The following is a 53767-nucleotide window of genomic DNA, read 5'->3' as shown; positions in this document are numbered from 1 at the left end:
TTCTACTATATTTTAAAAATTTTGTCTTCATAAAATCTGAACTGAAAGTCAAATTTTTTTAGCAATTTTATATTTTGACAAATTTAAGGATCAGATTTTTTTAATTAAAATTAAAAAATTAGCATCTATAATAAAAAAAACATATCAAGTTGTGTCATCAAAGTATATTACACACAATGTTCTTCCGTTTCTAACCAAATCAATCGGAAAATGTAATATAGACTTCAACCGTGAAAAAGCATCATACCACACGTCACTACCTAAGTAAACACTTAGCATAAGCGAATAATTATTATTCTTGATCCGACATTCTAAACGTAAACATAGATAGATAACATTGTATCCTATGTAAGGTTAGAAGTAAGAGTTTAATTGAGTTAGGTCATAGCGTAAATTAAATATATTTGTAAATGGAGTTTGATTTACTACTCCACTTATTAACAATTAAATATATTTATAAATTTTAAATTTAGCTCACAAAAAGTTTACGAATTAGTTTGAACTTATAAATCGGTTCAAATAACAAAAATATAATCTATAATTTTTATATAAATAAATTATAATTTATATATATAAAAATATTAATTATATTATTTATCTATTAATTATAATTTATATCTTTTATCATTATTATGTATAAAAATTATGTGTATAAATTATATTTTGTTATTGTATATTATATATATAAGCTCGGCTCATTAATATATGAGCTCAAATCTATGCTTAATCTTGATTCACAAGCTTATAAATTTAATTTATTGAATTATTAATAAGTCGAATTTAAATTGGTTGATAAATTGACTTAACTCACTTTCAGGTCGATACTAAATTATTATGTGATCTTGTCAGATTGAGTTGTCGTTTCTCTACTTTAATTTAACTTTTGTTAGATATATACCCAAGTTTATATGCATCTCTGTCTAGTCATTGAAGTTTTCTTTTTAAATATTTTATAATATAATATTAGAACTCTATAAATGGTGTTGCTAAGATTATATTTGTGTTTGAATAAAGTTAAAATTGCCTAAAAGTCAGAACAGAGAGTATGATGATTGTTTGATTCACAAGCGAATAATATTTTTTTCCATTGATTGTGTTAGCGTAAAAAGCATATTTATTTATATATTACACTTGGAGAGATTAGAAATAACTACTTGTAATTGATATACCAGTTATAGCAACCATTTGCCATTCTTGGTAAAAATGTTATATCTGATAATGGGATAATTCAGTTACGATAAGGGCTTTGTCAGAATATTAGCATTCTGTTTGAGCTGGAACATGATTGATGTAAAGTTGTTAAATAACTTTATCTCTAACAAAGAGTATATCAAGTTCGAAACGTTTTGATCTTTTGTTATGGAGGACTACGTTGGCAGCCAACAGATAAGCACTTTGATTAACGCAGTAGAAGATAGGAGGAATAGTGGTGAGGTTTTGAAGGTCCTTCAACAGATTTTGAAACCAAGTAATTTCTGCTTAAGCTGCCACAAGTGCTCTGAATTCAGCTTTTGTACTTGATCAATCATAGCTTGTTAATTATTATTGCACTTCCATGCCACAAAGTTCTGCCTTAGAAATACACAATTGCCGGTCATGGAGCGTCTGTTATCAAGATCCAATCCTCAATCGATATCTAAAAATGCAATTAGATTAAAGTTAGGATGTATTTGACAGTTTTTCAATGATTGAGAGTTTGTAATTATAATACTCACATTATATTGGTCTTAAAATTACTCACTCACATAAATGATATTATTATATTTTTCATCACTCAAATTTTTTCACAATCATAAGAATATAAGGGAGAATTTTTTAAACAAATACTAAGTATTTTGATTCATGGAGAGATAATTAATAACATACATATGAAGCCTTTATATAGACAAATTTTTATCATAAGATAATAATTCTTATAACAACTAAGTACTAGTTGTAATAATTCAAGAAACAAGTAGAAACTTTGACTAGTCAAATTTCTTGTTCAATTTTGTTTCAAATTCTCTAGTCATCAACTTGAAACTTCTAATTCATGATTCTTCATTCTTCATTAATGTTGTGCTGTCTTCCACTAGAAAAACAACTTGCATTCTTGTAGTTTCTACCACCTAATTTATGGTGCAACTTGGTTTTCAATTCCAATTCAATTTGATTTTGAATTTCCTCAATATTTTAATATGTTATATTTATACTATTCTTGAATGTTCTTGATTTAATTATCTAACATTGCCTCCATTAAATCAAGTTTATAGAATTTATCATTCTAAACATCTTCTTCAACTTGTAAAATAACTCGGCTTTCAATGGCTTTGTAAATATATCTGCAACTTGTTCTTCAGTTGGACAGTACTCGATCACAACTTTTTTTTTTCATTTACCAACTCTCTGATTTTATGAACTTGAATATCAATATGCTTCGATCTTCCATGGAATACTGAATTTTTGCAAAGTGCAATAGCTGACTTGTTATCGCAAAAAATTGTTGTTAGAGTACTTTGTTTCTCATTCAATTCTTCAAGAGTTCTTCTTAGCCAAACTGCTTGCGTTGCACAACTTGCTGCTGCTATATATTCTGCTTCTGCTGTAGAGAGTGCTACTACTGGTTGTTTCTTTGATGACCATGAAATTGCACCAAAACCAATATGAAATGCAAATTTCGAAGTACTTTTTCTTGTTTCTATATCTCCAGCCCAATCACTATCAGTGTAACCGACAAGATTCACTTCATTAGTATTTTCATAATAAATACCATCATTTAAAGTACCTTTGATATATCGAAGAATTCATTTTGCTGTATGCAAATGGTTGGTAAGACTCCTCCATAAATCTGCTAAGCAAACCAACTCCAAACATAATATCTGGTCTGGTTGCAGTTAAGTACCTCAGACTTCCAATCAAGTTTTTGTGATATGTAGGATTTACTGCTCTTCCTTTATCTTCTCTTAGCAACTTGAACTTCTCTTCAACTGGAGTAGAAACTGGCTTTGAATGTTCCATCTGAAATTTCTTCAAAATATCATTTACATATTTTCTCTGAGAAATGAAAATTCTATCATCTTTTTGAAGAACTTTGATGCGAAGGAAATAAGACATCAAGTCCATATCCGTCATTTCAAAGTGATTTATCATAGCCTCCCTAAATTCTGCAATTATTTTCAAATTATTTCCAGTAAAGATTAAATCGTCAACATAAAGACACACGATCATGATATCTCCAGGTTCAACGAACTTGATATAAAGTGTATGCTCAAATGGACATCTTTTGAAATCATTCTGAGTGAAATAAGAATCAATCTTCTTGTACCATGCTCTTGGTGCTTGCTTTAACCCGTACAAAGCTTTCTTCAACTTGTAAACTTTATCTTCTTCTCCAAAAACTTCATATCCTACAGGTTACTCAATGTACACTTCTTCTAAAGTGCCATTTAGAAATGCAGACTTAACATCCATTTGATATATCTTCCACTTATTTTGAGTCGAGAGTGAAATAATCATATGAATAGTGTCTAATCTAGCAACAGGAGTAAATACTTCAAAATAATCGATACTTGACTTTTGTTTGTATCCCTTAGAAACTAGTCTTGCTTTGAAATGATCAACTTCACCATTGGGTTTGTACTTAGTTTTGTAAACCCACTTTACTCTAATTGGCTTCTTATTTGCAGGTAAATCCGTTAGCTCCCATGTGTCATTCTTCTCAATGGCATGAATCTCCTCATCCATTGTTTTTTTCCAATTGTTATCTCTAGAGGCTTCTTCAAAGTTTAACGGCTCACAATCTAAAAATAGAGCAAAATTTATGATTTCTTCATCGGACGGATCGTTGTCATTGCTAACTTCATAACCTGCTAATCTAGCAGGTAGTCTCCGCTCTCTTTGAGGTCTTCTAGATGATTCTGGTTGTTTGGTTGTGTCCAGTTGTCTTTCTTCTTCATCATCACATGTATTTGAAATTACAATCAACTGCTTTTCTGTCTTTGTATCCCAGTCCCACATGCCTTTCTCGTCAAACGTCATGTCTCTGCTGATAATTACTTTCTTTGTTTTTGTATTGTACAGCTTGTATTCTTTTCAGTATGTGCTATAGTCGATAAAGATATACTTCTTTCCTTTATCATCTAACTTCTTCCTTAATTGATATGGTAAGTGGGCATAAGCTATACACCTAAAGACTCTAAAATGATAAATTTAAGGCCGCTTTCCACTCCAAGTTTCCTTTGGAGTTTTATCATGAACACTTTTTGTTGGACACCTGTTTAAAATATGAACTGCTGTTTCGACTGCTTCTGCCCAAAACTCTTTAGGCATTTGTTTTGACTTGAGCATGCATCTGACTATATCCATGATGGTTCTATTCTTTCTTTCAGTAACTCCATTTTTTTAGGAGTATATCTAGTTGATAGTTGGTGTTGAATTCTGTGTTACTTAAAGTATTCTGAACATGCAAGACATTATGTTCCTCTATCTGTTCTGAGGATTTTGATTTTACAGCCACTTTGTTTTTTGACAAACACCTTGAATGTCTTAAAGACATCACATGCTTCTGATTTCTACTTCAGAAAGTATACCCATGTATATCTACTAAAATCATCAATAAAAGTGATAAAGTACATGCTACCATCGTTGCTTGGAATTTCTACAGAATAGAGATCTGAATGCACAATTTCAAGTAATCTTCTGGCTCTCTATGACTTTTTATAGGGAATGAATCTCTGTGCTTCTTTTTCGATTGACAAATCTCACAAAACACTTGGAAATATGGACCCGTGGTAGACAGAAACAAGTCATTTTCTTGACAGGTAGTTTAGGCCAGAAAAATGAAAATGCCCAAACCGCATGTGCCACAACCAGTTATGATCAAGTATCACAAAACTCAAGCAAGAGGGATTAACATGTTGAATTTTTAATCGAAACATTCTATTTGAAGTCATCTTTACTTTATCTATGAACCTTCCATTGTTGTCAAATATAGTGCAATATCCATGATAAATTATCATCTTATGTCCCTTCTCAGATAATTGTCCCATACTCAGTAAATTGTAATCAAGTTCAGAAGTATAAAAAATATCAAAAATATAACTCAGAAAACCATCCTTCAATCTAGTTTGTGTGTGCCATTTTCCTTCAATAGGGATCTTTGTACTATTACCAAACTTCAATAATAGTTTAACTAAATCATCTAATAAAAAAATAACTCCTTTCTACCAGATATATGATTACTACAAGTATTATCCAAGTTCCATATATTTTCATCTTCAGCACATGAATTACTTGTAAAGAATAAAGTCTGAGTACTTGATGAGCGAATATTTTATACGCTTTTTGGCATCATTTTCATATAGTTTTTAGTATGTTTTGTTTAGTTTTTATTAAGTTTTTATGGGTTTTAGTGTTAAATTCACATTTTTGGATTTTGCTGAGTTTGTGTGTCTTTGTGCAATTTCAGGTATTTTTTGTTTGAAATTGAGGAGCTAGAGCAAAAGTCTGATTCAGAGACAGAGAAAGCACTGTAGATGTTGTCTGGATCTGACCTTCTTGCACTCAGAAGAGCTTTTCTGGAGCTAGAGCAAATGGAGCATTCTCAATGACTATGGAAATCTGACTTCTAGAGCTTTTCAGAAATGTATAATAGTCTATACTTTGCTTCAGATTAGAAGGCCCAAAATTGGCATTCAATGTCAGCCTCCTGCCCCCTTTTAGGCGTCCAGCGCCCACAAGGAAGAGACCAGCATCCAAACGCCCAAAGAGGACCCCCTAGCCAGCGTTCAATGCCCTAGAGGCCTCCTACACGTGGATCTCATCAAAGCTCAGCCCAAACACTCACCAAGTGGGCCCCAGAAATGGATTTTAGCACTAAAAAGATTGTTTTACCCTTACTAGTCATTTGTTTAGTATTTAAGGGATTAGATTTATGTTATTCGGGAGATTATCTAGACTTTCATGCCATATTATGTTTTACCATTGTATTTTCTTTCAGTATGAGTTTCTAAACCTCCTAGGTTGAGGGGAGGAGCCCTGCTGAGTCCTATGAATTAATAAAAGTATTACTATTTTTCTTCGATCCATGTTTGATTTATTTCTAAGATGTATAATTGTTCTTCAACATGGTGCATAGGATAATTAGTGACAATCAGCTCTGTTCATCATACTAGGACCGCGTTCCTAACAACCACCCGTGTCTACCTGGGTTCGTGTGAATACGTGACTGGAAAGCGCGAACCGCCAGCTTGATTATACATCTCTCAGACGGCTAATCCACAACTTCGTTGGGGACTTCTCGAGACACCAGTTCAGCCAATTTCCGGGGAGATTAGGGTCTCTGTGGTAGAGGCTAGAACCAAAAGAAGTAGCATTCTCTGATTCAGAAGATTCGACCTTGTCTGTGGCGTTTTGAGTAGGATCGCCAAGAGAATGAACTGCTACAGCTTCACCCTCGTTCAGATTGGATGACCACGGCCAATGGCATTTGATCTAAAATGGAGGAGATTGATGACCACGGCCAATGGCGTTGATCACATACAGCCTTTCATAGAAGAAATCATTCACAAGCAAAGAAGACAGTAATACCAGAGTTAATTCAAAAAGATAAAGCAACTCCAATCCTTAACCATATTCCTATTACTGTAAGACCCAGAATCTTTGAAAAGTCTTATTATGATCAAGTCTCAAATCCTACAGTTATTTAAAGCCTTAATTTCAGAGATTATTTTATTAAAGATAATTATGGCAAGTTTTGATTTATTGGATTTGAGATAAGTTATGATTATTATCTAATTTTATAATTATTAGATTATTTTCTATATTCAAAGTATAAAGTTGATAGTTATGAAATAATAAGGATTTTATATGTTTTGGACTAAGTAACTAATATTTTGAATATTAGTACTGCTATTTTGGAAAATAGAGAAATTAATTATATTATTTCTAATCTTTAGATTTGGGCATTTTGTTGAAAATAATTTGTAAAAGTGGATGAACAAATAGTGTTTTTCCATATACAATAAGTGTTGGATTTACATTGGATTTCAATTACCATATTATTCCTAATTTTATGTGAAATTACCATAATGCCCTTAACCCTAATTTTCACATAAGGAAAACCCTAACCCGGTAACCCATTACCCGACCCGGTTCTCTCAACCCCACTCAGCTCCCAAACCCAGCCGCCAAACTTGACCTATTTTCCTTCCTTCTTTCATTCACGACACACAGCTTCCTTCTGTTTCCATGAAGGAAGAAAAGAGGAGCAAAAAGTGGGAGAAGAGGAACGGGGAGGAGAGGAGAGGAGGAGGACGGCGCCGGCGGGCATCACTGCCGCCGCGCCATCGCGTCGCGCAGAGACGAGAGGAGCGAGATCTGAGGATGAGACAAGGATTTGCGCCGGTGGCACTGGGGTTTGCTGCCGCCGTGGGTCCCTTTCCGTTGAACTCGAAGGAGGAGGAAGGCTGAGACTGGGCGACGCTGGGAGAGAAGGAGACGCGAGCTAGAGGAGCTGCGTCCAGTCGCCGTCGATCGCCATTGAACCGCGCCGGACCCAGAACTGCGAACGTGAGGGGTGCGATGCAGGAGCCCGACGCGAGGAAGAGGGAGCGTGCGTGCACGCGCAGGAGAAGGGCGACGCTGCTGTCACCGCCGTTGCTGAGCTGCGCCGCCGTCAACCTTGCCGCAGTGTCAGTCGCCGTCCTCTATGGCAGAGCCAGAGAGAGAGAATTCGGGAGCAGAGCAGACGAGAGAGATCTGAAGGTGTGCTGGGAGTTCAGCCACCGTGCCCGGCCGCCGTTCGCGTTGCCGGCGCCGCCTCTGTCGGAACTGCTGCCGTTAGAAAAGGGTTCTGGCCGCCAGGAGTGGTTCTGTGACTTCCGAGACCACCGCCGGAGCTTCTGGCTACCGCTGCCGTCGCCAAAAAACTCTGCCGGTAAGGGTTTTTGATTCGGTCTTCACTCGTTTAAGATTCTGGAAGCTTTAACGTCTCTGTATGTGGGTTTCAGGTGCCATTGCTGGAGTCCGGTCACTGCTTACTGCTTGAGGTGGCTGCCGGGCTGCTGCCGTTGAACCGGTTTAGAGACCGCCGCTGTTCCGGTTTAGCTGTTCCTTCTTCATTCGGTAAGCGTTTTCAATTTGAAAGCTCTCTAGTTACTATTCTGGCTTCATACACTAAGGTTTTGCGGCATCAATTGCTATAAGATTGAGTTTCTATTGTTATATGTCGCGATTAGTGTTGCTGTGGTTACCGCGGGAGTGGCTTGGAGCCGAGGTTGCGGTTGTTGGTGATTTCGGTTTAAGAGAGGAGGTTCCTGTGACGCGTTTGGGTTTTGGAATTGCGTTTTGAGATAGGGGCGCTTTCCGAAAACTATATTTTGTATATTGGAATTATTACATATGGGTACTGATGTGAGGACGTGTATTTGGTGATTGTATCAGTCCTATGTATTGTTTGGTTGTTTTGTATGATTATGGGTGTTGGTTTAACTCGACTGTTGTGTGGCTTTGTGAAACGAAATGCTTTTGAAATTGATTCTTTTAAAGCTTTGAGATCGAGTTGAATCTGTTGGAAATTGATTTGAGTTGAATGGATTTTCTTGAGAATGTAAAAAAAAAATAGAATACACTCTTGAATTCAGCCTGGCTTGCTTTAACGATCTGGTTTGATAAATGACTATTGCTGAACCGTTTCTTTGAAACTTTAGAAATAAGTTTATTCGGCTGATAATGATTTGGTTTTTGAAATGGTTTTCTTGGAATATGGAATTGAGATGGTTGTTGGATTTGGCTTGCCTTGAACTGATTTTGGATTTTAGGCTGTTGAAAAGGATTGTGGAACGGTTTAGTTGGGACCCGAACTGGGTGGCAAAGTCCAAGTTTTAGGGGAGGTGCTGCCGAAATTTCTATAAAATCCGAGTCTTTATTGAAATGTTGTTTGGAGAATGATGAGTTAAAGACTTCTACTATTTTATTTGAATTATCAAGAAAAGGATAATTCATGCTTTTGAAATGAGTTAGAAAAAGGGGAAATTGTAATTTAGTCTTGCTTCTTAAGAAAGGCATTGTATCTCTTTCAAGAGAAAGTTATTTAGGTGAAACTTGTGTTTTAAAGCTGTTTGAACGTGAAAAGGGTTTATGCCTTTGAATTTGACTTGGGGGTTTCAATTAAAGAAGTTTCAATGGCTTTGAAAGAACCTGGATGTCTATTGACAAGTTTCATTTTGAAATGTTTGAGAAAGGTTTTAAGTGCTCCTTGAATTCTGAACCTTTGCAAAACTAAAACAATTTTGAACAGTCGAAATGCTTTAGAATTTATCATGGGGGTTGAAGCTGGTTTTACCTAGGAAAAGGAAACGGCTTTGAAAGAAGTAAATGATTACTCAAATCGGAAAGCCAATGTTTTAATGATTTTAAATGAATTTGGCGAAATGAGTTATGTTATTCTCCCCTAAAGACTTGGGACTCTGCCGAGAAACTTTTGTTATAAAGTCCCATTGTTGGATGGGTGATTTTTGAATATCTCAAAGAGGCTTTTAACTTGCCATGATGATGGAAGTTTTGGAAAGAGGATGCCGAGAGTGGCATTATTTTAAAAGAGGAATTTACCTTGAGTAAAAGTGGCTTATGAGCCTGAGATGATTTGAGAAATGATATCATTAAAGCCAAGGCTGAAAAGAGTTGAAACTTGATTTCAAAGTGAAATGAATTGAGAAAATGATTTATGGCTTAAATGCCGATTTCATGAATTTGATTATTTTGAATGTGGAAGTGCTGTTTTGTTGAGAGCCGGAATGGATGTGTATGTTTATACATATTGATTGTTTCTGGATTGAACCGTGAGCCGGAATGGCTGTGTATGATTTATCAATATTAGCTGGTTCTGGATTGAACCGTGAGCCGGATAGCTAAGGTGGATGTTGATCCATGGCTGAGAATGAATGCATATATGCTGGGATATTGATAATTGTGATTTTTGCACTTCCACTATCTGAGATACGAGTTTCCCTGGGTAGTAGCAGTGGCTAGCCACCACGTGCTCCAGGTTGAGACTTGATACTCTGTTGACCCTATGTCGTAAGTGTGGCCGGGCACTGTGAAAGGCCCGGATGAGCTCGCCCCCATAAATATTCACCAGTGATGGTGATGGATAAATATTCACCAGTGAGGGTGACGGATATGGATCATGATTATGATCAAGTTTATGATGAGTATAACTCGAGTTGGGAATGCACGACAGAGGGACAGTCCAATGGTTAGCTACCAGGACTTGTCGGGTTGGCTCTATAACCGACAGATGATATCATCAGCCACTAGGGACAGGCATGCATCATATGCATTTGTGTGACATTGGTTGGGTGTGCATATTATACTTGGTTTGCCTATGTGATTAATTGCTAACTGTTCTACTTGTAATAACTATTCATAAAGAGAAAATGATGGTAATGTAACAAACCATTAGTTTCAGCAATTGCAAGTGCTTCCCTCGATTCCTCCAAGGATCCACCGGTTATCTGCAACATAAAAAATAAGCCCTTCTAACCGTGAAAGTTTCAAAAATTTTATTCACAAATCACAATGAAATTGAATCTTATGCTCTGATTGAGGGAAATAATTTTCCCCAGAAGTCAGCTATTTTAACATCAGAATTCACATTTTATGGCAATTGATGAAGTAATAGATAATTAAAGTTGGAGTAGACACTATAGGCATCAAATCATTCTTAAGAAATAGAAAAGTAACATGTAAAAATTGTCTCTAGTACAGTTGATGGTAGATAAGAAATAAACTAAAACTAATATAGAGACTCAACCCCCAGAAGTCCTTGAAGCTAAAGCTAAGTTGTCCTCAATAAAAAAAACACCCAGCACTATACCTGAACTCAGTTTGAAAGTCTTTAGCAAGAGCCACCACTTCATCCAAGTTTTCATTAGCATCCTATGACAAACTCAACAGGTGCAATAATCAGAAACAGAGCATTAGTTAAGAAAACGCTATAAAATACATTAATTAGTTAATTTGAGAAATATTTGAGACATAAAACTAATCTAGGTCATGAACAATTCCCATTTTGGAGTGGATCCAACTATAAAACTAACTCAGAATCAAGCTAAAATTAATCAAGTTGAACTCATCTGAATATTGAAGAATAAAGACGCTTACATCAGGTCATTGTTCTACATAAAACAAATGTTTTTCTACATAGATTTCTTGGCAAATGACCTGAAATGTAACCAAATAATCATTAACATGTTATAACAACCATCTCTAATTAACAGAAGAGTTTTTTAATGAAATTAAATAGCAAACCTTGTTAATTTCATGGTGTGGGATATCATGAAGATCCTTAACATTAATTTCCTCAGAGTTTTGTGAAAACAAAACAAAATCAGAAACAAAACAATACGCCACATTTTCTGCAACAACAAAAAGATCATGAATTAAAAATAAATAAATAAATAATTAACACACCTTAGGCAATGCCTACAATAAAAAACCTCATCACAACATGGTGCTCTAATAAAAAAACCTCAACACAAATATAGAGATTCAATTTCTCAAGTTTTGCTACTAGACAGAAATAAACAGAGCCAAAAGCAAAGAACAACGAAAATAGTACAAAGTCAATAATAATATACATGTCAGATTCACTGTAAAACCCCAAGAAATTAATAAATAATTAGCTAATAAAAAAATTAAAAAATTAAATTTTATAGTTTAGAATGGAAGAAATAATTAAAATACGAATTTTGACACTAATTTTAAAAATTTTGGCCCAAAATCGGGCCAACAGACCGAACCGGTTGGACCGAGCCCAAACCGGCCCAAGGCCCACCTATAAACTAAGCCACAAGCGAGCTTTCCTCATTTTCACTCCTGGGAATGCTTCGAAGAGAGATTCACATCTTGAAAACCTAAACCCCCTTCTAAAAATCCAATCGTCCGTAACTTTCAATTCGGAGCTCCGATTGACGAGCCATCAGCGACCACGCATTCGTCTCGAAATTCTCTACAAAACTCACATATCAATTTGGAAAGAATCTAGCAATTTCTTACTCATCCATGTAACACCCTAATATTTAAATTCTTATGCTCAAGTCATAAGTCAATGATAATAAGGTTACGACTCTCAAGGTGGATTTTTAATACATAAATATAAATATAATTGAAAGGAGTATTAATCGAGAAGTCTGAAAAGAGTAAAAATAAAATCGCAAAGTCGTATCATTCACGTATCGACAGCTAAAAGTTAAAGCGTGAAGTCAAAAATGATATACAAATAAAGTCATAAAGGAGAGTAAGAGAAGGACGATATATAGATATATAACATAAGTAAATAGCCACTAGTCGCGACCCGTGAAGTTTAGGCCGGCTAGGGTACAATATGAAAGTAGTTGACAACAGTATCTCCTAATCTCTCCCAAAAGAAACATAAGAGCCTCTATAGGTAAGTTCAAAAGAGTTCAATACATAATATAAGCTTTTCAAAGTAAAGGTGGATAGATTCTAAGCAAAATATAAAGTAGAGAACATAAAAATCTTTGCCATCTCTCAGATGAACCATAACTCACTTCTAAGCACCTGGACCTGTATCTGAAAAATAAGAGATATATACAGAATGAGAACCCCCGACCCATGGGTTCCTAGTACGGTAAAAGTACCAAATAAATACAATGCATTGTAATAAAAACTCACTAAGCATCCTAAACTTCCTTTCACCAAACATTCACCCTATGTTCTCGCGAATCTATAAATAGGCAACTGTCATAAGGGAATGCTAAGTCTAATTCTTATTCTTCATACTTCTCAACTCTCTCTAACTCTCCAACGAATCAGAATCAGAGTCATAAACAAAACCATCACCAGTTATTCTGTCTCAGCAATTCTAATCAATACATCATATCCTCACCTGGAGCAAGCGAAATCACTTCACTGCGTCTACCCAGGAAACTCAAATTATCTCATTCAATAATCATCATCATTATTCGATCACATCATCAATTCATCTCATCAAGAACAGCCCTCAGTTTCCACCGACACCAACATGAGGGACCTCTCAGTTGTACAAATATAATCAATACAGACAAGTAATACACAAATAAGGTGCAAGTAGAACAGATAGCATATAGTCAGGTAAAATAGCATATATGATATAGCAATCCAAACAAATAGGCAAACCCAAACGATTCAAATATATGCAAATGATGTATACCTGCCCTATGGCTGATGAGTCTCATCTGTCGGTTATAAAGCCAACCCGACAAGTCCTGGTAGCTAACCATTGGACTGTTCCTCTGTCGTGCATCCCCAACTCGAGTCATTCTCAATCATAACCACGATCATAATCATAATCATACAACACCCACACTGGTGTTTATTCATGGGGGCGAGCTCATCCGAAACTTTCACAGTGTCCGGCCACACTTACGACATAGGGTCAACAGAATCTTGGATCTCAACCTGGAGCACGTGGAGCCGACCCACTGCATCTACCCAAGGAAATCCGAAACTCAGATAATTCCACAAATCTCAAATCATACTCGACTGAGAGCAAGTGGGGGCTAACCACTGCATCTACCCTAGGAGTCTCAAAACCAAACCCGGAGTAAGTGGAATCACTCCACTGCATCTACCCAGCAAGTATGTCTCATCACATCCCGGAGCAAGTGGATCAATGCCACTGCATCTACCCAGGCAGGTGTTTAAAAGATCAACCTGGAATGAATGGAATCACCACAACTGCCACTACTACCCAGGCGTCACAATCTCTGACTCAGAGCAAGTAGGACGAACCACAACCCTTGCGTCTACCCGGGGAGCCTCTATACTAACCAACCTGGAGCAAGTCGAGCGCAACTACAACCCTTGCATCTACCCAGGGGGTACGTTCTCATATGCCCAGGAGGAACTAAGGAGGGGATCCTAACCTCCCACCATCTCGCTGGGGGCGATTTTACAATACCAGGAAGAACAAGGAAGGGGATCCTCACCTTCCTTCAATTCTCTGGGGTCGCACTTTCGAGAAAGAGAGCTCAAGATAAAACAATAATTCAAAGCCATATTTTCATTTCCAGCCATAAATCAATATTTATCATAGCCATCCAGCTCATGGCATAACCCATAACCAGCCAATAATCATTATCAAATATAGCCCTTTACTCACAGCATATACCGCACTTCCATCATCACCCTCAGCAACTCATACAGTCATCATTAATCATAACTCATCATTAATTCTCCCATTACTTCATCCACAAGTTACCACATCTCCTAGCCTCTTCCCATCGCTAGACATACTATAAGTATTTGGGACATAAAGGGTGAGAATGGAGACTTAGAAGTCTGAAATTTGGCTTTAAAAACTCAAAATCAGCTTTAGGGTGAAAACGGGGTCACACGTGCGCGTCACCCACGCGCACGCGTAGAAAGCAGAAAAGTTATAGTGACGCGTATGCGTCCCCCACACGCACGCTGGATGGGAGAAAATCCAAGTGACGCCTACGCATCAGCCACGTGTACGCGTGAGTGCGTTTTGTGCTCCAGGCACAAAACCAGCACAACTCCGGCACAACTCTCGGGAATTTTGGCTGGGCAACTGATTTAGCCCATCGACGCATACGCGTCGGCCAGGCGCACGCGTGGATGGCAAATATTTGAAAACGACACGTGCGCGTCGGCCACGCATACGCGTGGGTGTGCGTTCTGCCAAAAATTTTACTAAGTTAAAAAGCTGCAGAATTTCATTTTTAAACCTCAAACTCCCACCACACATAACTTCTACAAAATTCCTTTTTCAACCATTTCTAAACCGTTGGAAAGATCTTTGAATAAACTTTCATAAAAATCTATTTTTGAGAAATTCTGAACTCCGTGGACCGAGTTACGGACCGCCAAAGTTGGTCAAAAATTAGTTTTTACCCCAAAATTATAAATCACCAATTTTTCTAATGTTCACGAGCCAAATTTATTTCCACTCATCCAAATGACCACAACCCAACCACATTCATATAATTACACTCAACCAAACCAAACCTACCTCCTCTACACAGTTTCATCCAAAATTATCAAATTTCACATCTCAATTCCTCAAACTTTATTATTCAATAACCAAACCAATTATTCACACATTCAATATCCAATCCATCAAATCCTCAACACACCAAACATACAAGTTCACACAATTCTCAACTTAATCATTAATTTACATTACATATCAACTATGCATATTAGTACCAACTATTTACACAATCCAAACTTAATCCTAGGGGCATCTAGCCTAGGAATTCTCATCACACCACACGGTACTTAAATGAAACTTAAACTGTACCTCTTGTAGCCAAATTAATTGAGCTTCTTCTTGGAAGTCTCCACCAACCTTTAGCTCCAAGCCTCACCAAAGCTCCACAAGCAACACCAACCTCCCAATTGTGCACCAAAATCACCAAATACACTAACATAACCAATTTCACATATATACATCAACCTAGGTTCATGAAATTGATAAATCATAAGGGTTTGAGTACTTCTTACCTCAGCCCATATGAAATAGGGATAGAACCCACTTAGAATCCATGTTAGAGTATCCCTAAACAACCAAAATCACAAGATTTCAACACTAACTATCCAAAAATACATAATAGTGGAGAATTTCAAAAACTGGGCAGAAATGAATAGAATAATCACCACAAAACTTAGATAGAATTGTAGAGGATGAGAAGAGCGACGCGTGGCCGCAAACGACTCGTCAATCGGAGCTCCGTAGCTCAAGTTATGGGAATTTGAAGTTTGGAAGGCTAGGTTTCCTTCCTCTCTTCTCTCTATCCGCCCCACACCCCTTCTTTTAGGGTAAATGAACCGAAATGCTCATAATTAATGTTTATATATATTGGGTCTTGGGTTCGGTTCACTTATTTTTGTCCGTTGGCCCAATTTTGGGCCAAAACCTTTAAGGTTAGGGTTTTAAATCGCATTTTAAATATTTCTACCTTTCCTAATTATAAATCCTAATTTCTTAGCCTTATTCACTTATAATTAATTTTTTCAGCTGCAGTACCAAACAGATATCAGTCGGTACTGTCGGTCAAAATTTCAATGCACGTATTTATGCATAAAACTATGTTTTCCGGCTTAGAAAAATCCACTGAGTCCAAATATCATATTTAAATTATTAAATTCTGATTGCTAGATTTTCTAACCATATTCGCTCCTATTTAATTTATTATTTAATTAATTACGGTTTGACCGGATTTTACAATCCACTCCTCCCTAATTTCGAAATTTAAGATTTTGAGTTTGATAGATTATGTGATTTTGATGTTGTAGGCTTGAGTTAGCTTGAGGAAACTATTGGGTTTTGTTCATTTGAGCCATGGATAAGGTAAGGAACTCCTATTTCTTAGTGAATTTCAAATTTAGTAAACTCTGTGTTGATTATAGTGATATTGTATGAATTAGATTGTGTTTTTGTTGATTTTGAGTTCAATTGGGCGGTGTGAAACAAAATTTGGGTGATTAAGCTTGAGGAATCGACGTTTGAAAGTTTAGAGCTTGTGAAAGGAGAGGATTTTGAGGAATTTCGAGCTTAGGGAGTAATCAGCCAAGGTATAGTTTTCGTTTCTCGTAGATAATATATAATGTTTCGTGAAAACATAGGCTAGATGACCATATGATAAGTTTTATGATATGGAAGGTTGAGGTTTAGTGACTTGTTGTTGGAAATTATTGAGTGGGTGGTTGAAATGCATGATGATTGATTATTAATGATTGTGAATAATGATGATAAGAATGATTGATGACTCATGAATGATATTGAATTATAATGATGAGCTTTGAAATGAATAATGAATGTGATAAATAATATTGATAGTAAATGATGATGAGGATAGGTTGTGGAGATTTGTTGAATATATATATATATATATATATATATATATATATATATATATGTATGTATGTATTTGTGGATGATTGAGTGGTTTGGATGGGACCCGAGAAGGGTGGTAAAGTCTGACTTTTAGGGAAGGTGCTGCTGAAATTTTATGAGAATTTTGGAAAGTTTTGTATTGGTTAATTTGGATGGAAGAATAGTTTATTTGATTAAGATTGAATGAATGTATGTTTGTAATACCTAGGCAGTAGTAAGGATTGTGATTCGTCCCGCTTGCTCCAAGTTGAGCTTTTAAACACCGCCTGGATAGTAGCGGTAATAGTGGTTCTTCCGCTCGCTCTGGGTTAAGCGGGTTGTAGCAAGGGGGTTGTAGCTCAGACCCACTTGCTCTGCGAAGGGTGTTTTTGTCCACGGTTAGCTACCAGGACATGTCGGGATTGGCTATATAACCGACAAATAATATCATCAGCTATAGGGCAGGCATACATCATATGCATATGTGTGCTTTGTTTGATTGTGCATTAATTGGGCTTGCCTATGTGATTACTATGCTTACCTACTATACTTGCTACCTTATGTATCTGTATCCTACTTGTGTTTGTTTTGTCTGTATTGCTTGTATGTGCACCGAAGTTTTGGAGGATTGGAGGAAGGCAGAAATTAGGGCTTAATTTAGAAAGGAATTAGAAATAAGAATCTTAGATAACCTATCATGTTTATGGCTTTCAAATTATAAACTTTAAGATTTAAATCGGAGTGTCAGAGTTCTAGGATCGCCTCTGGCTTTCCCGGGACCTTATATATTATATATGTGGGCACTATTACCATGCTGAGAACCTCTGGTTCTCATTCCATACATATGTTGTTTTCAGATGCAGGTCGAGAGGCACCTTGTTGAGCGTCTGGAGACCTTCCTTGCAAGCGAAGAACTATCTTTTGGGCTGTTATATTTTGTTTTAGACTATGTATATATGTTTATAGAATCTCTGCATGTATATTTTGTATTTTGTCCCTCCTAGAGGTTGACTTGGAGAAATAGGTGTTTATTTTGTAGTTTGAGTTTTATTTTGGGTTTATATATATATACTCTGGCCGACTTTAGTTTTGCAGGTCAAGTCTGGAGCTTGATATATGTGTTTTAGAATTCTGATATGTATATTATGTTTTCAGCCTTCTTTTGATCTTGTCCATTCTGTTTTACGCTTATTCATACAAGTATGACATGATTTTTTGTTTTCACTTTTGTTTAGCTTATTCTTCAAGGCTCCTCGTTATAAAATTATTTTCAACTATATTTATATAAGTCTTTTCTTTTAGAGGTCGTAATACCTCGCCACCTCTGCTTTACGACTTAAGCATAAGGCTCCGTGTGGTAGGGTGTTATATTCACCGGAAGACTATTGTTGTTGTTACCGGATAAGTTACCAGCGGAGGCGGCAGTGAGAAAAGAACGACACGATGACAAGCAACGATGCATCTGGACGGCGATGTCATGATCTGTGACAAAGGAGTGAGCAGAGGAGCCAACGAGACCAGAGGAGGCAATAATGATAAAAGAACGACGCGACGATGAGCAACAGCGGATTTGGAAGCGGATCTGGACGGCGATGCAACGATCAGAGGAGGCAGCGCGACCAGAGGAGGCGATGATGAAAAAAGAATGGCGCTATCTGAGAAGACGACGATGGTAACTCCGTAACTGGGGAAGAGGAGAATGGTGAGGGTGAGTTAGGGTTAGTGAGGGTAACTCGGTAGCTATCTTACTTTTTTAAATTAGCGACCGATTAGTTTATTTAAATTAGTAATCAATTTAGTGACTAATTTAGTGGTTTTTACCCTATTTTTCTATCGGTTATAAAATCGGTCGCTAAATTAAAAAATAGCAACCGATTTTGTGACTAAAAGTTCCAAAGACATTACTTTTTTATTTTGGTTGTTAATTCGGTCGCTAAATTAAAAATATCAACCGATTTTAGTGACCAACTTTATTCTGGTTGTATTAAAACTTATCGGTCGCTAATTCGGTTGCTATTAATGACCGATTTTATTGGTCGCTAAAATCGGTCACTATCTTAACAATTAGCAACTGATTTAGTGACCAGAGCATTAGCAACCGAATTAGCGACCAAACAATTGTTCACTCTATTTCACTATAAATTGCAAAATCGGTTGCTAAAATAAAAAATAGCGACCGATTTAGCGACTAACATTTTTTGGTCCTAGAAATTCTATATCAATCGCTAAATTGGTCGCTATTAGCAACTAATTTTTTTTGTTGTTAAAATAAGTCGCTATTCTGATAATTTCTTGTAGTGAAAGGGCCGGGTATAAATTTAAAATAATGATTCGCCTTTTACCGATGGTTAAACCGTCAGTAAAATACACTTGCGATGATAGCAAAATCCTGCATTTAATTAAATCAATTTTACTGATGGCTTAGCTGTCGGTAATATATAGATAGGCACAAAAGTTGAAAAGTGTCACTCATTTATTTTAGGTTTAATTACTCTGTTGATCTCTATAGTTTTGCGAAATTTTCAATTAGGTCTCTATACTTTTTTTCCTTTTAATTGGATCCCTGCACCAAATTTTTTTTTCAATTAAATCCTTCTTAGCAGATTGACTTAATTTTATAAGGACCCAATTAAAAAAAATTGGTGCAGGGACCCAAATAAAAAAAAATGTAGGGACCCAATTAAAAAAAAATTAGTACAAGGACTCAATTAAAAGGAAAAAAAATATAGGAACCTAATTAAAAATTTCGCAAAACTATAAGGACCAACAGAATAATTAAACATTTATTTACCGACAGCATATTTATTTTATTCAAATTACCGATGGCCAAATCGCCGATAACTAATAAATAAATTGAATTTAATAAATATTTTATTAAATTAAACTTTTTCCATCGGTAAATATAATATTTCGATAAAACTACATGTATATTTACTGATAGTTAAGCTGTCAGTAAAATAAATCCTCGATAAAAAAAATAAAATAAAATCTACTAAATTTAGTGATGTCTTTGAACCAGGCTGTTGGTAACTTTTGTCATTGAAATGGTTTTCGGAGATTCTGTTGGTAATCACGACCAATGTATTAGTGATTACACTTATTACACATGAAATTATTCAATTGTGCTAACAATAATTAATAAATATAAAATAAAATAAACATTAACTAAAAAATATAAAATATGATAATTTTAAATATTTTTAATTTATTTTTTATTTTTTATAAAATATTTTTGTTTTTAATAATACCAACAAAGAAAAGAAGTAGGAAGTTGCTTCTTTATTTCTCATCATAACTAGAGGGAAAAGAAAAGGGGTAAATGAACAATATAATAACAAACAGAAGCTTGACAAATCTAGAACCAACGTGGCTTGCATTTATGTGATAGTATAATGGAAATAGAAATCATCAATGACTCCTAGTGGGGAATGGAACACCTCCATTTTTTTCATTTTCATCTTTCTCCATATATATATATATACATAAAATAAAACGACAAAAATCCTTCTCAATCTTGGTCGTTTTGAATGGTTTAATTGATATCACCTTGACACCATGATCCATTTCTCATCAGTAAACAATAATCAGAGGTTATTATTCAGTGAACACATAAATTTAACTTACAAAGTAAATATTTTACTATGTCAGCCAACTAACAACATAAATAAGTTAATTACAAGGTTTTTTTTTTTAATTTTTATAGAAGGATAAATAAACCAGCTACAAATGACTCATAATACCACTTTGGTCATTTTCAATAATAAAAAACCCATATGCAATTGAATGTGAGGCAAGGAAGGTCATTGATTAGATAGTGCCTCACTGAGAATGACATATTATTCCTTTTTATTGAGAATTAGTATTAAAATAAATAAATAAATAATAAAAACTGATCCTAAAAAAATAACTTTTTTTCGTTTTTTTCTGTCAATTGATGATAGCATGAACTTGATATGATATGTCTCAACTAATATGGTTCTTTCATTCATATAGTGATAATCACATTTATGCAACAATTGGCTCAAATTTCGTTTCAACATCAAATTAAAGCAATATATATCCACTAAATTAATAATAATTGAGACCAATTTTTTTGCTTTGAGTGAGTGAATGGGGGCAAAAGAGAGAATGGAAACCTACGAGTTGGAATAAGACTGAGTACTACTTAGTTATTATTAGACAATTCTTCATCAAAAATAAAATAAAAAATTTTGTTTATAATGGATGATTAATTATTATTGCTCTCTTTAACATGCATGTCAGTGTTTTCTGATTATGACACAATCAAGTTGTTCAGTCCAATTATGTTTATCACCATAATATTTTCCAAACACACACCGACATTCTTCCAAAGCCACTCATCGCTAAATATCCTTAAAGATTTTCAAGATTTGTTTTTGACTTCATGATATGATTTGAAATATTATTGTTCCCCCAAAATCTCATCATGTACAAGATATGATAATGTTATATATCTTGAATAATAATAATAAATAATAATGATAATGATAATTAAAAAAGTTAGATGGAAAAAAATAATATTATACTACTGACCTTCAATGTGTGGAAACATAGAAGCCAATCAAAATTTTCTCCATGAGATCCTTAGCTTTCAGCAGATTTGCCATTTCCAAATGCTATAATATTTCAGGTGCTGTCATCATGATGGGGAAGAGGGGCACATGAAGAACTAACTCCTCCATTAGCGAGAAAATAGTATAGAGAACATTACACAGTGTACCAGGCAAATGTAAGCAATTTTATGAAGCAAAAGAAGCCACATATATTAAATTGGAAAACTTTCTAAGTATACTAAGAACGCTAGTGTTCCAGTCATAATGTATACTTGAAACTCTTCAATATGAAATCAAACATAGTAATCATAATGTGAATTGTATGGTGAGTTAGTATTGCACGTGCCCTGCTTCTCCATCATGCTCAACATGCACCTTCTCATGTGAATATAGTAATATACTACATGTCACTAGCTATAGAAGTTATAGGAACTTGTTCAAACAAACAAAAATATAGGAGCTAGGTAGATAGAAAGGTTTGAATTTCAAGATAGAAGAAGTAGTGGTGGATTTTTGGGGAACTCTAGTTTTTTTTTTTTTAGGTGCGTTTAATGACAAAAGGGGCAAAATGGAGTGTGTTTTTAAAGGTGGTGGTGTGGGTAGCATAGTGATATAGCAACAATTAAGGAAATTACAAAAAGAGACTTAGTTGTTGGGTGTGGGGGCCTATGGAGTTTTTAAACCAAACAACAGCATGTCATATTTCACATTACTATTTAGGACCACTTACTCTTCTCTAGAAACTAGAGCATTTATATATACTTGAAATTACATGTATACCCTCTACTTGTGTGAATTAGGTGAGCAATTAAGATTTGCATGTACACTCCTATATACCAAATGAAGAAAATCTAACTTGTCTTGATAACCTTGAATTGAATAAATTCAGTTACATGGCTTCTATATAATTGGGCTAAATTTGTTATATAGGAAGGGGAGGAGGGAGGAAGAGGTTTGAAATTCAAATATATGGACTAATTTGATATTTTATATAGATATGAGACGAATTAAAAATATGCAATATATTACATACGAATTGCAATTATTTTTTATTTTTCGAAAACACAAAACCATTTCAACAAATTGTGGTAATTTTTAATTTGTAATTAATTTTCTCTTTATTTTTTGTAAACACAAAATAGACTTGGCGTATTATTATAGTGAGAAGAATTTTCTTATAATTAAAAAAGAAAAAACAGTCCGGGACGAATTTTCAGTACGGGAGGACCGTTTTGCCATTTTCAGTGGAGGTGTTTTGTAATTCTTTGATTAAAAAATATAAAGCAAAGTCAAAAAGGGGGCAAAGAGGGTCTTCTTCCTTAATATTCTTTGTTGAGTTTTTTCTTCCTCGTTTGCAAGTTTTTCTATGAGCTTTTTCTTCTTTCCGTGAGAGATGACGTAAATATTACAAGATTTTTGTTTATTTATGATAAAAAAAAATTTATTTGTGAAGGTTTATAACTTATTAAATAATTGTAAGAGTTTTGGAATTTTTTAAAAGTTTTGTACGTGTTTAGTGGAGATTTTATATTATACTTTTGTGACAGTTTTAAATTATTTTTGTGGCAGTTTAATACTCTCACAAATTAATTTTTTTAATTTAACAAAAATTAATTATTTTGTGAGATTTTTAAACTTTCACAAATTCTATAATTATTTTTTTTTTTAATTTTAAATCATTCACTAATCTCATCTCATTTACATACTCTCAAATTAAAAATTTATTTTTTAATATCAAAATTTAAAAACTAAATCTTTTATAACACAATTCCTCAATATAAGACATAACTCTATATATAAAAAAATTCTCTGTCAATAATTCCAAACATAATTGCATATGGTATTGTTCTACATAACTATTACTGTTTTTCTTTAAAAAATAAAATAAAACAACAACTTCAATATTCAATATCATCTAATTACATAAAGTCTCAAATATTTCAGAATGTACTAACAATCTTTGACACGATAACATTTCATCATCAATGACTTGCATTGTCTTCATCAATATGCAAAATACAATAAAATTGTTTTCAATTATCATCCCTTTTGAAAGGAGAAACATGGATAAAGTATAGATGCTTCTGCATAGTTCAGGAATCAAGAGTAGAATAACATTTCTGGATGTCAAACTCAAAGCATTCATCCTAATAAATACCTTTCAGGCTGAAAGTTGCAACCTAGGCCACAAGCACGACAATAACGAACAATGTAGTCAAACCTGAAAATCATGAATTTTATAGTACTATTATAAAAAGCACACATATCAATAACAGTCATACAAGACGAGGAAGAAAGGCAGAAAAGTATGTACTTATCAACATCAATTCTATTGCGACCATTTGCCACAATATCATACAAGAACGGGTTTTCCTTTGCCTAAGAAACTCAAAATGGAAATTTTAGGAGTAGTAAGATGGTAGAAAGCAAATAAATAACATCCAGAAGAGAGACAATTAGAATTAGGTAGACCTACATTTTGTGTAGGATTGCTACAGCTTGAAGTGATCATTTTCTGCTACAACTTAAAACCGTATCAGAATTCCTTGTCTATAAACTAGAATTTTCTAACTATAGATGTGTTATATGTACAGAAAGAGAAACATAAGAACCTTAACAAATAAAATAGTTCAAGAAGCCAAAACATATTAGATTACAAAGTAGCAAAAATGTAATGATGTTAATATGGTCCTAAAAATAGAGTATCATTGACTCCAAGAATTTTTTTGTAACATCATGCGGTAATCCTTCAAGTTTCCAAGGTATACTTCTTTGTGATGCCGGTTTGAAACATAAAAAACATGCAATATTAAATTGTATATGAATTGAAGGATCTATTATAGTACTCAATTAAAGAAAAAGAAGAAGAAAATGCTAACTATGATGCTAATTGGAAAGTACCTTTAACATCAAAGAATGCTTGTTGATTGTGCTTGTGCCTCCACCAAAAAACAAGGTTAAAACCGAGTAACTATGAGGCAAAGACATCCAAGACTCAAGCCAAAAGCAATTGCCATTTTATAATATTTTGGTTTGCTTGATGGTAACACATCTAAGGAAGAAGCAAATTATTGATGTCAGCATGAAAACAATGACACAATTTCACAATTAATTCGAAAAAAGATGAAATACTTGAGATAGTTTGATTCTTTTCCAGTTGCACAAACAAGAGGATTTCCAACAATGCTAAAAAAGTATTAATAGGAAAAATAAAAACATTCTCTTGTGTTAGTACTGAATTTTTTGGTTTCTTGAAGCCTATTAGAAACAAATGCACCATATAATCAAGGAAAAGAGATTTATTACTTGAAGGATTTAGCTAAAATTCTTAGTATAGGGCCACTGATATTATTGTAGGACAAGTCACTGAAATTGATAATCACAAAAACAAGATAATCATAATTAGAATAAGACAAAACTTTAAAAACAGAATTATTAATACACAAAAAGAAATAAAAAAAAAAGTTCAATAAATATTACAGAAAAGTAAGCTGTGTCATATTAGCCAATGATTCTGATAGTTCACCATGAAAATTGTTTTTATTGAGCCTCCTGAAAACAATTTAAGCAAATTAAACTCAAGACTTTTAGTACCTGTTGCTTCTTAATTTTGGATTGCATATACTCAATTATCCATCAATAGTCCAATTAGGAATGGCATCAATCTTGGATGTCAAGGGGAACAAATCTCAACAACTCCACGATTGCCCCTTGCAGCCGCAACTTGTATTGGCTTAACACCATCTTGAAATGCAAACAGATTCAAATTTTACTCCAAATATTAACAAAATGATACTGAAAGTTTGGATAGATCATGGAGACACAAACTAAATGATTGCTAAGCTCCTAAAAGAAGATGGTGATAAGCGAAAAAGATAATACAATATTTGTCTCTCACCTCATCGAACACATTAGGATCAGCTCCAACTTTCAATAAGCAATTTATAATTTTCAGTCTGCCATTATCAGTTGTAATATGTAAAGGAGTTGCTCCACCAGCACTAATATTTACTTTTGCACCCGCCTGCATACAATAAAATTCAAATATTAGGATATAGGAACAAGCACAAGACAAAAATCATAGGGAAAAAAGTAACATGTTACTAACAGATATATACCAAATAGGAAGTAATCAAGGCTTTTATTGGGAAAAAATTCATAGATAAGTAACCTTTCACTTCCTTTCAAGCAAAAACCAAGAAGCTTCACTAAATTTTGGTGTTGAAACTCAGCTAATAACTACACTTCATTCCCGAATTTCATATCTCCTTGGCTTGAGTCCTTTGATAACCTCTTCACAGCAATCATTTGTCCATTGGAGAGCTTACCCTGAGAATATATCAGACTATGTTTTGACCAAATAAAAAATAAAATAAAATAAAAAGAAATGATCTCTATTGGAGTGAAATAGCAGTATTTTACCTTATAAACAGATCCAAATCCACTTTCTCCTAGTTTTTTAGAATATGAGAAATCCTCTGTAGCAACTCATATAGTATCAAAGGAGAACTGTAATGATTCATCAGCTATGATTTCTTCATCCGAATCATCAGCTTCACAATTGAAACAAGGATAACTAGTGAGTTAATAGTTTAGTACACTTACATCTCTTAAGGTAGAACTAGAATAGAAAGGCTATTGAATTCCCCTGTTTTTTCTTTTCTTCCCTTACAACAAATAATGATTGAGTAATTAATGCGTGGAATCATTCTAAGATTTTATGGAAACAATTTGGTTGCCACAATGTTGCCACTTCAAATTTTAGGAGCATATGCATCACAAAATTAAGCAAAGTAGTCAACACTCAACACTTACTTTGAAAATTCTTTCTTGAATAGACATACACAGAACTAAGCACCAAAATAGCAGCAATAGCAGCAACAGCAACAACAACTATGATGACAGTGGTTCGTGATGTATTGCTACCTTTTCTTGCACAAATCAGCTTCTTCGGTTAGATATTTCATTACTTAAATACACAGAGAAGAAATAGTAACTAAATTCCTCGGTGATGTATTCAAAATCATGTATTCCCCTTACTGGTTTATCATCATAAGCTTTTCATTGATTTCTGAAATAGAAGGAGACAACGGAGTGATATAGAAGCTTGATGGCAACAACGACGAGGACAGGAATGGCAACAGCGATGAGGTTACTCTCCCTCTGACCTTAGACGCTACGGCAAGCTTGATGGTGACAATGGCGAAGAGATGAATACGGTGGCGGCGAGTAGATCTAGGATTTCATTCTCACTCTTTTTCCTCTTCTAATTTTTTGGACAAATTTTTGTTTGGAGTTAAATTTTCTTAGGTTTAATCAGAGTAGGTTAGGGACTGGCTATTTGTTTGGGCAATTGGACTTAGAAATTTAAACTAGCATTAATTAATGGGGTCATATTTTGCCATAAATAAAATATGTTATGGAGGTTTTTTAAAACTTCCACACAAAATTTCCATAAACAAGTAGAAATCTTATAGTAAAATTTGCTTGAGTGAGTTGAATAAGAATATAAAATGGAGGACGATATTAGTTTGAGAATATATTACAATGGTCAGATTTTATTTTAAACATTTAAGGGAGCGAGTTTTTTTTTGTAAGGATCTATGTGTTATTGTTCCTTTCGCAATATTGTTTGAGGAACTTAATGAGTATACTTAGTCAAAGCATAGAATACAAAATATTAAAGAGAGTGACAAATATTCAGTATAAATAGCCTGTGTTAGTATTTGGTGATTTCATTCAATTTCAAACGAGGTATGTGATTGATGAAATAAGTATGCAAGCGATGTTTTCGATCTACTATCATACTAGCACAAGTGTTTGTCATCGGATTATATGTTGAATTTGAATATTTGATTATTGGAGTTAATTTACCTTAACCAAACATAGATGGACCTGATTATAACAGTGATAGCAAGAAGATTTTGAAAGCAATTATCAAATTGTTGATCCAATTGAAAGGAACATTAAGCTGATATAATGACATTAGTAAATATAGTAAATGTAGCAAATGCACTAACAAACTAACATGTATTTAGGGAGCTACCTTTTATGTGTGTTGGATTTTGATGTTATGTATACATTAGAGTTATTTTAAGTGTGTGAATGCAGGTATATAAACTTGTTATTTATATTGTAGACTTATATCATGTGTAAACTATTGTTGGTAATTTTAGATTTATAAAGCAATTGCAACATAATATGATGAAGTTGTAAGCTGCATATTTTGTGTTGAACAATGAATTATTTTCAAAGTGTTTTTAACTTTCAAATTTTTTTAATCTTATGTAGTAGATTATAGCAGTTTTAAACCGTTATTATTTTTTTTAAGAGGTAAATACTAAATTAGCACCTAAAAGATTCTAGCGCTGACAAAATGCAATACAAGAAAAAGTAATATTTGTAACAATAAAAATTGTTACAAAAAATCTGAATTTCGAAACAAAAAGAATTTATAACAAAAAAGGGACTGTTGCAGTATGTCCCGTTACAAAAAATTTTTGTAACAAAAAATAAAACTGTTACAATATAAAGTAATATTTTGTAATAATTTTTTCAATACAAAAACCAAAATTTGTTATAAAAGTGATAACAATTTTAGACCTTTAAAATATTTTCTGTAACAATATATTTTTCCTATCATAAAATTTTCTTACAAAATACAACTTGATTTTGTAACATTTTTTTCTTTAGTTGCAAAAGCACAACATTTATTTTGTAATATTTTTTTAATACAAATTACATACATAATTTACCAAATTATTTTTTTAATAAACTGATATATTAACTAATTTACTGAGCAAGTCAACATTTAAATAGTATGTAATAACATAGATAATTCAAAAATGCTTCATTTAACTAAGATTATTTTAAAACAAAATAACATTAGTATCTCCATTGATTAGTTCCACAAGTTATATTTCTTTCACAAATTCAACCAAAAGTTAAAAGTCTAACACAGACTAGTATCTCTATGAATCAAAATATTCTTGAGTCATTTAGGTAGCATGTTGTCACCATTTTAACACTCCTGTAAATGAGAAAAATCAAAACAAAAATTAGAAACAAGATATAACACTAATTACAATTTTTTTCATTCTTTTATTCAAAATTTTTAGAAAAAATTTGACAAAACTTCTCCTAAAACTTGGATATATCCACCGTCTACGGTTCCATAAAAAACAACCAATTCATCACTTATTCCTCATCCAATACACAACCAAATTTATCAAACCAAGTAATAGGATATTTATCATTTCTCAACCATGACACAACTAAAATGTAATAAATAGATCCGTACACAATTAAAATAGACTAATAATATATCAATCATCTATGAATATGTATTAAAATCATAAGCAATTTTACATCACTACAAGAAATACTGTTAAAATCGATGGCCAAATCAATGGCAAAGTTGTCTAAAACAAAGTAAGAAGTAATACCGAACACCAGCTTTAATATCCCAACTCCTTTAATAACTGGCAGTGGCCCTATATTGATCACGCAATGCATGTCTTCCAATGTATATTTGCTTTGTCCAGCCTGAAAATATTTAGATCATTACAATTTACAAAATGCGTGTCTTCCAATGAGTTCTCTGAAGACAATTCCTAAAAGTTTTTCCAAAAGCAACCGGTAAGAACAAAATATATTGTTAGACTCAGCTATCATTTAGTAGCCACTAATTTCCTGACCAAAAACTTATGAACTGATCAGTAGTTCATATTTCATAAACAATAATCAACAAAAAAATAAGTTGAGTTACCATTCAAAATATTATTAATTGTCTCATTTGAACTCTTCCACATTTGCTTGAGGTCATATTCCTTCACTCGAGCCTCATTTGTCAATATAATAGTACAATACTAATATAAGTTCTGCAAACATGTACCTCACCATGTAGCAATTCATGCAATAGAATTTTTAATCAACCAATGCATAATAGTACGTTCCCATACTTCTCAATTATCAAATGTATATATATATTCAAACAAACACAAATGAGTATTCTAGAAGGAACACACTACTATATATAAGAAAAATATTAGTATAGCATTAAGGGTGGATGATGGATAAAGGTAGTTGCAGAGCAGCAGTGCCTAAAATGCTCAATTTTATTCTAATCATAGTGCTTTAATACTATATATACATGTATATATCAACACCGATAAAACACTTTTACTTTCCTTTTAGTTCCATAGTGTTTTCAATTAAACTTTTCAATACTATATATACATGTATATATCAACGCTGATAAAATCACCATATATGTTTTCAATATCTTTAAAACTTTATTTTATATAAACATCTACTCCATATTATTATTGGATTTTGGTACAATAACTCTCCACTTCAAAACTTTTTTTTGCATGCATCCACGTGCACATTAATATTACACACATGCACCAACATAACATGCATGAGGAATGCGTACACTAAGACACTGGTGAAATGAGAGATAATAGCAATGAGTTTTATCATAATTCACAACAACATGAAATGCTGCTATGAAATCGTATTTGTATAGGTAATTTTTCATTGTTATGCAGTTGGGATAATTATTAACATCATGAGAACATGTATCTAGCAATAGCAAACAGCTAAGAAAGGTTTATAATTAATTTTAGTTTCTTTTTTTTATTTACTTTGAAATTTGTAGGTACTTGCTTTGTAAGTTTGAGACAATACACAGAGTTTTGAATTCTGAACTCAAGCTATAGCAAGTGGGTCATGAAATCATGTATAGTTTCTAACACTGCTGTAATTTTGTTATGGTATTTTAGTTAAGATGACTATTAGTTTTACAGAAACCAGTTTTAATATTGATTATGGACTAGTTCTTTAGTATTGAATAAGCTCTAAATTGGTTCAAAACCAGCCCATCTAATTTTTAACCAGCTAAAAATTGGTTATCTATTTTTCTGAACTTGCATCCAAGTATAGGGAATTCATGATGTTAATGTTAGTTGTGCTTATTTGTGCAGAATAAAGCAATTCATAAATTTAGGCATGTTGAGATTGGAAGAACTAAAAAATAGATTAGCAAACAGATTATAGAACAATATGTTCATAGGCAACAAGAATATCAAAAAACAAAACTTGCTCAAATCAGAGTATTGTCAAACTTGCTCAATGTATCTACTATTCAAATCATCATATTGCTGGTCCAAACATGAAAAAAAATATCAAGAAAAATAAGAACACACAGGTGAACAATATCAACTGCAGATATAACTATTGGATTTTTAAGAAAATCAACCTTCTGATGATTTTCTATAGTCAGCCCCATCTGCTCAATCTGATTTGCCATGGCCTAAACAGTGAAAAATGACAATTTTATGAACAATCATTTTATCATATGAATACAAATTATGGGAAACCAACCTTATTAACCATCAAAGATCAGAAGTTGGGCCAAATCAATATTCAAATCAAAATAGAAATCAAATCGATTATACCAAATCAATATTCAAATCAAAACAAAAATCAAATCAATTAAAATCACAAAATAAGAGACACTTGAGTTACCTAATTAGAGGTTGGGCCACAACGAGGAGGCAGAGAATTAATGATAAGGCGCGATTTAAAAGGAGCGACATCCAGAGGGGCAGACAACGGCGTGACAATAGAAGCAGAAGAGGTGACACCCACAAACGACGAGGGCAAGCATCGATGGTGACGACGGCGATGACGGTTTCGTGCAGCTCCAATAGTGACGACGGCGACGGAGCTGGCAGTGATGAGGGCAGCCAGGCTCCTTTTCAGTGGCGGCAACCCTACTTCCTCTCTCCCTCGTAAGTTCGCCTCTCTCTCTCTCTCCTCGCGTTATGACTCTCCCGGCGGCGACACGACGGCGGCGATAGTGGCAGTGACATCCACTGGTGTCGTCTCCCCTTTTTTCCCTCTCGTACCTTCTCCTTCTTCCCCCCTCGAGCTCCCCCCCCTCTCTCTTTTCTTTCCTTTTTTTTCATGTGTGTGTGTATGGTGAAGGGATGAGTGTGTGTGTTGGGGGGGGCGGCTGGGGAAAAAGGTGATGGTTAGGGTTAGGATTTGGAAGTATGTGTAAATTAGGTTTCTATTTGGAAATTTTAATAAAATTAGGGTATAGAGTAAGTATTTTTAATAAAACTAGGAATAATCAAATTACTAAAGTTTTAAATTCTAAATAAAAGAATATCCAAATATTTATAAAAATTATGAGTTCTAATTAATTTTAAACTCAAAATCTCATAACTTTGATTTAATTATTTTTTGGTAAATAATTTTTTGAAAATATAACTATGAATTACTATAATAAATTACAAATAATTTATTATTTATTTTTTAACAATCGGGGGTCTTACAGGCTTAATGATGAGTGTTGGGTTATGGTACGTTTAGGACTAATAGAGAGAGAAAAAAAACCAAAGCTCTATATTTTGTTCTTAAGAGAGTTTTTTAAAAATTTGTTTAAGTGTAAAAATATGTTAAATTTTAGAGCGGTAATGAAACAAAAAATAATATTTGTTATAAATTTATTTTAAATAAGAGAAGGAGGGTGACCTAGTGAGGCAGTGATGACGGTTCTACCTTTTGCAAGAAGACAATAACCTTGAGTGTGAGAGGTAGAGCCGTGGAGACAATGAGAGTGGACGAAGGTGGCAAACAGCAGAATAAAGAGTGAAAGTGAGGGTTAGAATTAGAGTTTTTATTTTTATATTTATTTTTATTTTTAAATTTTAACTATTTTTATTTATGTTTAACAAATAAATTTTTTTAGTTTAAAAAATTAATTTTTAGTCAATATTTAAGACTTAATTATTAGTAAAAATTATATATTAATTTTATTAAAAAATATAAAAAATATATATATTATTTTTAAAAATTAATCATTTAATTTTTAATTTTTTATATAAAATAATTAATTAATACAAATAATATTTTAAAGAATTAAATTTTTGAAACAAAGTAGAATTATCTTAAAGATTTTAAAAATAATTTTTTTTAGTTACAAAATTTCTTGTATTTTGTGACAAACAAGTAACTTGTTATAAATAATATTAAATTTTGAGACAAATTAATTTTTTGTTACAAAATAATTGAAGTTTTTGAAACAAATGGATATTTAGTTACAAAATATTTTGAACTTTACAAACAACTTTATTTTTGTTACATAATATTATAAAATTTTACAACAAAACACCGGTTCATTACAAGAGCCAATATAATTTGTAACAAAAAAATCAAGTCGTTACAAAATATCAAAACGTTTTGTAACAAATTGTATTGTTGTTACAAAACATTATTATTATGTAACAATCACTAATTTTTGTTAAAAAAAACTAATTTTTTGTAACAATTTTAAATTTGTTACAAAGTTTTTGTTACAAATGTTTCATTTTCCTGTAGTGATGGTATCTAACTTTTGTTATTGACAAAATAACCTTTGAAAGATTTTAAAATTTGACAAAAACATCTAAACGTGAAAGCATGACGTCACATTGAACAAGACACTAATATGACAATGGGAAGAGCTTTAGTGATGGTGGCAGAGAGTTCCGATGACGTTTCCGGCAAGGAGGGGAGCTTGCAGTTGCGACAATGGCGTTTTCGCATCTCATTCTCTCAGTCTCGCATCCTACCCCTCGTTCGTCTTTCTCTCTTCTTCTCTAACTTGAATAAGAAGAGAAGATCCAGAGAGAAATAGAAGAGAGAAGAAGAAAAAGGAGAGAAGCGAAAGAAGAGGACGCCGGTGGTGTAAGAACCGCGATTAATTCACCGTTTAAATAAATAATTAAATTTTTCAAAATAGGTTCCAAAAATTTAGAATGTGAATTAGAAAATTTAAATATGATATTTGGACTCAATAGATTTTTCTGAGTTAAGGAAATGTAATTTTCTGCGAAAAGTCGCGCAAAAACTTGAACCGATAAATTAACCGGCAGTATCGGCTTAAATCTGTCCAGTACTGTGCAAGAATAATAAAAACAGTAGAAAACCTTAGGAAAATATTAGAATTGAAAACCGAGTATTAATTTTAAGGATTTTTTTTCAGAAATAAAATAAAAAAAATTCATATTTCCTCAAACACCATTTTTGAACTTTAATTTCCCAAATACGATTTTTTTTTTTTTTAGTTTAGAGCAAGTTTCGCCGCACCCCAGTGAACTCCCTTCAAATATTTTAAACTCCACGTTTTTAATCCATTTTAATCCATTATCATCATCTCCAAATTGTATATATCTACAAACAGTATATAGAGTACACAAAAACACACAGACCACAAACATGGCTTCTTCAAAGATTTTTAAATTAAAAATTAAAAAAATATGCCATATTTAACAATGGCAACCATTATCATCGTCTCTAAAAATACACAGGTACACCGGAATAAGCCATATTTAACAAGGATTTTTTTAATTATAATTCGTATTTTATTTTGAAAAAAAATTATTTATATTTTTTAAAATTTGGTGCCAAAAACTGAATTCTGCAACATTGAAATTTTTCTAAGTTTTATACTGGCTGCGTACGCGACAGGGGCACGCGACGCGACCAACCCATTCGGGTTGGGGAACCCGCATACGCGAACGCTGCCTGCGTACGGGAGCAAGTGGATTTTTAACCCTTGTGTATGCGACACGGTGCACGCGACGCGATCAAGCCATTTGGGTTGGGCTACTCGCGTACGCGAGGCACTGTATGCATACGCGAACTTCAACACGCGACGTGAGCAACCCATTCGGGTTGAGATACTCGCGTACGCAAGCAAGTGGTTGCGTACACGACCACCCCTTTTTCAACATCCCACGTACGCGAGGCAGGGGCTTGCGTATGCGAGACCCCTTTTTTGCTGATAATGATTTTTATGTTTTTGAAAAGGGTTTTCTCAACTTTCTAAACTTTCCTAAGATGTAGTTTAAGGGTAATGTTTATGGTTAGATCTAAGGATTAATAGAGGATAATTAAGAACTTAAATAAGTGAATTTTATGTGAATTTAGTAAACGGTGGCTTAGGTTTCTGGATTACTAAGGACGGATTTGGTTGAGTAAGATGATGAGGCATTGTATTGATGATTGACGGTACAAATTGTGAAAGTGGTGAACTACTGAGAACTGAACTAAATGATTTTTGAAAACCACTGATGTAACACTTTTAAAGTTGAGATTTTTGAGACATTATGCGCCTGGCAAGGACGGTTGGTTAATCCCGCTTGTCGAGGTTGCGGCGGCGGCGTAAGGGTGGTGGTTAGTCCCGCTTACGTTGAGATGTGAGGTCCGTGGCAAGAGTATCCCACTCGCAACCTTTCGAAATCACTATAGTGTGCAGGCACTGACATCCTGGACCGTGATCCGAGCACGATAATTCGGGCGTTTCCAATATGAGACCAAAATATGACATCTCCATGGAGATGTGTCGGGTTGGCAGTTGAACCGACAATGTGATATCACAGCCAAATAGGACAGGCATACATCATGTGCATCTTTTAACTGTTTGCTTGCTTTGTCGACTTGAATTGCTTGCCTAGTTGTATAACATGTCTAATTGCCTACTTGAATTATTTTATATACATGCTTATACTTGTACTTTACTTGTATTGTTATTATCTGTGTTTTCTTTTGGGATTGAGGAGGTTCGAAAGGCGGTATAGCGTTGGGATCGCATAGCAGTTAGGCAGGCGAAGGCTATGAGACAGCGGAGAATTGTTAGATTAGAATCCACTAAGTTAGATTACCCTTTTTCATTGTGGTTTTAAGGTTAATGTTTTAAATTTTACTTATGGTTTAAGCTTGAATCTCATGATGGATATGAAACTCTAGGATTGTCTCTGGCATCCAGAAGTCTTTATATCTTACATCACTGAATACTGTTACCATACTGAGAGCCTCCGGTTCTCATTCTATACTCAATTGTGTTTTCCAGATGCAGGTCGCAACCCACCTCGGTGAGTTGCTTTGATGGTGACAGAGCAGAGGATCCTTGCTATGTTTTGGAAGTCTTTTGATTATTTTGTTTAGCTTCTCTCACTTTTGTATTTATTTTGCCTAGAGGCTTACCTTGAGAGAAAGTTTGTATAAGCTGTTTTACTTTCTAAACTCTGTATGTCTGTACATAACTAGCCGGTTTAAACTCCGCGGGTGGCGGCTAGATTCTTGTGACTATTATACTTTGATATACCTATATATATGTCTTGATATCTGTACGTATATCTTGTGCCTTGATTAGTGTAGTTTCATGTGAACGTGTTGCGCTTTGAAACTCTATTTTTGAGCTTATTTCTTCATCAGGCTTCTAGAATTATTAATTCTTTCTATATATAAATATGTATAAGTTTTAGAATTCTCGTAACCTTTGATTAACCTTTGCTTTACGGCGCGAGGTAAGGCTTAGGGTAATTAGGGTGTTACAGGCGGAGGAAGGACTGCTGATGCTCGTCGTCATCGTCGTTGTCGCTATTGCAGGGGGAGGAATCCCGAAGAGTATAGAGAGACAACTTGAGAGAGAGATGCTGAGAGGGCACGAGCACGAGGGAGAAGAGGAAGGAAGGACCTGTCTTGTCGTTGCCGTCATGCACTGCCACCCCCTGGAGTCGGTTGGAGCTGTCGACTTCGACGCAATGAACAGAATGTGAGGAGAGAGAGTGGGATGCAAGAATGAGAGAGAACGAGATGCGGAAATGCCATTGTCGCAGCTGCAAGCTCCCTTCCTTGCCGAAAACGCCATCGGAACTCTCTGGCGCCATTATTGAATCTCTTTCGATTGCTAGATCAGTGTTTTCTGTTCAATGTGACGTCATGCTTTTATGTTTGGATATTTTTGTCAAATTTTAAAATCTTTCGAGAGTTATTTTTCAATAACAAAAGTCAATTACCATTTCATTAACGTCAGAATCTTTTGGATACCAATTTAATATTTATTTTTTTTAAAACAAAAACAAAATAATTGTCGTAAAAAATCGCCACAAAATTTTTTAAACCTATTTAATAAATACAATCACCGCAAATAGATTTATCCATTTTTCGACAATTATTCTAATAATTGCTGAAGATCGCCGCAAATATATTTGTCGACATTCCACTAAACACCGCAAATTCATTTAGCAACTATTTAAAATCTGGAAAAAAATCGCCGCTAAATCAAATTTTCCTTATAGTGAATAATATGGGACAAGAACCTTTCTAATACGCTATATGGAACCAAACAAATGGTTTCAAGTAGTAGTTGATATGGGAAATGAACACTTTCCAGTTCTCCCTTTCTATTGCTTTATATCTTGATCATTTTCATAATTCAATATTTTGCAATGAAATTATTTTTGTTAAAAACATTAGCTAATATATGTCTTAATAATATGTTAAAGTTATTATTGTTTGTAGAAAATTTTAAATTTTTTATATTAATAAATATACAACTAATAAATAAAAATTAAATTTTGTAACTTTTTATGAAAACTTTTTTAATTAATAATTTTAAGAGTGAATTATCGTTTTTGTCCTCAATGTTTGGAATAAATCCCAAAGTTGTCCCCAACGTTTAAATCGTCATATTTAAGTCCCTAAAGTTTTAAAATTGGGTCAATGTTGTCCTACCGTTAGGGATCTGTTAACAGAATTGACGGCAGGACAAAATTAAGACGATTTTGAAACGTTAGGAACTTAAATAAAACAAAAACGTTGGGGACAAAAACGATACATAAAAATAAATTTTAATTTTATCCTTCAATAATATCAATTTTTTACGATACTTAGTTATTCAATTATTTTTTAATCACATCTAAACAAATTACACTTAATCACATTACTTGCATTCTAAATAAATTAAAATTATTGAAGAAGAGTTTTCTTAACTTTTTAATAAATTTTAATCTTTTCTTCAATAATTCTAATTTTTTTACGACAAATAATCACATAATTTATTTTTTAATTTTCTCTTAATAAAAAATAAATTCACTTAAAAAAATAATGTGATTAAGAATAAAATTTAAAAAATAATTGAATAATTATTTACTGTAAAAATTTGATATTATTGAAGAATAAAATTAAAAATAAAGTTTATATTAAAGAATTTCGATACATTAGAGACAAAAGGTACTATTTATACTTTATTTTATATGTATCGTTTTTTTCTTTTTCGCAAGTTTATGTACTAGTCATTTTACAAATATCTCATGATGAGTAAAAATCTTTAAGAGTAAAATTATAAAAAAAATTAATTTATTTAGAATGAAAGTAATGTGATTAAGTGTAATTTACTTAGATGTGATTAAAAACTAATTGAATAGCAATGCACTGTAAAAAAATTGATATTATTGAAAGATAAAATTAAAATTTATTTCTATGTATCGTTTTTGTCCCCAACATTTTCATCCTATTTAAGTCCCTAACGTTTCAAAATCGTCTCAATTTTGGCCCATCGTCAATTTTGTTAACAGATCTCTAACGGCAGGACAACATTGAGCCAATTTTGAAACGCTATGAACTTAAATAGGATGATTTAAACGTTAGGGACAACTTTAGGACTTATCCCAAACGTTGGAAACAAGAATGATACTTTACTCTAACTTTAATATATCTTCTAAATTCTAAAAATATGTGGAGGCAAAAATAATAAATAAATACAGTAACCTTTTTTGTATACATATAATTTACGTACAAATATTTTTAGTAGTTAAATTTAACAAAGTTGTCACAAGCTCAACAAAAATTAGCGTATGCGTGCATCACGTATTTCTTCTTCTTTGCAGTTCTTTTTTTATCGATATAGCACACAAATTTTTGTTAGAGTACAAAAATTATTGACATAACTAAAAAGTTTTGTACATAGCACAAAAATTTTGCATATGTCACATAAATTTATTGATATAACATAGAATTGGCACATAGCACAAAAATTTTTGTATATAACACAAAAATTTATTGATATATATAGCACATAAATGTTTGCACATAACATAAAATTTTTTGTATATAGTACATAAACTTATCGATATAGCATAATTTTTGCATATAGCTTAAAATTTTTTGCTACACAACTCTAAAATCACTCGTACTACTGCTATTTTTATCCTTTTTTATACTAATGTTCTATTTTTATTTACTAATTTATGTTAAGCTTTAATAATACTTGATGTCTTAAATGTATTTTGTTAGTTGGATGAATCAATATTTTAGTATGTAATCTTTTAAAATTTTTTATGCTGGTCACTATATACAAAAATTATGTTCTCAATATATGTAACAAGATGACGATGATGATTATGATAATGAAGGAAGAGGAGGAAAAAGAAAGAATAGAAAAAATTAGACGAGAAAAGAAAAATAAAAAAAATAAGATAAAAAAAGAGGAGGTGGTGACGATAACAGTAACAATAATGATAATGATGATGATACAAAAAAAATAAAAGTTTGAGGAGAAGAAAGAAAAAGTAAAAAAAAAATAGATAAAAATATAGATAAAAAATATATGAAAAAAAATAAAGAACATGTAAACTTAATTAAACTTAATTATAAAATTGGTTAGCCATCCATCGTTTCTATATAATTTATACTTATATTAATATAGGTCAAATAATATTAAAATGGGGCAAAGTATATAAATATATATGCATACGATTCTAAATAAATTTAAATTTAGTGGGGTCATGTGCCCCACTTTCTTCCAAGTAGATTTATTCATGTATATCTCATTTATGGTTTTAAATTGCAATGAAAGTCGCAGTTGTGGTTTTGAATTGCAATTAAATATGCAGTTATTGTTATGGTTGAGTAAAGATGGTGTGAGAAAAAGGGGAAAATAAATCTTATGGATAGCAAGTTAGCAACGTCAATTTTTGTTGTTGTTGTTTACCGTATTTTTTAATTTGATCAGATAAAGATTAATTCGTATGGATATGAACTTTATTTAAAAATTTGTTATCGTTAATCAATGAGTTGCTACATGTACAAAGTGAAATTCAAATTTTCAACAAGTAGATAAGTGAATTAACCACTCGACTAACTCAAGTTAATTAGTTAGCAACATTAATTATTATTGTTAGTGGTGTATATATAAATATTTTTGTAATTAAGTTTAATTAAGTTGATACAAATAAAAAAAATCGTGCACGTATTATTGCTTTTCTTTCTCCACACTTTTCAACACATAATTTTATGTTGAAGAACACAAAAATTTAATGATATAGTAAAACACAAAAATTTTTGAACATAATATAAAGTTATTGATATAAGATAAAAAATTTTATTCATAACACATAAATTTGTACTCATATCACAGAAATATTTACACATAACACAAATTTTTACTGTAAATATATATTATTGGTTGGTAAGTCAATTATGGTTCTTCAAAAAAATTTTGTATTGTGTGTAAAAAATTGTTGTGCTTTGAAACAATTTTTGTGCTGTATATATTATTTTATTGATTAGATGTTAATGTTTTTAACATGTATTCTTTTAAAAATTTTGATGCTACAAATCAAAATTTCTAAAAATTTGTACGTACTATGCACTAAAATTTTGTGATGTACATTAAAATTGTTATATGTTGTGCATTATAATTTTTGTATTTTAGTTTTTTAAATATATATAAGAGTTGAAGAAGAATTTTTAAAAATTTGTTTTGTGAATTAAAATGTTTCTACTGTGTATCAAAATTTTTGTATTTTAATTTCTGAACATATATACAAATTGAAGGAGAAAACTTGCTTAGATTTGGTTGTAAATCGCTGAGCCGCTGGACTTTATTGAATTGTTATATATTCTCATTATTAATATAATGAAGAATGAATAATAAATAATAAACACCTGCTACAATAATAGTTTTGGTCACATTTACGGTTGTATACTGTAATTTAAAATCTAGATGCAATAGAAAGATCAGATAAAAAAAACATCACAACATATAATAATAGCAAGTCAACAACAATCTATTTTTTTTTCTTTAATTTCCTTAATTTCATGAATTAAATTCTTAAGTACTTTGGATTCCCTTTGAAATTCATAATCAATAGGCATGTTTTTTATTCTTCTTGTAGGTCAAAGACTCAAAGCTACCTGGGGAAGACTTCAAATCAAGCTTTATTAAGCTAGTGTTAATGCATGCATGGTAGCACGCACTCTCATCAATAGCATGCAAAATCAGATAAATAAACCAAACGGTAGAGATTTCTTTGTTTGAATAGTTCATTGGACCAAGGGAAATAAACAGATATCAAAAAGATAAACACATGTATATATTTATTGAACACTTATGCTTTGAAATGGAAAGTATATTCTGTGATGAATGTTATGGTAAAACTATCACTACAAGAAAAAAGGCCTATGGCCACGCTTTTATGAGAGTGGCGATAGATTAGAGATTTGGCCATTTTTTTTTATTGCCACGGTTCAAAAGCTTGGTGAAAAGTATCAATGGCCACGCTTTTGTATGGGTGGCAATTGATTAGAGAAACGGCCACGCTTTTTTTTGCCACGCTTTCCATAGAGAGAAACAAGGACGTTTTGAAAGCGTGGCGACAGGGTTTCATTACAGCCATGCTTACAAAGCGTGGCGTAAGCGTGGCCATATCCTAGTACTCTTTTGGCACGCTTTAAAAGCGTGGCCAAAAGGTTCTTTTCTGCCACGCTTCGAAAGCGTGGCCGTAGAGCAAAACAGTGATGTTTTAAAAGCGTGGCGAGAGGGGCTCCAACCCATTGACCCTAACCCGGCCCCCAACCCGGCTCCCAACCCGGCCCCAACCCGGTCCCCAACCCAAAGACACTAACCCTAATCACTCGAAACCCTAAGCCTGGAAGAGCGCCTCCCATTACCCTCGCACTTCGCCCTTCACCCTTCGCCCTTCGCCCTTCACCCTTCGCCCTTCGCCCTTCGCCCATTGCCTTCGTCACTCAAAACCACTTCTTCTTCATCTTGTTAATCTTCATCTTCGTCTTCATACTCTTCTTCTCTTTCTTGTTCTTCTTTCGCTCATCGAATCCGCTCATCGCACTGTATCCTACCTCGGCGACCTTATGGCCTCCTTCAGTTCAAAGATGTACGTACTCTCTCTCTCTCTCTCTTTCATAAACCCTTCCTCACTTCAATTCTCTCTTTGATCGCCGTTTCGTTTACTAGCTTTTGATAATTAGGTTTTTCTTTACTTTCCTTCGTTTTCGATTGTTATTTGAAAGATGATTTGCGTGTGCTTGTTGATCTGAGGAAGCTGTAGTTCCTGTTTGAGAATGACTTCTGCTTCACTCTCATCATGCTCAATTCGCTTATCTCTCACTTGATTCCTTTTAACTTATTCTGTCATTTTCGTGAGACTCGGTAGATTACTGGATTTCAGTATCCTGCTAGGCTTCTTTAATTATAGCTAATTAATTAAGTGGCGAACATAGTCTTTGTGAATAAAATTTTTTACTTCAAAATTCGTTAGCAACTGGAATGTAGGTATCGATCATAGTTTTTACATAAAGGTTGAATAGTTTTTGTGTGTGTGTGTGTGATCAAGTTAAAAGGATTGTGCAGAATAGTTAGGGTAAAATTTGCTATCGTAGATAGCAGTGAATCAAGTAATCATGTTTTTAAGTTTCTCTAAATTGAAGCATAATGTGTTCTTTTGAATATTTTCTTTCAGCTCAATGCAGAGAAGAGCCCTTTTCAGCGGACTTATGCGACTCAGGTGTGTTTGTTTGCTGCTTTCTTAAGCCACTGCTTCTTGAAAAAGCTTTGTTTGTGGTGAATGTTGATGAAAAAAGAAAAAATAATAAAGGAGAAATTGTTAATCCCAATAGTTGTTTAAAAAGATGTTGTTAATTATGGCCTATTGAACTGGCATTCTCTTCATTGCCATTTGGCTTCTCTACAAAACCCTTTGGACATGAATTAGCAATCACCTGACCCAAGCCAACCATTCATTAAGTACTGCTGTGACTTTATGTTGAAAGTTTGATCGTATTGTTTTGATTATCAAGCAAAGGATCGAAGTATTGATTATATGTTTTGGGATTTGTTGGGATAACTATTTGTGCTTAATTATTTGTCACCGAGGTATGATCCACGTTTTCTCATAGGTTTCTTATGCATAATTACTTGAGAAGCTGTCACGTTGATCTGAATGTGTTCGAATTGGCTTACTTTTGGTTCGAAACATCTTATATATTGAAATAGCCTTCTGTCAAAAGTTTTGAAAGTATTAAAAACTATTATTTCTCTCTAGTCTCTAGATAATTTATTGTACCAAACATGCTAATATATTCTTCTTTTCTTGTGCAATATTCAAGCTGCAACTAAAGTTCTTGCTCGACAGTTGGTAAGGCTTACGCAGTAGATTGCTAACCTTCAAGGTAGTCGAGCTCAGATGAGAGGCATAGCAACTCACACACAGGTAAAGAACAAGCATTCAGAATAAGGAAAAGTTGTATGGACAAGTACATTTAACCAGTTCTTGAACAAGTAAGGACAATTATGCTATTATAATTGTTTTATTTTGGCAAATGAACTTAAATACTTAATACTGAGGCAAGTTGAATGTTTAAATATGATTGTTCCATCCAATAATTTGTAACTAGGTTATGTTAGAGCTGGAAGAAGTTTAAAAGAATGACTATACTTTAGTATTCAACAGCACAAGATTAAACAAATACATGGGACAACTTGATTTTTTTTTGTACAACTTTATAAAGAACAAGCATTCAGAATAGGGGACCTGCTACCTATATGGATTATTTTCAAATTGTATGTGTACAATTTTATAGTAGTAACATGGCAATTAAATAAGGAAATATAGATTGGAGGAACCCTACCTATAGTCTATAGGCAACTCTTACCACTACTACTATATGTATTATGTTTTCTCATTTAATTTCAACTTCTCTTTTTGTATTTAGCACTTATTGCAATGAAGAGACCTAGTAGATCTAGAAATTGTGCTATGTTTAACTGTATATAGCATGCTGATAACTCTGATTCCGATCTTCTACTGTGGAGATCTAAGATCTGGTTGAACTTGACTGATTTTATTTAATGTGCATAGCTTGTGTGTTTATTTTTGGTTTTTCTTGTTGTCTTGACTGTTCGCCGGCCTTATTGTCTGATCTAATTTTTCTTCTGATCTGGTTGCTGGACGGCCTTTTGTTTGATAAAGTATCATATTATGGTGTAGCTCATATTTTTCTTGGCCCCTATTTTTCTTTGAAAACTGTAGCTCATATGTAATTTATGGTGTAGTTTGTGTAATACTACAGTCTATTGTTTCCATGCTCTCACCAATAATTGATTGATCATGCTCTCACCAATATTTCTTTTTGATTAATCTGGTTTAGCTCATTCTGTTTAGCTTGTTTAGTTCAACTAATTTAGTTTAGTTGAATTAGGTGGTTAATTAGAGAATATGGACTGTTATATGAATTGCAATGATTTCAGTTTGTGGAACTGGTTAAGTCTATGAATTCTGTTTGCTGCTTGCTTGAACCTGGGAAACAACTATTTACTGCTGGTGTTTAATAAGTGTTGCTGCTTCGTGCCATGTGTTAGAGACCTAATAGATCTAGAAATTGTGCTATGTTTAACTGTATATAGCATGCTGATAACTCTGATTCTGATCTTTTACTATGGAGATCTAAGATCTGGTTGAACTTGACTGATTTTATTTAATGTGCATAGCTTGTGTGTTTATTTTTCGTTTTTCTTGTTGTCTTGACTATTCGCTGGCCTTATTGTCTGATCTAATTTTTCTTCTGATCTGGTTGCTGGATGGCCTTTTGTTTGATAGAGTATCATATTATGGTGTAGCTCATATTTTTCTTGGCCCCTATTTTTCTTTGAAAACTGTAGCTCATATATAATTTATGGTGTAGTTTGTGTAATACTGCAGTCTATTGTTTCATGCTCTCACCAATAATTGATTGATCATGCTCTCACCAATATTTCTGTTTGATTAATCTGGTTTAGCTAATTCTGTTTAGCTTGTTTAGTTCAACTAATTTAGTTTAGTTGAATTGGGTGGTTAATTAGAGAATCTGGACTGTTTTATGAACTGCAATGATTTCAGTTTGTGAAACTGGTTAAGTCATATGAATTCTGTTTGCTGTTTACTTGAACCTGGGAAATAGCTATTTACTGCTGCTATTTAATAAGTGTTGCTGCTTCGTGCCATGTGTTAGCAACTCGTTTCCTCGTTGCGATTCTTTGTGCTTATTATGCATTCATGCTCATTACATCATTAATCATTGGCTGCTGCTGATTTCTCAATTTGCATTTCCTCTTCTGCTCACTAATTAACAAAGTAATGTTATTATGCTTTGTGTTTTGCAGTAACAACCACTAACAACACTGAAGCTATTGAGAGAGCAGAAGAACAAGTTTGAAGAGGTTCCGCTGTTTTCGCTTTGCTCCTTCATCCCTGCTGGTGCATTCGTCTCTGCCATTCCCTACTCAGTCTTCTCTGCCATTAGTCACTGAGTCTGCAATTTATTGGTTAGTTTCAAGGTGTACTGTAGTTTCTATGTTTTTAAGTTTTATAAGGTTCAGAGTGTGACAAAATTAAAAGGTGTGGAGCCTGGACCATAGTAGTATTTTGATTGTTGGATATTCCAGTTCAAAAAGCTTGATGACCATTTCTATATATGCTATGAATACACTATGCATATGGTTTGTTGTTCTCACCACTGGCCAATAATTGGAAATTGCGACAACTAGATTATAATTCTTTTTTTCAAGCCTTTTATTTGCGTTCGAGTTCTAAAAAAAAAGCTTTAGATAAAAATGGTTATCCCTTCACTTTTTTGTCTAAGAAAAAACAGATTTAAGAAAATAACATTTTAAAATTGGGAATGCTATTAAATGGGTCATATCAGTTAAAACAAGCCTTATTTAAATTTGATTTTGCTTTTTTACTTATTCAAAATTTGAATTTAAATTTACTTTTTTAAAAGGGGTCCTAATGCATTTTTCCATCAACAATGAGTAGCTCCCAACACTTGCTTCCATTTTTCCTTAGCTTTTTTATTCCTTCACAATCATATCAACCCACTTTATACTTTGTATTAACTAGCAAATTGTATTAAAGTTTAAGAAAATTGAAAACAAAATTATGGGTTAGGACTTAGGAGTATAGAAGTATACATGGCACAGCATGATGAGTGGATTTTAGTAGTAGTAGAAAGAACAAATGCATTAGGCCATTTAAGGACATTCTACTCTCTTGCTATTTTTAATTAGCAGTTTGGGTTTCAATGTAGCTTATTTTTGTTCAGGCTTTCGATAGTTATCTATCCACTACTGCTGCCACTTCTTTGTTCTGCTGCTCCTGTGGTAATATAATAGTCTGCTGCTGCTGAATAGCTGTTCGCTGCTGCTGTTACCTCTCTAATTCTACTTCTGCTGTGCTACCACTTTGCTGCTGTTGTGGAACGAATTAAGACAGTAGTTAAGGTTGGTTTATGAAAATTTAAATACATATATTAATTTGTTATTGATGTTATGCGTGCAACTTAGTGCTTTCCTGTTGAGCATTGCTAAAATTCAATTTTCTCTGTTATTTTATGTCTAATGCCTTCAAAGTATTTTGGAGGCTTGCACAACATTGTCTCTTAGTTAATTAGGAAGTTAGATTTGCAGTTAGTGAGACTAATAGTAAGGACTTCAATTTAGAAACTTAGCTATCTACGTGAAATATATAGGTTTTTGATGGATATGTCAAAAGACTGGATGGATACACTACGTCATGAAAAAGAATATCAAGTTGGTGTAGAAAGATTTTTACACTTTGCTTTCTCATCAAAGAGAGTTCTTCAAGGGGAAGAAATTCAATGCCCTTGTGCAAAGTGTTGTAATATATTTTGGTTAAAGAGAGATGACGTATATGATCATCTAATATGCCACGGTTTTGTAAAAGGTTATAGGCGGTGGTTTAATCATGGGGAATCACTTTTTGCTATGGATATTGACAGTGACATAGGCGGTGAATATAACTGCAATGATAACATTGATGATTGTTACGTGATAGATTTTGAGATAATACACAAGTTGACGGACAAAACATGGGGCCTAACGAATGTGCAAAGGAATTTTATAAACTGGTAGACGAGGCAAGCCAAGAACTATACCCCGGGTGTAAAGGATTCACAAGCGTGGCTGTATCTAAGCTTTTTCGCCACGCTTTTCAAGCATGGCCATACCTACTCTACTACCACGCTTTCGCCACGCTTTACACGCATGGCCGTACCTCCCCTTTTGTCACGCTTTAAAAGCATGGCCTTATCTCCTGTTTTTGCCACGCTTCTTGTTGCCACGCTTTAAAAGCGTGGCCATATCTGGTCTACTGCCACGCTTGAAAAGCGTTGCCAGATCTGCCCTATCGCCACGCTTTTATAGCGTGGCCGTATTTCCCACCTACAGTCACGCTTTTACAAGTGGCAGTTTGTAAAAAAGCGTGACAAACAAAAAGCGTGGCAATAGAATGCAAAAAGCATGGCGATAGCTCAAAAAGTGTGGCGAAAAGCTATCGCCAGGCTTTAAAAGCGTGGCAAAAGACGTGTTTTCTTGTAGTGTATCAAAGAAGAAAGTAGAAAGCACAAAGCTTCTTTCCATACCGCAATATATATTCCTCGGATTCCAAGACTAAGCCAAAGCTAGTTTATCATTAATTAAATGAAGATGTGGCCAAAATGCATAACATTGTCATTTTCATTACACAGAAGTGATGATGAGTAGGCAGTAGTAATAATATTAGGCAGCATAATAAGAAGTGTCCAAGCAAAAGATAGGTTTTACCTACTATGTGTTTTAAAGACAAATATTAAAGTTATTATTAGTAAAATTTTTGAATTTTTTTATTTTAATGAATGCACAATAAATATATTAAAATTTTAATTTTTTTTATTTTTTTCTTATAAAAATTTTGTTAATTGATAACCTTAAGAATACATATTAATTAAATTCTTAAATATATTGGTGTAATGTAATTTGCATGATAAAAATTTATTTATTTCTATTTAATAATATTAATTTGCAAAATAAATAATTTTATATTATAGTATCAAAATTTTTTTGACTAAAAATTAAAATTTAGAATAAAAACTAGTAGTTTTGTCCGTAATGTTATTACAGAAATATATATTTTTTAAAATTATATCGATTTTGTTATGACATTATCGATTATAGTACCAAAAAAAATATAGAATGAAACTACTTTTATAAAAAAGTCATAGAAGATAAAAGTTTTCATCGGTTAAAAAACTAGAGTTTTCGTAGATTAAAAAAATTAAATAATAACATTTTTAGTCATTATTTTGATGTGAAAGAGTTTAATTTTTGACTAATAATTAATTTTAATATTCATCATCTAAAATTTAAAAGATTTTAATGTGTATATTTTTACATTTGATTAGGTGTTAAGTCTGTTATACAAATAAAAATAATTAATTTTTGTTTTTATTTTTTTTAAATAATATTTTTTCTTTCTATATATGTAAAAACAATAATTAGATATTTGTATAAAAATTTATATTAATAATTATAATATTAACTCATAATTAAATCTTGATTCTAATTATTAATCACAATATTAATATTTTTTTAAATTATAAATATTTGAAGAAAAGGAAGTGAAAATATAAATTTAAAAATAAGAGGCGAAAATCTAAACCTAAATAAAAATACTAGAAATATATGCATATAATAATAATAATAATATTTTTTATGTAAATAATATTATAATATTATTTTTATATTTAATTATAAACTTAATATATTTTTTATAATTTCATGAATTTATTTAAATTATATTATTTTATTAATTTTATTTTTTGTAGAATATATTGATGAGTTTGGAAAACTCTAAATTAATATTTGTGATGACTAAACATTATTAAAATTAATTAATTGCAAAATTAATTGATCTGAATTTTTATTCAATATATTGATGTTATAATTTTGCTGCAGGTTTTAATAATGGGCCGAAAACAAATTTGTTGTGCTAGCTCAAATTACTCTCAGCCGTTGGTTTTGATAATATATGATGAATATGGCTAAGTTGATGTTACTTGGGCCAAGAATGAGTTTTAATGCTATAAGCCCATGTTTGCTTCCTATGCTTGATCCGCTACACAACTCATCAGGAAAGCAAATGTTAACCAATTGGGCCAGCTTTAATTTCAATATTACAAGCCCAAGTCTTACAAAGTGATGAATGTTTTCAAGCTTGGTCCGAAAACAAAGAAAAATGAAAGCCAAGTGCTTCCAACGGAACCAAGTTTCAACCATGTGATGGATTTCAAAATCTATTACATTGTTAATTAATGCATGGGAACATGAGAGAGAAAGTTCAGCTGAAATTGATTGATGGTTATTATGACTTACACGCCACTCTATACTAGGGAAGTAAAAGCAAGCTATTCTTATTCAATTTAATTAACCACTTTGCTTTGCTTTTCTTTCAGATTTCTTTTACTCTCTCTCATCATTCTCTTCTTCTTTATTCGGTCCTTAACCAGAGAACTATGGAAGCTACACCAAGCTACAATCACCGAAAAGAAGAAGTTGCATGCATCAAGACCATCACAATGATGGCAAGAAAACATACTAAAATAAAAATGAGCTGTGGCTACCAAATATGGTCAGATTTGGTGAGGTTATCTTGAGCTTTGCATGCTCAAAAAGGAAGAAGAAGATCTCGGCCAGCAAGGGAGATTCTTGAAGCATGGCTTGTCTTTGATTCTGCTCAACCACCACAGAGAGTAGCTAGAGTGGCGAAGTGATGGTTGAAGGCAGAGATTGAAGCAGATGAAGTCATCATCATCATGAAGCATCAAGGGCCAGAATTTCATCTTGGAGAGCAAGCCAAGGATGGAGAGCTCGGATTGATGAAGGGTGATGATCAAGAAAGGACTAGAGGTAATTGCATGTTGGTTAATGCATGGTCATCTCTTCTCTCTCTATGTGGCCGAACCGGTTTTGTTGAAGGAAGAAGAAGTTGGTTCAGTTTTGACTTCAATAAGTGGAGGCTCCCCTCTTCTATATTAAGGGTGGACAGCCACTGTTTGAAGCAAGGAGAAAAAATTGAGAGTGCAAGGCACAGAGTTCTCAGAGCTACCTGAGCTAACAGTTTTCTCTTCTCCTTCAATGTATTCAGTTTTGTATTTTTCTGTTTAATTTTGTCATGTCTTGAGTCTCATGGTAAAAGGCAAACAGTGAGGTTTGTAATGAAAAAGCCATAGAGCGGAAAAAGGCAGAGAGTGCAAAATTAAAAGAAAAAGTCATAGATGTCTTAGAGTTCCTTTGTTCATCTATGTTGTGTTTCATGATTCTGTGGGAATCCCCTTGTAAGTTGGGTTAGCACTTTACAAGTTGTAATCAGATTGATTATAGTGAAATTCCATCATGTTTGTGATGGAGACTGGATGTAGGCTGCACTGCACTTAGCAGCTGAACCAGGATATATCTGGGTGTAATCTTCAACTCTTCTCTCCTACATTTCTATTTCTACTGCACAGGAGCAAAAACTAATATTATCTCGTGCCAAGTGACGAGACAAACAGAAAAGTCTCGTGGATAGGGACGAGACAAAAAAAGTTGCTCGTGTCCAGTGACGAGCAAAAACAGAAAAGTCTCCTCTGAGTTCAGCAAGTGTTAGCAACATAAAAAAGGGGGCTAAGATTCAACCCCCCCTTCTCTTAGCCACTGAAACCATCATATATATATATATAGAAAGGTAGAGACCGATAGAGAATGAGAGAAAAAGATAAATGAGAAGAAGAAGAAGAAAGGAAGTTTGTTAATTTTGTAGGAAAAAATTTTACTTTAATTGTAATGAAAAAATATCTCATAATACATTTTGGTTTGTCAATCAATAATATAAAATATAAATTATAAGTTATATGTAGAGTGAGAAGGATAGAGTGAAATAGAGAAGAGGAGAGACGTAGATAAGAAGACGAAGAAAGAGAGTTTAATAATTTTAGAGAAAATATTTTATTTTAATTTTAATGAGAGAGCATTATATGTTGGTTGTTAAATTAGTAATATAATATAATTATATTTTAATTTTAATATTTTAATTTTCGTTATAATTAGAGAATATCATGTTGTATATTTTAATTTTTAAATTTATAATTAGTCATTAATAATAATATATAAGAGAGATAGAGTAGATAAAGGAATAATAGAGATTAAAAAATGGAGAGAGAAAAAGAGAGGGAGGAGGAAGAGGAAGAGGAGGAGAAATCTCTTTAATTTTGAATGCAAAAATTTAATTTTAATTGTAATAAAAAAAGTGACACATGACATATTTTGATTATAAAATTTATGATGTATAATAAAATATATAATAGATAATAAATTTTATTAATTTCAAAAGAAAAAATGTAGTATAAGAAAAATAAGAAAAATAGTAAACAATTACATATCTTATATACAGACTTCACATTAAATTAGCATCACATGAATCTTGCCCTTATAAAACACACAATATTATCAGACATCGACTTTTTAAAAATATAACATTTAATTTGTTTTTGGATATTATGTCATTATCATCGCGACTGTAATTTTACTCTTATAACAAGTTTAATCACCCGTGCTATGCACGTGATAAGATTGAAGTTATAATTTTAAGTTGTTATGTTAAATTTTATTTTAATTATAATAATTTAATTAATAAAAGAATAACTTGTATGTGTTGTTTTTCTTTTCTTAATATAGTGTTAATTGTATTAACTATAAAATAGTTATTTAATCTACTTTTTTTAATAAATCAGGCATATATACTCAATATGACCATAAATAATCTAGTAATACTTAAATCTACCAACAAAGTTTTATATGTTGGTTTACTGTGAAGTAAGAAAATATCAAAATCAGCTCAAAATGAAGAACAATTAACCGTACCATGCCATGCACGTGATAAGATTAAAATTATAATTTTAAATTATTTTGTTAAGATTAATTTAAATTATAATAATTTGATTAATAAAAATATAATGTTATGATTTATTTGTTTTTTATTAATCTAGTGTTAAATATATTAATCCTAAAATAGTTATTAATTGGTTTTAGTAATCTACTTTCATCAATAAATCAAACATATATACTCAATGTGACCATAAATAACTTAATAATACTTAGACCCACCAACAAATTTTTATATATTGTTTTACTGTCAAGTAAGAACATATCAAAATTAACTCAAAATAAATAATAAATTATTAGAGAATTCTAATGCACAAAATTCTCTAATAAACAATAAATAATTTAAATCTACTAAAAAACAACTCAACAGTTTTCTTTGATGCCTGCAAAATATATACTTAAAATAATATTATATCAATGTTAGCATACAGTTTTACAATCATCGACCGTATTTATTATACATGACTCCTTCTTAAAAGTTATTCTACACACGTGTGCAGTCGGAAGATAAATTACTGGACTTTATTTTTCTAAATTATTATAATTATGTATTATTCATTAAATGCTAATTGTAATATTGTAATAAAATTATAATAAAGATATTTTTCTAAAATAATTTAGAAGAGAGAATAGTGCTTTCATTTTGGAGGAAAAATGAATTCATGAGGAATTGTACCTTACTTTTATTAGTTGATAATGTATTAAATATTGATTTTATATAATTATAATAAAAATATTTCTCTAAATTAGTATAATCATGCATTATTTGTTAAATGTTAATTGTAATATAATTATAATAAATATATTTTTCTAAAATAAATTTAGAAAAGAAAATAATGATTTCATTTTAGAGAAAAAAATGAATTCATGAGAAATTAACACCTCACTTTTATTAGTTGGAGAAAAAATCCAGTTTTAGTATATTTTGTCATTATTATACATTTTTCTCTAATCATATATCTATCGTTTTCTTTTCTTTGTTTCAACATTTTGAACCTAGGTTTAACTTCTCGTAGTTCTCACTTCTTAGTTATTCTATTAGATGTAGTTGATAACTATTAAAATTCTTCGATTAATATAGGAGAAAAATATATTATTATATGATAGAATTAATATGAGTATATTTTATTATTAAATAAACAAAGTTAATATAAAATAAAATTATACATAAAAAAGAAAAAAAAAATTAAAATAGCAAAAGTGATAAAAATATTATTTTTATAATTTTGTTTTGTCATTTTTATGTATAGAAGATTAGAAAATAGTAAATTTTTAACTAAATTAATTTATATTTGTTGTATTCAATTTAAATAAGTAATAAATTATCTTATTTTAATTTATTTCTTAAATTTATATATCATAAAAATTAAATCAAATAATTAATATACCTAATTTTAAATTGTGTGATACTTAAATATCTATTCAAATCAATTAGTTGATATAATTAATTCATCATAATGAATTGTCTTTAATGAGTTAAACAAAATAAAGTAAAAGCATGCTATGTTGATTCTATCATTAAAGGTGAAAATTCGATTTTTATATAATAGAATAGATAGAATAGATAATATAATAGACGGCGAGAAAGAGAAAGATAAACATTTTAGATTCTAAGTTATTTTATTTAGATGTTGCAATGTGGGTATCACATTATTTTACTTATTCTACCATATGGACCCTTTTGAAACTTTATTTCAGTATCAATGAAATTTCACTACCTTTGTATACTAAATTAAAATTCAAAATGAAACTGAAAAAAAAATAAAGAGTATAAAATTATTGATTGAAAAACACTCTAAATAATAAAAAGCCAAATTAATTTTAATATTAAATTCATTAATACGGTTTTAATTTTATATAATAGTTAGATAATAAATTAGTAAAAGCAAATAGAAGAATGACTTTAACATAAAATTATAATATAATTTATTTATGAAAAAATAATCAATAATTAATATTAATAAATATAAAAATTATCCAAATACTTTGATCAAAAGTATGAGTGGTTAATTATTATTCATTATTAATAATATTTTGTTCATAACAAAAACTGAAAATATAATTATTCAGATTTAGATTTTAGAAAAATAAACGTATAAGTAACAAATGATCTATTTTATCATTTATATTATAAATTAATTAATTAAACTAACTGATATAATGAATTATAATTAATTAATTGGTATAAATTATAATAAATTATATGATATTAAAAAAATAAAATGAATACAAAAAATAAAAAAGAAATAGAAGAATAGAAGACTACAATAAAATAAATTGAATGTGAGTTTTTTTTTCTTTTTACAAATTTTATATCACATCCGCTTCAATAATAATAAATAAAAATACATCAACTTAATATCTAAGAGAAAATGATGAGATAAAATCATAACACAATTCTAAAATAAAAGCTTAAATTAAACCATAATATCATTGCAC

General features: G+C 32.3%; 1 protein-coding gene and 2 long non-coding RNA genes across 11 annotated transcripts; all 3 read right to left on the bottom strand.

Moving 5' to 3' along the window:
* Nucleotides 1-1058: 1058 nt before the first annotated feature.
* LOC112740538 (uncharacterized) lies at nucleotides 1059-22012 on the bottom strand. The gene is made up of 7 exons (XR_003813279.2): nucleotides 21437-22012; nucleotides 15308-15565; nucleotides 11290-11396; nucleotides 11143-11202; nucleotides 10856-10917; nucleotides 10436-10493; nucleotides 1059-1636 (listed from the first exon to the last, which is right to left on the bottom strand). It is a non-coding gene; the product is annotated as an uncharacterized lncRNA (long non-coding RNA).
* A 1216-nt stretch (nucleotides 22013-23228) lies between these two features.
* Nucleotides 23229-26807, bottom strand: LOC112743768 (uncharacterized). 9 transcript variants are annotated; one of them, XR_011871110.1, is made up of 10 exons: nucleotides 26497-26764; nucleotides 26272-26382; nucleotides 25879-26009; nucleotides 25628-25785; nucleotides 25355-25480; nucleotides 24937-25200; nucleotides 24763-24822; nucleotides 24358-24508; nucleotides 23615-23677; nucleotides 23229-23455 (listed from the first exon to the last, which is right to left on the bottom strand). XR_011871110.1 is itself a non-coding variant. In XM_072214645.1 (10 exons), the coding sequence occupies exons 7-10, from the start codon at nucleotides 24442-24444 to the stop codon at nucleotides 23599-23601; spliced, it is 270 nt and encodes an 89-aa protein (XP_072070746.1). In that variant the 5' UTR covers nucleotides 24445-24508; nucleotides 24763-24822; nucleotides 25051-25200; nucleotides 25355-25480; nucleotides 25628-25785; nucleotides 25879-26009; nucleotides 26272-26807; the 3' UTR covers nucleotides 23229-23598. The 9 variants fall into 9 exon arrangements, 3 of the variants coding, with proteins under 3 accessions (XP_072070746.1, XP_072070744.1, XP_072070745.1); XM_072214645.1 differs by adding exons at nucleotides 23771-23835; nucleotides 23933-23971 and having other exon boundaries at nucleotides 23229-23677; nucleotides 25051-25200; nucleotides 26272-26807; XM_072214643.1 differs by lacking the exon at nucleotides 24763-24822 and adding exons at nucleotides 23771-23835; nucleotides 23933-23971 and having other exon boundaries at nucleotides 25051-25200; nucleotides 26272-26807.
* Nucleotides 26808-28291: 1484 nt separating this feature from the next.
* On the bottom strand, nucleotides 28292-31535 carry LOC112743767 (uncharacterized). The gene is made up of 4 exons (XR_003172340.3): nucleotides 30988-31535; nucleotides 30719-30772; nucleotides 28902-29001; nucleotides 28292-28486 (listed from the first exon to the last, which is right to left on the bottom strand). It is a non-coding gene; the product is annotated as an uncharacterized lncRNA (long non-coding RNA).
* Nucleotides 31536-53767: the final 22232 nt, after the last annotated feature.

Source organism: Arachis hypogaea, chromosome 14, assembly GCF_003086295.3.
Source record: "Arachis hypogaea cultivar Tifrunner chromosome 14, arahy.Tifrunner.gnm2.J5K5, whole genome shotgun sequence".
Classification (NCBI taxonomy): domain Eukaryota; kingdom Viridiplantae; phylum Streptophyta; class Magnoliopsida; order Fabales; family Fabaceae; genus Arachis; species Arachis hypogaea.
This window is presented reverse-complemented; position numbering and strand designations above follow the sequence as displayed.

What these genes read in the sequence shown, in the direction of transcription:
- LOC112743768 (XM_072214643.1), bottom strand. Translation starts at nt 24,444, where the DNA reads ATGTCTTTGCCTCATAGTTACTCGGTTTTAACCTTGTTTTTTGGTGGA. An exon ending in AGCATTCTTTGATGTTAAAG is followed by an intron (nt 23,972 to 24,357) that starts GTACTTTCCAAT and finishes AAGTTGTAGCAG; the next exon opens with AAAATGATCACTTCAAGCTG. An exon ending in AATAGAATTGATGTTGATAA is followed by an intron (nt 23,678 to 23,770) that starts GTACATACTTTT and finishes CATGATTTTCAG; the next exon opens with GTTTGACTACATTGTTCGTT.